The sequence below is a fragment of the Ranitomeya variabilis genome, chromosome 4, assembly GCF_051348905.1.
Source record: "Ranitomeya variabilis isolate aRanVar5 chromosome 4, aRanVar5.hap1, whole genome shotgun sequence".
NCBI classification, from domain to species: Eukaryota; Metazoa; Chordata; class Amphibia; order Anura; family Dendrobatidae; genus Ranitomeya; species Ranitomeya variabilis.
In genome coordinates this window covers 317,400,069-317,472,157 of record NC_135235.1, presented here as the reverse complement: position 1 = coordinate 317,472,157, position 72,089 = coordinate 317,400,069, and the positions used below count along the sequence as shown (strand labels likewise).

The 72,089-nt window shown below is 43.9% G+C and overlaps 2 protein-coding genes across 2 annotated transcripts; both read left to right on the top strand.

Moving 5' to 3' along the window:
* The first annotated feature begins 17,675 nt into the window (after positions 1-17,675).
* On the top strand, positions 17,676-18,596 carry LOC143767859 (olfactory receptor 5V1-like). Its single transcript, XM_077256382.1, has one exon. The coding sequence runs from the start codon at positions 17,676-17,678 to the stop codon at positions 18,594-18,596; it is 921 nt and encodes a 306-aa protein (XP_077112497.1).
* Positions 18,597-29,589: 10,993 nt separating this feature from the next.
* On the top strand, positions 29,590-30,787 carry LOC143768894 (olfactory receptor 5V1-like). The gene has a single exon (XM_077257510.1). The coding sequence runs from the start codon at positions 29,768-29,770 to the stop codon at positions 30,749-30,751; it is 984 nt and encodes a 327-aa protein (XP_077113625.1). The 5' UTR covers positions 29,590-29,767; the 3' UTR covers positions 30,752-30,787.
* The last annotated feature ends 41,302 nt before the right edge of the window (positions 30,788-72,089 follow it).

Here is a 72,089-nt window from a genome sequence, read left to right as displayed (position 1 = left end):
AACTGACTACCCCTAAAGAGAAAGTACAGACCTCACTTGCCTCAGAGAAATAACCCCTAAGAAATAGAAGCCCCCACAAATAATAACGGTGAGTTAAGAGGAAAAGACAAACGCAGAGATGAAACAGATTAAGCAAATGAGGCCCGCTAACGCTAGATAGCAGAAAATAGCCAGGGATCTGTGCGGTCAGTAAAAAACCCTATGCAAAAATATCCACGCAGAGAATGCGAGACCCCCCACACCAACTAACGATGTGGGGGGAGCAAATCAACACCCCAGAGCACCATCAAGCAGGGAAATCACATATTAGCAAGCTGGACTAAACACATCATATACTAGGACACATCTTGAACGCAGATGAGCAAAAATAAGCAAACAAAACTTAGCTTCTCTTGGAGAGACTGATAACGGATGTAGACAGGAGCAATCAGACTAGCACTGAATACAACGACAGCAGGCATGAACTGAGAGTCCAAGTGAGCTTAAATAGAAAACCAGACCACAGATAACGAGACAGCTGATGCCAGTCACAAACCTGCAGAAAGACAGCACTCACACAGTACCACTTGTGACCACAAGAGGGAGCCCAGAAATAGAGTTCACAACAGTACCCCCCCTTGAGGAGGGGTCACCGAACCCTCATCAAGACCCCCAGGGCGATCAGGATGAGCCGCATGGAAGGCACGGACCAAATCGGCCGCATGAACATCAGAGGCGACAACCCAGGAATTATCCTCCTGACCATAGCCCTTCCACTTAACTAAATACTGAAGCCTCCGTCTGGAAACACGAGAATCCAAGATCTTCTCCACCACGTACTCCAATTCGCCCTCAACCAGCACCGGAGCAGGAGGCTCAACAGAAGGAACCACAGGCACCAAATACCTCTGCAACAAAGACCTATGGAAGACATTATGAATGGCAAACGATGCTGGGAGGTCCAAACGAAAAGACACCGGGTTAAGGATTTCCAAAATCTTATAAGGACCGATGAAGCGAGGCTTGAATTTAGGAGAGGAAACCTTCATAGGAACAGACCGAGAAGACAGCCATACCAAATCCCCAACACGAAGTCGGGGACCAACACCGCGACGGCGGTTGGCAAAGCGCTGAGCCTTCTCCTGTGGCAACTTCAAATTGTCCACCACATGGTTCCAAATCTGCTGCAACCTATCCACCACAGAATCCACCCCCGGACAGTCAGAAGGCTCAACCTGACCCGAGGAAAAACGAGGATGAAAACCAGAATTGCAGAAAAAAGGCGAAACCAAAGTAGCAGAACTAGCCCGATTATTAAGGGCAAACTCGGCCAATGGCAAAAAAGTCACCCAATCATCCTGATCAGCAGAAACAAAACATCTTAAATAAGTTTCCAAGGTCTGATTAGTTCGCTCGGTTTGGCCATTCGTCTGAGGATGGAAGGCCGACGAAAAAGACAAATCAATGCCCATCTTAGCACAAAAAATCACCAAAATCTGGACACAAACTGGGATCCTCTGTCAGACACAATATTTTCAGGGATGCCGTGCAAGCGAACCACATTCTGAAAAAATAAAGGAACCAAATCGGAGGAGGAAGGCAACTTAGGCAAGGGCACCAAATGGACCATTTTGGAAAAACGATCACACACCACCCAGATGACAGACATTCTCTGGGATACTGGAAGATCTGAAATAAAATCCATGGAAATGTGCGTCCAAGGCCTCTTCGGGACAGGCAAAGGCAAAAGCAAACCGCTGGCACGAGAACAGCAAGGCTTAGCCCGAGCACAAATCCCACAGGACTGCACAAAGGAACGCACATCCCGCGACAAGAAAGGCCACCAGAAGGACCTAGCCACCAAATCTCTGGTACCAAAAATCCCAGGATGACCTGCCAACACCGAAGACTGAACCTCGGAAATAACTCTGCTGGTCCATCTATCTGGGACAAACAGTCTCTCTGGTGGGCAACGGTCAGGTCTATCAGCCTGAAATTTCTGCAGCACTCGTCGCAAATCTGGGGAAATGGCAGACAAAATCACTCCCTCTTTGAGGATACCAGCCGGCTCTGAAACTCCCGGAGAGTCAGGCACAAAACTCCTAGAAAGGGCATCAGCCTTCACGTTCTTCGAACCAGGCAGGTACGAGACCACGAAATTGAAACGGGAGAAAAACAACGACCAACGAGCCTGTCTAGGATTCAGGCGCTTGGCAGACTCGAGATAAATCAGATTTTTGTGATCAGTCAAGACCACCACACGATGCCTAGCTCCCTCGAGCCAATGTCGCCACTCTTCAAATGCCCACTTCATAGCCAACAACTCCCGATTACCAACATCATAATTCCGCTCGGCAGGCGAAAACTTTCTTGAAAAGAAAGCACAAGGCTTCATCACAGAGCCATCAGAGCTTCTCTGCGACAAAACAGCCCCTGCTCCAATCTCAGAAGCATCCACCTCGACCTGGAAAGGAAGAGAGATATCAGGCTGACATAAGACTGTAGCTGAAGAAAACCGGCGCTTCAGCTCCCGAAAGGCTTCCACTGCCGCAGGAGACCAATTAGTCACATCAGAACCCTTCTTGGTCAAATCCGTCAAGGGTTTAACCACGCCAGAAAAATTAGCAATGAAGCGACGGTAAAAATTAGCAAAACCCAAGAATATCTGAAGACTCTTAACAGATGTAGGCTCAGTCCAGTCATGAATAGCCTGGACCTTGACTGGGTCCATCTCAATAGTAGAAGGAGAAAAAATAAAACCCAAAAAGGAAACCTTCTGTACTCCGAAGAGACATTTTGAGCCCTTCACAAATAAGGCATTAGCACGCAGGACCTGAAATACCATCCTGACCTGCTTCACATGGGACTCCCAGTCCTCAGAAAAGACCAAAATGTCATCCAGATACACAATCATAAATTTATCCAGATATTCTCGGAAGATGTCATGCATGAAGGACTGGAACACAGAAGGAGCATTAGAGAGTCCAAAAGGCATCACCAAGTACTCAAAATGGCCTTCGGGCGTATTAAATGCTGTTTTCCATTCATCCCCCTGCTTAATACGCACAAGATTATACGCACCACGAAGATCTATCTTGGTGAACCAACTGGACCCCTTAATCCGAGCAAACAGATCAGATAATAATGGCAAAGGATACTGAAATTTGACCGTGATTTTATTTAAAAGACGATAATCTATACAAGGTCTCAGAGAACCATCCTTCTTGGCCACAAAAAAGAATCCTGCACCAAGAGGGGAGGAGGACGGGCGAATATGTCCCTTCTCTAAAGACTCCTTTATATAACTCCGCATTGCGGCATGTTCTGGTACAGACAAATTAAAAAGTCGTCCCTTAGGGAACTTACTACCAGGAATCAAATTTATAGCACAATCACAATCCCTGTGAGGAGGCAGGGCACCGGATCTGGGCTCATCAAATACATCCTGGTAGTCCGACAAAAACTCAGGGACCTCAGAAGGAGTGGAAGAAGCAATTGACACCAAAGGAGCATCGCCATGAATCCCCTGGCAACCCCAACTTGAAACAGACATAGCTTTCCAATCCAGAACTGGATTATGGGCCTGCAGCCATGGCAGACCCAAAACGACCACATCATGCAGATTATGCAGCACAAGAAAGCGAATCACCTCCTGATGTACAGGAGTCATGCACATGGTCACTTGAGTCCAATACTGAGGCTTATTCTCAGCCAATGGTGTAGCATCAATACCCCTCAGTGGAATAGGGAATTCCAAAGGCTCCAGGACAAAACCACAGCGCCTGGCAAACGACACATCCATCAGGTTCAGGGCAGCACCTGAATCCACAAAAGCCATAACCGAGTAGGATGACAAAGAACAAATTAAAGTAACAGACAAAATGAATTTAGGCTGTATAGTACCAACGGTGACAGATTTAGCGATTTTTTTTACGCGCTTAGAGCATGCTGAGATAACATGAGTTGAATCACAGTAAAAGCACAACCCATTTTGACGTCTATGATTTTGCCGCTCAATTCTGGTCAGAATTCGGTCACATTGCATAGACTCAGGTCTCTGTTCAGAAAACACCGCCAGATGGTGCGCAGATTTGCGCTCCCGCAAACGCCGATCAATCTGAATGGCCAAAGCCATTGAGTCATTCAGACTTGCAGGCGTGGGGAACCCCACCATAACATTCTTAATGGCTTCAGACAGACCTTCTCTGAAATTTGCAGCCAGGGCACACTCATTCCATTGAGTAAGCACCGACCATTTCCGAAATTTTTGACAATACACCTCAGCTTCATCCTGGTCCTGAGAGAGAGCCAGCAAAGCTTTTTCTGCCTGGTTCTCAAGATTAGGTTCCTCATAAAGCAAACCAAGTGCCAGAAAAAACGCATCCACATTCAGCAATGCAGGATCTCCTGGTGCCAGGGAGAAAACCCAATCTTGAGGGTCGCCACGTAACAGGGAGATAACAATTCTAACTTGCTGAGCGGAATCACCAGAGGAACGAGGTCTCAAAGAAAGAAATAATTTACAATTATTCTTAAAATTCAGAAACCTAGCTCTATCTCCAGAAAACAACTCAGGAATAGATACTTTTGGCTCAGACATAGGACTGCGAACAACAAAATCCTGAATGCTTTGCACCCTTGCAGCAAGATGATCCACACTAGAAGTCAGACTCTGAATATCCATGTCTGCAGCTGAACTCAAAGCCACCCAGAGATTAAGGGGATGAGAGAAGCTGGACAGACTGCAGCAAAGGGAGAGTAAAAAAAAAAAATTGTACTCAGGACTTCTCTTATCCCACTTCTGCGATGCATTTAACACTTTTTGGCCTGCTGTACTGTTATGATCCTTAGTGGCTGAGGATCACAGATAGGACTAGCTAAGTTACTGAACATAGAACAAGCTCTAGGGAGGTGGTAACTGGACTGACCGCAAAACCTGATCCTAACCAAACACACTAAAGGTAGCCGGTGAACGTGCCTAAATTCCTGGACGTCTCGACGCAGCCTGAGAAACTTGCTACCCCTATAGAGAAAGTAAGACCTCACTTGCCTCAGAGAAATGACCCCAAAGATATAGGAAGCCCCCAACAAATAATAACGGTGAGGTACGGGGAAAATACAAAATGTAGAAATGAAAACAGATTCAGCAAATGAGGCCCACTAATACTAGATAGCAGAAGACAGGCAGGGAACTGTGCGGTCAGTAAAAAACCCTATACAAAATATCCACGCTGAGAGTTCAAGAACCCCCACACCAACTAACGGTGTGAGGGGAGAAACTCAGCCCCCTAGAGCTACCAGCAAGCAAGGAAATCACATATTAGCAAGCTGGACAAGGACAAATAAATAACCAAGAAACATATTGAACACTGATGAGCAAAAAATAACCAAACAGAAACTTAGCTTCTCTTGGCGAGACTGATAACGAAGGAATTTAGGAAAGATCAAAATAGCACTGAATACATCGACAGCAGGCAACAACTGATAGTCCAGGTGAGCTAAATAGGAAACCAGCTAACAGATAACGAGACAGCTGATCCAGCCTCAGACCTGCAGAATGACACAAAGAACCACCAGAGGGAGCCCAAAGACAGCACTCACACAGTACCACTTGTGACCACAAGAGGGAGCCCAAAAACAGAGTTCACAACAGTGGGCTCTCTCCTTGCCCAGATGTTCCAGCACTTTGCTCTATGTCCTGCTCGACCATTGAGCGAATCAGCAGCTCCCTGGATCTGTCGGCCGTCTCTGTTCCTCTCTGCTCACAGAGGCCGGTCAGAGCCTCTTTGCTCTGCTTCTTGTACTGGGCTGCCATATTGATGAACAGCCTTTTCCAAATAAAAGATAGAAAAGAAAAACGGAAGGGGAAACTGCAAGTATGTTTAAGTAAGCACTGAGTTGAACCTTGTAGAACTGGTGCACTCCTCACACGGATACCAATTCTTTAGTACAGGGAATAATTGCTTAAACCATGCACTAATGCTCTAATAGAAATCATTTTATCCCACCGCTCTGCCACCAATCGTCACGGATCCCTTCTCTGTGGTGTCACTAATTCATCACGTGCCCGCTGTCAGCACATGACTTGGGTTGTGCCTGCAAGGGTTAATCTATCTCCCCACTCTCAGTCCAGCATTCAACCTGTGTCCTATGCTGTAATGTGAGCATAAATCACACACCGACCCAGGCCACACACCCGCTCATACACCCTGCCACCACTCATCGAATACACGGTCAATGAGTCCCGGAAATATTAATACTAATAATTTCTTCCACTTATAAGGCTCACATACCTTAGGCTATGGATTCTTTTAGAACATTCAAGGTTCAACTTGTTAAAGTTTTATACTTTAATACAAAAAGGTATCAAAATATGATAATAAAAAGACATACAACTTATGCAAAACAGTATAAAAATAAACAGGAGAAAACTTACAGATATCATCTAACTGGTGGTTTGCTTTCTGCTCCCTGAGGGGGGTGTGAATGGAGTTGGTGGAACTCATCTGCGTCTCAGGCTGCCCTAACATGTGAACACGTTTCTCTGTATACAGGTCCAATTTATAGCTTTGGTCTGGAGGTCAGGTTTCTAGACCAGCCCTGTTATGATCCGGTGACCTTGGAGCCGCATGAGACTTTCTCAGGAGTAGGTGGAACCTGTACTGACCGCAAACCCTAAACTGTCACCGCAACTAGAAGTAGCCGTGGGGTGTACCTAACACATCCTAGACACCTCGACACAGCCGGAGAACTAAATACCCCTATAGGTGGAAATGGGAATTCTATCTTGCCTCAGAGCAGAACCCCAAAGGATAGGCAGCCTCCCACAAATATTGACTGTGAGTATTAGAGGAAAGACACACGCAGGCAGAAATCAGGATTTAGCAAAAGAGGCCATGCTAGCTAAATAGGAAAGGATAGGACAGAATACTAAGCGGTCAGTATTAAAACCCTAAAAATATCCACAGCAGATAATACAAAAATTCCACCATCTAACTAAAGACATGGAATGCATATCTGCATCTCCTGAGAATCCAACTTGACTGAAATATCCAAACACAGTCTAAGCTGGACAAGAAAAAACATTGAATAGTACTGAATTGTAAAGCACACAGCATGTGTGCTGCAGAAACAAAACCAGACACTTATCTTTGCTGATTTGGCAGCAGGGCAGGAGGAACCAGACAGAGATGCAAAACCTCCAAGAACAATGGACAACTGGCAAGGGCTAATGAATCCTGCACACCTAAATATCCCAGTCAGAGCTGCAATCAGCAGGGACACCTGCCCAGGATTGCAACCCAGGGACAACTGCATTACCACCAACAACCACCGGAGGGAACCCAAGAGCAGAATTCACAACAGTACCCCCCCCTTGAGGAGGGGTCACCGAACCCTCACCAGAGCACCCAGGCCGATCAGGACGAGCCAGATGAAAGGCACGGACCAAATCAGCAGCATGGACATCAGAGGCAAAAACCCAAGAATTATCCTCCTGGCCATAACCCTTCCATTTGACAAGGTACTGAAGCCTCCGCCTCGAAAAGCGAGAATCCAAAATCTTCTCAACCACATACTCCAACTCCCCATCAACCAACACAGGGGCCGGAAGATCAACAGAGGGAACAACGGGCACCACATATTTCCGCAATAAAGATCTATGGAAGACATTATGGATAGCAAAAGAAGCCGGAAGGGCCAATCGAAAAGACACCGGATTAATAATCTCAGAAATCCTATAAGCACCAATAAAGCGAGGCTTAAACTTAGGGGAAGAAACCTTCATAGGAACATGACGGGAAGACAACCAGACCAGATCCCCAACCCGAAGCCAGGAACCAACACACCGACGACGGTTAGCAAAACGTTGAGCCTCCTCCTGAGACAATACCAAATTGTCCACCACATGAGCCCAAATCTGCTGCAACCTGTCAACCACAGAATCCACACCAGGACAGTCAGAAGGCTTAACCTGCCCCGAAGAAAAACGAGGATGAAAACCAAAATTACAAAAGAAGGGCGAAACCAAAGTAGCCGAACTAGCCCTATTATTAAGGGCAAACTCGGCCAATGGCAAGAAAGCCACCCAATCATCCTGATCAGCAGACACAAAGCATCTCAGATAAGTTTCTTAAGTCTGATTAGTAGTGTTGAGTAGTGTTGAGCATTCCGATGCTGCAAGTATCGGGTATCGGCCGATACTTGCTGTATCGGAATTCCGATACCGGGATTCCGATACTCTTGTGGTATCGGGTATCGGAACAACATTAATGTTAAAATGTGTAAAATAGAGAATTAAAATAAAAAATATCGCTATACTCACCTGTCCGACGCAGCCGGGACCTCAGCGCAGGAACCGGCAGCGTTGTTTGTTTAAAATTCCCGCTTTTACATGGTTACGCGAAGTCCCGGCTTGTGATTGGTCAGGGCGGCCATGTTGCCGGGCCGCGGACCAATCACAGCAAGCCGTGACGAAAATACGTCACGGCTTGCTGTGATTGGTCCGCGGCCCGGCAACATGGCCGCCATTAACCAATCACAAGCCGTGACGTCACGGGAGGCTGGAAACGCGCTCATTTTAAAAAGGGCGCGTGTCCAGCCTCCCGTGACGTCACGGCTTGTGATTGGTTGCGTCGCGGTCAACCAATCACAAGCCGGGAGGCTGGACACGCGCCCATTTCAAAATGAGCGCGTCCAGCCTCCCGGCTTGTGATTGGTTGATCGCGGCGCAACCAATCACAAGCCGTGACGTCACGGGAGGCTGGACACGCGCCCATTTCAAAATGAGCGCGTCCAGCCTCCCGGCTTGTGATTGGTTGATCGCGGCGCAACCAATCACAAGCCGTGACGTCACGGGAGGCTGGACACGCGCCCATTTTAAAATGAGCGCGTGTCCAGCCTCCCGTGACGTCCCGGCTTGTGATTGGTCAGGGCGGCCATATTGCCGGGACGCGGACCAATCACAGCAAGCCGTGACGTAATTTCGTCACGGCTTGCTGTGATTGGTCCGCGTCCCGGCAACATGGCCGACCTGACCAATCACAAGCCGGGAATTCACGTAACCAAGTAATAGCGCGATTTTTAAACAAACAACGCTGCCGGTTCCCTCGCTGAAGTCCCGGCTGCGTCGGACAGGTGAGTATAGCGATATTTTTTATTTTAATTCTTTCTTTTACACATTTATATGGTTCCCAGGGCCTGAAGGAGAGTTTCCTCTCCTTCAGACCCTGGGAACCATCAGGGATACCGTCCGATACTTGAGTCCCATTGACTTGTATTGGTATCGGGTATCGGTATCGGATTGGATTCCGATACTGTGACGGTATCGGCCGATACTTTCCGATACCGATACTTTCAAGTATCGGACGGTATCGCTCAACACTAGTGTTGAGCGATACCGTCCGATACTTGAAAGTATCGGTATCGGAAAGTATCGGCCGATACCGTCACAGTATCGGAATCCAATCCGATACCGATACCCGATACCAATACAAGTCAATGGGACTCATGTATCGGACGGTATCCCTGATGGTTCCCAGGGTCTGAAGGAGAGGAAACTCTCCTTCAGGCCCTGGGAACCATATAAATGTGTAAAAGAAAGAATTAAAATAAAAAATATTGCTATACTCACCTGTCCGACGCAGCCGGGACTTCAGCGAGGGAACCGGCAGCGTTGTTTGTTTAAAAATCGCGCTATTACTTGGTTACGTGAATTCCCGGCTTGTGATTGGTCAGGTCGGCCATGTTGCCGGGACGCGGACCAATCACAGCAAGCCGTGACGAAATTACGTCACGGCTTGCTGTGATTGGTCCGCGTCCCGGCAATATGGCCGCCCTGACCAATCACAAGCCGGGACGTCACGGGAGGCTGGACACGCGCTCATTTTAAAATGGGCGCGTGTCCAGCCTCCCGTGACGTCACGGCTTGTGATTGGTTGCGCCGCGATCAACCAATCACAAGCCGGGAGGCTGGACGCGCTCATTTTGAAATGGGCGCGTGTCCAGCCTCCCGTGACGTCACGGCTTGTGATTGGTTGCGCCGCGATCAACCAATCACAAGCCGGGAGGCTGGACGCGCTCATTTTGAAATGGGCGCGTGTCCAGCCTCCCGGCTTGTGATTGGTTGACCGCGACGCAACCAATCACAAGCCGTGACGTCACGGGAGGCTGGACACGCGCCCTTTTTAAAATGAGCGCGTTTCCAGCCTCCCGTGACGTCACGGCTTGTGATTGGTTAATGGCGGCCATGTTGCCGGGACGCGGACCAATCACAGCAAGCCGTGACGTATTTTCGTCACGGCTTGCTGTGATTGGTCCGCGGCCCGGCAACATGGCCGCCCTGACCAATCACAAGCCGGGACTTCGCGTAACCATGTAAAAGCGGGAATTTTAAACAAACAACGCTGCCGGTTCCTGCGCTGAGGTCCCGGCTGCGTCGGACAGGTGAGTATAGCGATATTTTTTATTTTAATTCTCTATTTTACACATTTTAACATTAATGTTGTTCCGATACCCGATACCCGATACCACAAGAGTATCGGAATCCCGGTATCGGAATTCCGATACAGCAAGTATCGGCCGATACCCGATACTTGCAGCATCGGAATGCTCAACACTACTGATTAGTTCGCTCGGTCTGGCCATTTGTCTGAGGATGAAATGCGGAAGAAAAAGACAAATCAATGCCCAGCTTAGCACAAAAGGCCCGCCAAAACCGAGAAACAAACTGGGAACCTCTGTCGGACACAATATTCTCCGGAATACCATGCAAACGAACCACATGCTGAAAAAACAACGGAACCAAATCAGAAGAGGAAGGCAATTTAGGCAAAGGCACCAAATGGACCATCTTAGAGAACCGGTCACAAACAACCCAGATGACAGGCATCTTCTGGGAAACCGGAAGATCAGAAATAAAATCCATAGAAATATGCGTCCAGGGCCTCTCAGGGTCCGGCAAAGGCAAAAGCAACCCACTAGCACGGGAACAACAAGGCTTGGCCCGAGCACAAGTCCCACAGGACTGCACAAAAGAACGCACATCACGTGACAAAGAAGGCCACCAAAAGGACCTACCAACCAAATCTTTGGTACCAAAAATACCAGGATGGCCAGCCAACACAGAACAATGAACCTCAGAAATCACTCTACTAGTCCATCTATCAGGAACAAACAGTTTCCCCACTGGACAGCGGTCAGGTTTGTCAGCCTGAAATTCCTGAAGAACCCGTCATAAATCAGGGGAGATTGCAGAAAGGACCACCCCTTCTTTCAGAATGCCGACCGGTTCAAGGACTTCAGGAGAATCAGGCAAAAAACTCCTAGAGAGGGCATCAGCCTTAATATTCTTAGAACCCGGAAGATACGAGACCACGAAATCAAAACGGGAAAAAAACAAGGACCATCGAGCCTGTCTAGGATTCAGCCACCTGGCGGACTCGAGGTAAATCAGATTTTTATGATCGGTCAAGACCACAATACGGTGCTTAGCTCCCTCGAGCCAATGTCGCCACTCCTCAAACGCCCACTTCATAGCCAACAACTCCCAATTGCCGACATCATAATTGCATTCAGCGGGCGAAAACTTACAGGAAAAGAAGGCACACGGTTTCATCAAGGAACCAACAGGATCCCTCTGAGACAAAACGGCCCCTGCCCCAATCTCAGAAGCGTCAACCTCAACCTGAAACGGAAGAGAAACATCCGGTTGACGCAACACCGGGGCAGAAGTAAATCGGCGTTTAAGCTCCTGAAAGGCAGAGACAGCCGCAGAGGACCAATTCGTCACATCAACGCCTTTCTTCGTCAAATCGGTCAGGGGTTTAACCACACTGGAGAAGTTAGCAATGAAACGGCGATAAAAATTAGCAAAGCCCAAAAATTTCTGAAGGCTCTTCACAGATGTGGGTTGAATCCAATCATGAATGGCCTGAACCTTAACCGGATCCATCTCTATAGATGAGGGAGAAAAAATGAAGCCCAAAAAAGAAACCTTCTGCACTCCAAAGAGACATTTAGACCACTTCACAAACAAAGCATTATCACGAAGGATCTGAAATACCATCCTGACCTGTTTCACATGAGACTCCCAATCATCGGAAAAAAATAAAATGTCATCCAAATATACAATCATGAATTTATCAAGATAAGTCCGGAAGATATCGTGCATGAAGGACTGAAAAACAGATGGAGCATTAGAGAGCCCGAATGGCATCACAAGGTATTCAAAATGGCCTTCGGGCGTATTAAACGCAGTTTTCCATTCATCACCCTGCTTAAGACGAACAAGATTGTATGCCCCCCGAAGGTCAATCTTCGTAAACCAACTAGCCCCTTAATCCTAGCAAACAAATCAGAAAGCCGAGGTAAAGGGTATTGAAACTTGACCGTGATCTTATTCAAGAGGCGATAATCAATACAGGGTCTCAAGGAGCCATCCTTCTTAGCAACAAAAAAAAATCCCGCTCCCAATGGTGAAGAAGATGGCCGAATATGTCCTTTCTCCAAAGACTCCTTAACATAACTCCGCATGGCGGTATGTTCAGGCACAGACAGGATGAAAAGTCAGCCCTTAGGAAACTTACAGCCTGGAATCAAGTCAATCGCACAATCACAGTCCCTATGCGGTGGAAGGGAACTGGACTTGGGCTCATCGAATACATCCTGAAAATCAGACAAAAACTCTGGAATTTCAGAATTGGAAGAAGAGGAGATTGACATCAAAGGAACGTCATTATGAACCCCCTGACATCCTCAACTAGTCACAGACATAGATTTCCAATCCAACACAGGATTATGTGCCTGCAACCACGGAAAACCCAGCATGATAGCATCATGTAAATTATGCAACACCAGAAATCGACAATCTTCCTGATGGGCTGGCGCCATGCACATGGTCACCTGTGTCCAGAACTGGGGCTTATTTTTAGCCAAAGGTGTAGCATCAATGCCCCCTTAAAGGAATAGGGTTCTGCAAAGACTGCAAGGGAAAACCACAAGGCCTGGCAAACTCAAAGTCCATTAAGTTCAAGGCGGCGCCTGAATCCACAAACGCCATGACAGAAAATGATGACAATGAGCAGATCAAGGACACAGATAAAAAAAATTTAGGTTGTACAGTACTGATGGTAAATGAACTAGCGATCCTCTTTGTACGCTTAGGGCAGACTAAAATGACATGAGAAGCATCGCCACAATAAAAACACAACCTATTCTGACGTCTGAATCCCTGTTGTTCCGTTCTAGACAGAATCCTATCACACTGCATTGACTCAGGCATCTGCTCTGAGGACAACGCCACAGCGCGCACAGTTCTGTGCTCCCGCAAACGCCGATCAATCTGAATGGCCAGAGACATAGAATCACTCAGACCGAAAGGCGTGGGAAACCCCACCATAACATCTTTAACGGATTCAGAAAGACCCTTTCTGAAAATTGCCGCCAAAGCATCATCATTCCATTTAGTCAACACAGACCATTTTCTAAATTTCTGACAATACAATTCTGCCGCTTCTTGACCCTGAGACAGGACCAACAAGGTCTTCTCTGCTTGATCCACAGAATTTCGTTCATCATATAATAATCCTAAAGCCTGAAAAAAGGCGTCTACATTAAGCAAGGCCGGATTCCCAGATTCCTGAGGATCACCACGCAGCAGGGAGATGACAATTTTAACCTGCTGAATGGAATCACCAGAGGATCGAGGTCTCAGAGCAAAAAACAGTTTACAGTTGTTTTTAAAACTCAAAAATTTGGACCTGTCCCCAAAAAACAAATCAGGAGTAGGAATCTTAGGCTCTAAAACTGGAGTCTGAACAATATAATCAGAAATACCCTGTACCCTAGCAGCAAGCTGGTCTACACGAGAAGCTAATCCCTGAACATCCATGCTAGCACAAGACTCCTCAGCCACCCAGAGAAAAAGAGGGAAGAAAAGACAAAGCAGGCTACAGAAAAAAAAGGCTCTTTCTTCCCTTCTTCTGAGATGCATTTAACTCATTGTAGGCCAGTTGTACTGTTATGATCCGGTGACCTTGGAGCCGCATGAGACTTTCTCAGGAGTAGGTGGAACCTGTACTGACCGCAAACCCTAAACTGTCACCGCAACTAGAAGTAGCCGTGGGGTGTACCTAACACATCCTAGACACCTCGACACAGCCGGAGGACTAAATACCCCTATAGATGGAAATGGGAATTCTATCTTGCCTCAGAGCAGAACCCCAAAGGATAGGCAGCCCCCCACAAATATTGACTGTGAGTATTAGAGGAAAGACACACGCAGGCAGAAATCAGGATTTAGCAAAAGAGGCCATGCTAGCTAAATAGGAAAGGATAGGACAGAATACTAAGCGGTCAGTATTAAAACCCTAAAAATATCCACAGCAGATAATACAAAAATTCCACCATCTAACTAAAGACATGGAATGTATATCTGCATCTCCTGAGAATCCAACTTGACTGAAATATCCAAACACAGTCTAAGCTGGACAAGAAAAAACATTGAATAGTACTGAATTGTAAAGCACACAGCATGTGTGCTGCAGAAACAAAACCAGACACTTATCTTTGCTGATTTGGCAGCAGGGCAGGAGGAACCAGACAGAGATGCAAAACCTCCAAGAACAATGGACAACTGGCAAGGGCTAATGAATCCTGCACACCTAAATATCCCAGTCAGAGCTGCAATCAGCAGGGACACCTGCCCAGGATTGCAACCCAGGGACAACTGCATTACCACCAACAACCACCGGAGGGAACCCAAGAGCAGAATTCACAACACAGCCCCTCAGGTTAATATCATAATTGCTTGTTTTTTGATTGGACCATGGCCGCGCCCCCTCCAATGAATATATTATTTTCTCTTGAGATCCTTTGTGTAAAAGTTCTCACAGAGATACTATCAGGCCATAATTAACATCTCTCTTCCAAGAGCTAGGAGGTGTCAAATGCGACCTTTCTTCTTGGCTTCCAGCAGGACCCCCTGGTGAGATTGGAGACAGAAGTCTATTTGTCTCAGGAAAATACATATTAACACCTGGGTGTGACCTGCAGCTTTTCAGGACAGATGTTACATTATTGCCAGTGACACAATAAATCTATGCATAGTCCACTGCACACACAAATACACACACACACACACACATATATATATATATATATACATACACACATATTTCACCACAGATTGCTCTTGTCCGATTTATTCTTTCGTGTGAGAGACCCCTTAAGAGTATATTCACACATGACTTTTTACAAGGTTTTTGGAGCTCTTTGAATAAGCTTCCTTTTGATTCCAAAAAGAAAAGCACCTTTAGTTCACATGGTACCCTTTTTTCATTTTTCATGTCAATTCTTTAGGCATTGTTACCTGAAAAAAATCAGTGGCAAAAGCAGCATAAAAAAACACCAAACAGAGCTTCTAGCTTCTGAGACAGATTTTCTGATATGTAAATTGTCATCATAAACCTCAGTGTGAACTTAATAACAATGTCTCGGTCTTCTTTCCTCTTAATAACAATGTCTCGGTCTTTTTCCCTCTTAATAACAATGTCTCGGTCTTCTTCCCCCTTAATAACAATGTCTCGGTCTTCTTCCCTCTCAATGACAATATTTAGGTCTTCTTCCCTCTCAATAACAATGTCTTGGTCTTCTTCCCTCTCAATGATAATGCCTTGGTTTTCTTCGCTCTCAATAACAATGTTTAGGTCTTCTTCCCTCTTAAAAACAATATCTTGGTCTACTTACCTCTTAATAACAATGTCTCGGTCTTCTTCCCTCTTAATAACAATGTTTCGGTCTTCTTCCCTCTCAATAACAATGTATTAGTCTTCTTCCCTCTCAATAACAATGTCTCAGTCTTTTTCCCTCTCAATAACAATGTCTACATCTTCTTTGCTCTCAATAACAATGTGTCGGTCTTCTTCCCTCTTAATGACAATGTCTTGGTTTTCTACCCTCTTAATAACAATGACTCGGTCTTCTTCCCTCTCAATAGCAATGGCTTGGTCTTCTTCCCTCTCAATAACAATGTCTCAGTCTTCTTCAATCTCAATAACAATGTCACAGTCTTTTTCGCTCTCAATAACAATGTCTTGATCTTTTTCTCTGTCAATAACAATGTCTCGGTCTTCTTCCCTCTCATTGACAATGTTTTGGTTTTCTTCCCTCTCAATAACAATGTATTGGTCTTCTTCCCTCTCAACAACAATGTCCCAGTCTTCTTCCCTCTCAATAACAATATCTATGTCTTCTTCCCTATCAATGACAATGTCTTGGTTTTCTTTCCTCTCAATAACAATGTCTCAGTGGTCTTCCCTCTCAATATCAATGTCTTGGTCTTCTTCCTTCTCAATAACAAAGTCTTGGTCTTCTTTTCTCTAAATAACAATGCCTTGGTCTTCTTCCCTCTCAATAGCAATAGCTCAGTCTTCTTCCATCTCAATAACAATGTCTCAGTCTTTTTTGCTCTCAATAACAATGTCTTGATCTTCTTCTCTCTCAATAACAATGTCTCGGTCTTCTTCCCTCTCATTGACAATGTTTTGGTTTTCTTCCCTCTCAATAACAATGTCTCAGTCTTCTTCCCTCTAAAAAACAATGTCTACGTCTTCTTTGCTCTCAATAACAATGTCTTGGTCTTATTCCCTCTCAATGACAATGTCTTGGTTTTCTTTCCTCTCAATAATAATGTCTCGGTGGTCTTCCCTCTCAATAACAATGTCTTGGTTTTCTTCCCTCTCAATAACAATGTCTCGGACTTCTTCCCTCTCAATAACAATGTCTTGGTCTTCTTCCTTCTCAATAACAAAGTCTTGGTCTTCTTCCCTCTTATTAACAATGCCTTGGTCTTCTTCCCTCTCAATAGCAATGGTTCAGTCTTCTTCTCTCTCAATAACAATGTCTCGGTCTTCTTCCCTCTCAATAACAACGTCTTGTTCTTCTTCCCTCTTAATAACAATGCCTCGGTCTTCTCTCTCAGTTACAATGTATTGGTTTTCTTTCGTCTCAATAGCAATGTCTTGGTCTTCTTCTCTCTCAATAACAATGCCTTGGTCTTCTTCTCTCCCAATAACAATGTCTTGTTTTTTTTCCCTCCCAATAGCAATATCTTGGTCTTAATCCCTTTCAATTTTTCAAATCGCCTCATCCATATAAGAGATGATAGCTTATTCTCTCATTAATTTTCTGTTACTCAAAACCATGCTATATTTTGATTGGACAGTCGTCATAATAAAATCTCTATGCAGGGGTGTAACTAACGCTATCACCAGCAAATGCTTCAGCTGGGTGTGCATTCTCGGACCCACATTCAGCTGAAGTGTATTGCAGTGCACAGACCCATCGGGTCTGGGTGCAGCAATCCTTGCTGCCCGCCAATCAGAGGCCAGCAGCTGATGTCAGTGCACACAAAACCAGGGACACATGGCAGAGATGACTAGTCTGGCAACTTAGCACCTCACTGTCTATGGACTTTATACATGAAGAGCCTGGTGTGGGGGGACAGCTTTCTTGATTCTGCTTCATTCTAAGACTAAAAGCTCTGGTTGTGTAAGAATGGTGGCACCCAATAATCTAAGTGATACATCATTGGATTCAGGGTCTTTTTGCCTACATTACACTGCTCTCAGATGAGATTGCAAAAATCTGCTGACAAGGAATCTCTGTTTTTGTTTCTCAGGTTTTGAAAAATGACAGGGATGGAAAATAACACGTTGAATGATTTTATTCTGCTTGGATTCTTGGAAGTACAGGTCTTTTGTACAATATTTATTGCCGTTATTTACATAATGATTATCTTTGGAAATGTTTCCGTGTTTGGCATCATCCAGGTGGACAGCCATCTTCAGACCCCTATGTATTTCTTCTTGAGCTGTTTATCCTTATTAGATGTCTGTTACTCTACAGTCACCCTCCCGGCTATGCTAGTCAATGCTATAACAGGTAACAGGAGGATATCCTTCCATAGATGCTTCACACAGCTATATTTCTTTGTCTGTTTTGGGGGATCTGAGTGTCTTCTCCTGGCTGCTATGGCTTATGACCGTTATGTAGCCATATGTAACCCTCTTCGTTACAATGTTGTTATGAATAGGAAGTTTTGTTCAGGCTTCGTTCTGGGGTGCTGTGTCTGTGGATTGCTGAATGCTGTGTTTCACACCTTGATGACCTTGAAGTTGACTTTTTGTGGAAATTATTACATCAACCATTTTTTCTGTGATGTCCTTCCAATGTTGGAAGCAGCTTGTAGTGACATCCAGGGGAGCCAAGTGTTGTTACATGTGGTCACTATATTTTTAGGGATGTCTCCATTTCTCCTTGTAATGAATTCTTATGTTCATATCATTTCCGCTATCTTGAAAATTCGCTCCTCGGAAGGAAGACAGAAGGTCTTCTCCACATGTTCTTCACACCTCATAGTTGTCACTATATTCTACACTACTGGCATTTTTAGTTACAATGGTCCAAGTTCTGGAGATTACTTCATAGTTGTCCAAGTTTCATCTGTTCTTTATGGTATACTGCCCCCATTGTTAAATCCTATTATCTATTGTTTGAGAAACAAAGAGGTGAAGAAAGCCTTGGAGAAAGCCTTGAAGAAAGTGATGACTGGAACATAACTTGCAGTGGAAGTGGCGGTGATGATGGTGATGAGAGTAGAAAACTTGACCTTAGGCCTCTTTCACACTTCTGTCTTTCACCTCCCGTCACAATCCGTCGATTTTTGAGAATGCAAGATCCTGCAAAAAAAATTTCCGCATTTTCCCATAGACTTGTATTAGCGACGGATTGTGACGGATGGCCATCCGTTTCATCAGTCGTGCACTGAATCCTGCATAAATAATGGTCCGTCGGGCAGAGAAAACGTTCAGAGGAACTTTTTTTCTGCACGTCGGAAAATCGGTCAGCGACACATCCTGCGCTGCCCGTCACTGGCTACAATGGAAGCCTATGGGCGCAGGATGCGTCGCTGCCTGTGAAAAGCAGGAATCCAGCGATGGGTCCCGCCTTTTCAAACTGAGCATGCGTGGAAGAATTTCCCGTCAGGGAAATTCTCTCTCGCTCGCTCTCTTTCTCTTTATACTATTGATGCTGCCTATGCAGCATCAATAGTAACAAGATATAATGTGAAAAATAATTAAAAAAATTGAAAATCGCAATATTCTCACCTACCGAAGTCCCGCGCAACGATGCTCCCTGCAGCTAGCGTTCATAGTAATATATTGTGAAATCTCGCGAGAAGTACCGGTACCGCGACTTCTCACGAGATTTCACAATGTATTACTAGGAACGCTAGCTGCCAGGAGCATCGCTGCGCAGGAATGCCGGTAGGTGAGAATACTGCAATTTTTTTTTTTTTTTAAACCTGGTTTGTGTTGTGTATGCGTTTTCGCAGCGGAAAATGCTGCAAAGACACATACACAACAGGTGCACAGAGCCTCGATGGGTCTGTCGGAAAGACGGGCCCAGTGCACACGTTTTGCACAATCTGCACAGGATCCCTCATTTCAACGTCTTGACGGATCCTGTGCAGATTTGGAAGACGGAAGTGTGAAAGAAGCCTTAGTATGTCGACTTGGCGTTATTAGATGAGAAAATTGATACATTTTTCTATACCTAAGTGCTTGGGGGGGGTAACAGGGATGTAAATATATGGAAATTACGGTAGATCTTTTTCAAATAAACATATTGTTAATGTTTCAATATATAAAATGTATTTTATATATACCTATATTATATATATATATATATATTATACACGCACATATATATATATATATATCTAACTTATATATAAAGTTTATTTATGTTTCAACACATTTACAGACACTGTAATCACTAGCTGTCTCCAGTGAGGTTCACTATTTGTTATCATAATGCTTTTGAAGTTTTGAATTGAATTTGAACCCAGAGCTCCAGTTATGGAAACCAGCAGTGCTAACCACTAAGCCACCCTATACACTTTCTTCATATGTTTGACAATGATGTATGTAAATTCAGCATACATATCATCAACATCAGCCATAGTATTGAGACCTCCTGTGTAGATCTCTCTTAAGTCACAAAGACAGCTCTGACCCATCAAGGTATTGTTTCTACAAAACCTCTGAAGGTGTCTAGTGGTACATGAAAAAAAAGTCATTAGCAGCAGAGTTGCGAGATGCAGCCACCTAGATCTGAATTGTTTTTCAGTGCGTCCCACAGATACTCCGTTGGATGGCGATGTTGAGGTGGAGGCCAAACCACCTCAAAATTTTGTAATGTTCTTCAACCATTCCTGAATATTTTTTTTTACGGTGGAGCATATTATCATGCTAAAAGAGACCAATTCAATTAAAGGGTTATTCCAAGAAATTAAATGTATTCCCTACACATGGGATAACATACTAATTGCTGTTGGTCTGTCCGCTAGAACCCCCAATGATCCTGAGAGCAAGGTTTCATAACCAAAAGAACAGTGCTCTGCGTACTTGATCTCAACCATTCATTATCTATGAGACTGCTGGAAACGCAGACCCAGTGATCATCTACCCTGTGAATATGAATAAAGGATAACATGAAATTCTGGGAAAAATGCTTGAAGGAATACAGTTGACAAGAATGGATGTGATAGGTCTCTAAAAGGTACATATCAAAGTATTGCCCACAAGTATTGCACACATGAAACATTAATAACATCATCACGCTGAATATGTGGGCTTGCCTTCTTCCTATAGTGCACCATGGTAGCATTTCTTCTCCCAGGTAAGCAGTGCAATCTCACCAAAACATAAAATAAAGTTTAATTCATGAGACCAGATCTCTTGTTTTTATTTCTCTGTAGTTTATCAGTGGAAAAGGGTCATCATGGGCACTGACTGGTTTGTAGGTAGAAAGCCAAATAGTCATGTAGTCACATAGTTACATAGGTTGAAAAAAGACCTAGGTTTAACAAGTTCATCCTTCCTCCACCAATTGCACATTTTGTCACTAAATTAACTATAACCCGAAATGTTATGTGTAATGATGAAATCGTCCAGCCCTTTATTAAAAGCTGTTATAGTGTCTGCCATTACTACCTCTTGTGGTAGGGTATTCCACAGTCTGACTGCTCTAACTGTAAAGAACCCTTTCCTATAATGCTGTCGGAATCACCAGTCCTTTGTACTGACCACACATACTGTATATTTATACATGTAAATGAGATCTCCTCTGATGTGTCTTTTTTGTAAGCTAAATAAGCCCAACTTTACCAACCTTTCATTATATGAGAGGCCTCCATCACTTGTAATAATCTAGTTGCCACCTTTGAACTGATTCTAACTTCTGAATATCCTTTTTAAAATGTGGAGCCCAAAACAGGATCCCGTATTCTAGATGTGGCTTCACCAGTGATTTATAAAGGGGTAATAATACATTGGGATCACAGGATTTTATCTCTGTTTTTATACACCCTAAGATCTTGTTTGCTTTTGCGGCTGCTGCTTGACATTGAGTACTGCTGCTCAGCTTACTTGTAATGAGAATACCCAAGTTCTTCTCCTGTTCTGCAGTCCCGAGTAGAGTTCAACGAATTTCTTCGGGTCCACGCATATTCGGCAAGATATAGTGCTTGCTGAACAAGCTGCAGAGGGAACCCTGCTTCCTGGATCACACAGGCTGATCAGCTGATTGGCACTGCACCTGCATGTGTCGCAGCTGTGTCACTGTCACAGCACATTCATGGAGAACCTGTTTGCTAGGCTCCCCATGCATGTGCTGTGACAGTGACACAGCCACGACACATGCAGCTGCGGAACCGAACAGCTGATCAGCTGGAGCGATCCAGGAACCCTGGTTCTCTCTGCAGCTTATTCGGTAAGCCTTATAGCTTGCCGAATAAGCGGGGACCCAAAGAAATTCGCTCAACTCTGGTCCTGAGTACACTACCATTTAAAGGGAACCTGTCACCCCCAAAATCGAAGATGAGCTAAGCCCACCAGCATCAGGGGCTTATCTACAGCATTCTGAAATGCTGTAGATAAGCCCCCCGATGAATCCTGAAAGATGAGAAAAAGAGGTTAGATTATACTCACCCAGGGGTGGTCCCACTGCGGTCCGGTCCGATAGGCGTCGCAGTCTGGTCCGGGCCCTCCCATCTTCTTACGATGACGTCCTCTTCTTGTAGTCATGCTGCGGCTCCGGCGCAGGCGTACTTTGTCTGCCCTGTTGAGGGCAGAGCAAAGTCCTGCAGTGGCGCATGCTGTTGTGAATTCTGCTCTTGGGTTCCCTCCGGTGGTTGTTGGTAGTAATGCAGTTGTCCCTGGGTTGCAATCCTGGGCAGGTGTCCCTGCTGATTGCAGCTCTGACTGGGATATTTAGGTGTGCAGGATTCATTAGCCCTTGCCAGGTTTTGCATCTCTGTCTGGTTCCTCCTGCCCTGCTGCCAAATCAGCAAAGATAAGTGTCTGGTTTTGTTTCTGCAGCACACATGCTGTGTGCTTTACAATTCAGTACTATTCAATGTTTTTTCTTGTCCAGCTTAGACTGTGTTTGGATATTTCAGTCAAGTTGGATTCTCAGGAGATGCAGATATACATTCCATGTCTTTAGTTAGATGGTGGAATTTTTTTATTATCTGCTGTGGATATTTTTAGGGTTTTAATACTGACCGCTTAGTATTCTGTCCTATCCTTTCCTATTTAGCTAGCGTGGCCTCTTTTGCTAAATCCTGATTTCTGCCTGCGTGTGTCTTTCCTCTAATACTCACAGTCAATATTTGTGGGAGGCTGCCTATCCTTTGGGGTTCTGCTCTGAGGCAAGATAGAATTCCCATTTCCATCTATAGGGGTATTTAGTCCTCTGGCTGTGTCGAGGTGTCTAGGATGTGTTAGGTACACCCCACATCTACTTCTAGTTGTGGTGACAGTTTAGGGTTTGCGGTCAGTACAGGTTCCACCTACTCCTGAGAAAGTCTCATGCAGCTCCAAGGTCACCGGATCATAACAGCATGCGCCGGGAAAGGCCAGAGAGGCCCGGCGCCTGCGCACTGCAGTACTTTGCTCTGCCCTCAACAGGGCAGACAAAGTACGCCTGCACCGGAGCTGCAGCGTGAATACAAGAAGAGGACGTCATCGTAAGAAGATGGGAGGCCCCAGACCGGACTGCGACACCCATTGTACCAGGACCGCCCCTGGGTGAGTATAATCTAACCTCTTTCTCTCATCTTTCAGGATACATCGGGGGGCTTATCTATAGCCTTACAGAATGCTGTAGATAAGGCCCTGATGCTGTTGGGCTTAGTTCACCTTCGATTTTGGGGGTGACAGGTTCCCTTTAATGTATACGTCGCAATAGGATTACTTCGTCCCAGGTGCATTACTCTACATGTATCTACATTAACTCTCATCTGTCAAGTGTTTGCCCATTCAGACATCTTATCCAGATCGTTTTGCAAAATTGTACTGTCAAGGTCAGATTTTAGTATCCTACATTGTTTCGTATCGTCAGCAAAGACTAAGGGTACTGTCACACAGTGGCACTTTGATCGCTACGACGGTACGATCCGTGACGTTCCAGCGATATCCATACGATATCGCAGTGTCTGACACGCTACTGCGATCAGGGACCCCGCTGAGAATCGTACGTCGTAGCAGATCGTTTGGAACTTTATTTCGTCGCTGGATCTCCCGCTGTCATCGCTGGATCGTTGTGTGTGACAGCGATCCAGCAATGCGTTCGCTTGTAACCAGGGTAAACATTGGGTTACTAAGCGCAGGGCCGCGCTTAGTAACCCGATGTTTACCGTGGTTACCAGCGTAAAAGTTAAAAAAAACAAACCGTACATACTCACATTCCGGTGTCCTTCAGGTCCCTTGCCGTCTGCTTCCCGCTCTGACTGACTGCCGGCCGGAAAGTAAGAGCAGATCACAGCGGTGACGTCACCGCTGTGCTCTGCTTTCACTTTACGGCGGCACTCAGTCAGAGCGGGAAGCAGACGGCAAGGGACCTGAAGGACACCGGAATGTGAGTATGTACGTTTTTTTTTTTTTACTTTTACGCTGGTAACCACGGTAAACATCGGGTTACTAAGCGTGGCCCTGCGCTTAGTAACCCGATGTTTACCATGGTTACCCGGGACCTCGGCATCGTTGGTCGCTGGAGAGCGGTCTGTGTGACAGCTCTCTAGCGACCACACAACGACTTTCCAACGATCACGGCCAGGTCGTATCGCTGGTCGTGATCGTTGGAAAGTTGCAGAGTGTGACAGTACCCTTACACTTTACTGCAACACAGGGAGCTTTGATGCACAATCAGTTTTTAACATAGCAAGCATTAACTTTTTTTTAGTAATCTTTGCAACAACAGCTTCCCGAGGAACCAGACCAAAAGGGTTACCTTTTTTTTGCCCCTAATTTACAATACATTTTAAACACCCATAACCATTTCACCACCATACTGTATTGCATTCAATGGTAAATTGATCCAGCAAAATGTAAAACAAACAAACAGCATGTTTTGCCTATCTTATCTTGCAGACCTCTGAATCCTTACAGTGTGCACACCACACGCTGTCAGGATTCTGCAGTGTTCGTGAGAGCAGGAAGCCACAAGACTGCAAATATGTAATTTGCATTCATGCGATCACATGCTGTCTAGACGTGCTCGGCCTCGCTCAATACAAATGAACTGATCGAGGCTGAGCATGTCTAGTTGGCAGGTGACGGCATGTATGCAATTCACATACTCACTGTCGCATGACCTCCCAATCTCACCGGCAATGCTGGACATCCTCACAACGCGTGATGCGTCACTGTAAGGATTCAGAAGCCTGCAGTCACCTAGAGTCACTGTAGTCATTAATCAGAAAACTGGACAACCCCTTTAATCTAATGTAAATATTGACATGTTCTTGTTCGTAACTCGTCAAGTTCAAGAGCCCATTTTCTGTCTAATGTATCCTACCCCTTCACAGGTGCCATTGAAACATGATAATCAATGTTATTCACTTCAATACTAATAATATAACCTGATGTTATAACTGAAATTAGTATATACATTTATTTGCCCAAAGAGGGTGCAATCACAATACTGGTATACTGAATAATATCATGCAAATGTGTATTGACTGTGTGGTATATGCTCGATTCCACAAGACACATGCCTATAGAGAGATATGGTGCTGCAACTGAACTACATTATGTTCACACTCCTTTTCCCCCCCCATAGCTGCAATTGAAGTGGAGACTTTCAGGTTTAATTAAAGAGGTCTAAGAAGAATATCCTGTGAAACATTTACGAATTGCAACCATTTTTCTACAAAGCCTCCTCATTTCTGGGTCTCAAAACTAATTGGACAAATTAAGTTTCCCATAAATGAAATGTTCATCTTTTATAGTTTCTAAAGAAACCATTACAGGCTATGACTGTCTGAAGTCTAGAAGCAATGGAGGCACCAAACACTGGGTTTCCTCCTTTGTGATGCTTTGCCAGGGCTATACTACAGCTGACTTCAGCTGTTCCTTGTATGACAAAGTCATTGTCAAAGTGTTGGAGGGGAGATATGTTTCGCTGATACTATTGGCTTCAGTGATTTGAAACCCAGAACTTTTGCTCCAGCTGGCTCTTAAATAGTCGGCCTCCAGATACATAAGGTGTTCAGCGTGTTTGGGCAGAGTACTCCATTTACTAACCTCAGAGCTTGATGTCACCGGACAATACAAAGGTGACATCAACCCCCCCAACTATGACCCCACTTTCCACAGCTACAGGGCAAGTGTGAAGAGCAAGGTTAAGTGCCAGAACTGGCACATCTTAGAGATGTGTCTTTTCTGGGATGGCTGAGAGCTGATGTTTTCAGGCTGGGGGTAGTATCCATGGCTCCTTCCTAGGTAATTAATATCAGCCCACAGCTGTCTGTATAGCCATTGCTGGTTATTAATTATGTGGAAACCCCACATCATTTTTCTGGGGGGTCCCCAATTTTATAGCCAGTAAAGGCTAAGTATACAGCTGTGAGCTAATATTAATAGCCTGGGACGCTCCATGGGTATTACCCCCTTCCCAGGCTATAAACATCTGCCCCAGCTTTCGGCTTTCCCTCTGCTAGTTACGAAAATTGCGCAATTGCCCACGCCATTTTTCTCCAAAAGATAATCTTTTATTAATTAAATACATGTCCAGTAATTTGCACACACACTATACTAATTATATTTGTCACTGACATCTATACATCTATCTGTTCTATATGTATTTACTGTATGTAATCCATCTCCTCTATCCTGTCGGCTCCTGTAGGGATTTTAGAGAACATGGCAGATGGATTACCGGCTTTTCTTCTATCTATCTATCTATCTATCTATCTATCTATCTATCTATCTATCTAACTATCTATCTATCTATTATACAGTACAGACCAAAAGGTTGGACACACCTTCTCATTTAAAGATTTTTCTGTATTTTCATGACTATGAAAATTGTAAATTCACACTGAAGGCATCAAAACTGTGAATTAACACATGTGGAATTATATACTTAGCAAAAAAGTGTGAAACAACTGAAAATATGTCTTATATTCTAGGCTCTTCAAAGTAGCAACCTTTTGCTTTGATGACTGCTTTGCATACTCTTGGCATTCTCTTGATGAGCTTCAAGAGGTAGTCACCGGACATGGTTTTCACTTCACAGGTGTGCCCTGTCAGGTTTAATAAGTGCAATTTCTTGCCTTATAAATGGGGTTGGGACCATCAGTTGTGTTGAGCAGAAGTCTGGTGGATACACAGCTGATAGTCCTATTGAATAGACTGTTAGAATTTGTATTATTTATGGCAAGAAAAAAGCAGCTAAGTAAAGAAAAACGAGTGGCCATCATTACTTTAAGAAATGAAGGTCAGTGAGTCCGAAAAATTGGGAAAGCTTTGAAAGTGTCCCCAAGTGCAGTTGCAAAAACCATCAAGTGCTACAAAGAAACTGGCTCACATGAGGACCGCCCCAGGAAAGGAAGACCAAGAGTCATCTCTGCTACTGAGGATAAGTTTATCCGAGTCACTAGCCTCAGAAATCGCAGGTTAACAGCAGCTCAGATTTGAGACCAGGTCAATGCCACACAGAGTTCTAGCAGCAGACACATCTCTACAACAACTGTTAAGAGGAGACTTTGTGCAGCAGGCCTACATGGTAAAATAGCTGCTAGGAAACGACTGCTAAGGACAGGCAACTAGCAGAAGAGAATTGTTTGGGCTAAAGAACACAAGTAATGGACATTAGACCAGTGGAAATCTGTGCTTTGGTCTTATGAGTCTAAATTTGAGATCTTTGGTTCCAAAAACCGTGTCTTTGTGCGACGCGGAAAAGGTGAACGGATGGACTCTACGTGCCTGGTTCCCACCGTGAATCATGGAGGAGGAGGTGTGATGGTGTGGGGGTGCTTTGCTGTTGACACTGTTGGGAATGTATTCAAAATTCAAGGCATACTGAACCAGCATGGCTACCACAGCATCTTGCAGAGGCATTCTATTCCATCCGGTTTGCGTTTAGTTGGACCATCATTTGTTTTTCAACAGGACAATGACCCCAAACACACCTCCAGGCTGTGTAAGGGCTATTTGACCAAGAAGGAGAGTGATGGGGTGCTATGCCAGATGACCAGGCTTCCACAGTCACCAGACCTGAACCCAATTGAGATGGTTTGGGGTGAGCTGGACTGCAGAGTGAAGGCAAAAGGGCCAAAAAGTGCTAAGCATCTCTGGGAACTCCTTCAAGATTGTTGAAAGACCATTTCCGGTGACTACCTCTTGAAGCTTATCAAGAGAATGCCAAGAGTGTGCAAAGCAGTCATCAAAGCAAAAGGTGGCTACTTTGAAGAACCTAGAATGTAAGACATATTTTCAGTTGTTTCACACTTTTTTGTTAAGTATATAATTCCACATGTGTTAATTCATAGTTTTGATGCCTTCAGTGTGAATTTACAATTTTCATAGTCATGAAAATACAGAAAAATCTTTAAATGAGAAGGCGTGTCCAAACTTTTGGCCTGTACTGTATATACATATAAAAATGTGTGTGTCACTGACATCTATATATATATATATATATATATATATATCTATATATATATATATCTATATATATGTATTCTGTGTGTATATATCTATTCTATCCATTCTATTCCAACCTGTCAGTGTGATTTTATTGTACGCACACATGAATTGCCGGGTTTTCAAAGGACACCGGTGCATAAAAATCAGACAGCACTCGCATGGTCCGAATGCTGTGCAATTTTTTTTCTTGTTCCCATAGGCTTGAATGGCGAGTCTCGTTGACAATCGCAGCATGCTGCAATTTTACATGCATGTAGAATACGCCCAAGAAAAAATACATGATGTGAGCTGAGCTATGAGGCAGCTCACATCACCGTTTATTTTCTCAGGCGTATTCGACGTGCATGTAAAATTGCAGCATGCTGTGATTGTACACGTATATCGTCCGAGACTCGCCAATGCAAGCCTATGGGTGCAAGAAAAACTCGGACACCACAGGGACCATCTGTGTAGCTTGTGACAAATACACACACATTTTCCTCATTTCAGCCCATCGAGCAATTAAATTCAATGGTGAAATGCAGTGAGAAATATAAAGCCATAAGAAAGTCATACACATGGCATGCGGATACATAGGTGTGAGAATATCGCATCATCGCATTGCAAACGCATTACACACAGATGACCATACGGAGAGCACTTGTGTGACTCTTGGCAGGGAGACTCGGACCGATTTTTCATACGTTAAGTGTGACCCCGGCCTAAAGCTGAGACTCTGCACTTTAAGACCATATTGATTATGAATCTGTATCTTAAATACGTTTTGGTAAACAGCTAAAATGCCAAAACTTTTGTCACTATCCAAATATTTATTGACTGTAAGCATCTGTTCTCTAATTTTAGGTGTATATTAATCCAATTATTATAAACGTAGATCGGTATTATAAAAGTAATTGATCTTAATGATTTACAGGTCTGTTAGAACATGATGTCTCTGTGGATGTCATCAATGGAGCTCCCACATGACTGCTGTCCCATGAGCAATTTTGTGACTCATTAAATATAGGGAAATTCACTTTAGACAAAGCTTTTGAAGCAGAAAACAAAATCTACCGGAATGAATCAATATTTCAGTGAGAATAAATAATGGTAATTTTACCCAAAATTAAATTGCCTTATTTTTTTTTAAACCTATTCATACGGACAAAATAATTTACTACCAGAAAATAATTTAAGGAAGAAACAACAGGCTGGTAAAGTAAATATAATTGATGAAGTGCATTAGTGAAATATACATTTTTTAAACTTTTTCATATTTGGTTAAAACACTTGCACAAATCCACTTACAAAATAACTAATTTTTATTAACTTAATAAAATATAACATAGAAAAATACAATTAAAACTTCCACCTAATGCAACAATATTCAAAAAGAAAAGTTTTAACTTATGAAATTTATATTTTTTATTGTATTTATTTATTTTTAGCTTTTTGATACAACTCAAGCCCAAGGACAGGCATTGTGAATATTTCCCAGCACAAACATTTTTGCCACAAAAGGAGAAAACACACAAAATGTTTTTCTAACGGATGGCTATCAAATTCTTTATGGATGTTCTTGGTTGTTAAAATATATATATACATATATATAGCAGTGTACTTCTATTTTAATTGAAGGAAATCTGCCTAAGGGTCATAGTTTGCATTTTTTTTTCATGTTAACACTATTTTTTGTGGTCAGGACTACACAGCGACGACTTGACTGTGCCCAACTGTATGTGGTTTCTAAATGAATGAATGTAATTTTCAAAAACTTTGAGATGTTTGACCCAATAATTAGTCGTAATAATAATTCTATGGATGATTTCATTCTTTTAGGATTTTCGGAAGGACAGATAATTTTATCATTTTTAATTGGCGTGACCTACACCATAACTATTACTGGGAATTTTGTTGTGTTTAGCATCATCCAGGTGGACAGCCACCTCAAGATGCCCATGTATTTCTTCTTGAGTGGTTTATCCTTATTAGACGTATGTTACTCTTCAGTCACCCTCCCAGCTATGCTAGTCAATGCTATAACAGGTAACAGGAGGATATCATTCTATAAATGTTTCACACAGCTTTATTTCTTTGTCTGTTTTGGGGGATCTGAATGTCTTCTCCTGGCTGCTATGGCTTATGACCGATATGTAGCCATATGTAACCCTCTTCGTTACAATGCTGTTATGAATAGGAAGTTTTGCTCAGGCTTCGTTGCTGGGTGCTGTGTTTGTGGATTGCTGAATGCTGTGTTTCATACTTTTATGACCTGTAAACTGACCTTCTGTGGAACTCACCATATCAACCACTTCTTCTGTGATGTCCTTCCAATGTTGGAAGCAGCTTGTAGTGACATCCAGGGGAGCCAAGTGTTGTTACATGTGGTCACTGTATTTCTAGGGATGTCTCCTTTTCTTCTTGTGATAAATTCTTACGTACATATAATTTCTACTATCATAAAAATCCGCTCCTCAGAAGGAAGACAGAAAGTCTTCTCCACATGCTCTTCACACCTCATAGTTGTCACTGTTTTCTACTTAACTTCCTTTTTAAACTACAATGGACCTATTTCTGGAGATTCCTTCATCGTTGTCCGCGTGTCCTCTCTTCTGTATAGTATTGTCCCTCCTTTGTTGAATCCTCTCATCTACAGTCTGAGAAATAAAGAAGTGAAGAGAGCCTTGAAAAAAGTACTTCACATGCCAGTAGATATGCCTGCTCAGATGAATAAATAAAAATGTGCAAAACCTAAAAAAACTAAATTACATGCATTACAGTGTAAAAATCCAAGGACCACTAATGATTTATTTACGCAACACGTTATCAAGTTTACCACCAAAAACAGCAGCAAAAATTGTCTTTTAGAGTGGTGGTCCTCCCAGGGCAAATTTTCATAAGATATTAGAGTGTGAATTGGAGAACACAGTAGACTGGTCTGAAGATGGGGTGTTCATCAAAAGGTATAAATTGGGGTATTACTAAGCATATCTGGGGGCATCTCTCCATTCAATGTCCTGCTAGATTATGATAACCATCTGTAAATAAGCTCAAAATGTTTTAAAAAGGATGCCCCTTTAAAGACATTTTCCTTTACAATAATTTTTTGTATAGTTCAAATGCAAATAGAGAAAAATTAAATGGGGTGTCACTCTAGGCCTGGGAATAAGATAAAATGTATATGCATTATAGTGCGCTGGTAAACTCTGACATCCAACAATATATAATAAGTACAAATAAACTAAAAAATAATTACCTGCACATATACAACTAAAATAGTGCTTTAATGGTAGGATAGGTAAAAAATACAAAAAAACTACTCTGGGGCCCTCGTGGAAATAACATTGCAAGTACAAAATGAATAAAAATGTTATTGCCAGTCATTTGTAAAGGGGTAGGCTAAACAGATGTGTATAACACACTGAAAATAAATATACAATACATGCTGTATAATATTCACTTGTGGCTTGAATTGCATTTTTTGTGCATTTTTATGTAGATAACTGCATACATGACATGGCGATTTTCCCTTTTTCTCAGTTTTTTCCTCCCCTTCTTCCTAGAGCCATAGCTTCTTTGTTTTTCCATCCACATAGCCGTATGAGGACTTGTTTTTTGCGGGACAAATTGTAGGTATGAATGCAGCATTGATTTTACCACATACTGTGCTTCAAAATAGGAAAAAATCCAAGTCAGTTGAAATTGCAAAAAAAGTGCAATTACACAATTCTTTTTTAGGGTTTTAATTTACCATGTTCACTGCATGATAAAACTGACCTGGCAGTATGATTCCCCAGGTCAGTATGATTACGCAAATGCTAAACATGACTTGTTTTTTTGTTCATTTAAGAGCTGAAAAAATCATACATTTTTAAAAATAAATTAGATAAATTTGTTTTTTTTCGACATTTTCCAAGACACGTAAGTTTTTAATTTTTCAGGTTTTCAGGCTGTATGAAGGCTTATTTTTAGTTCCCTGAGTTTATAAAATTTTGGGGTAGATATGATGTTTTGATAGCTTCTTTTTGCATTGTATTGCAATGTTGTGGGGCCAAAAACATTTATTCCGACATTTTTATTTTTTCTCATTCGCTGTTTATCGATTGGATTAATTTATTTATGTTTTGATAGACCGGACTTTTACGAACGCAGCAAAACCAAATATGTGTATTTTAATTTTTTTAAATTCTTTTATTTTTAATGGGGCAAAAGAGGGGTGACTTCAATTTTTGTTTTGTTTTTGTTTTTTTGTCAAACTTTTCTTTAAACTTTTTACTGTATTTAATAATCCCCATAGGAGATCTGAAGCTGCAATTGTCTGATTGCTAGTGCTCCACATAGCAATGCATCAGTACACTTGACACAGTGTCAGCCAAATCGAAGCAGTATCTGATCCCTGATTATCAAGATGTGTGTGTCACGATCAGACATGAGTATGTCCAGCGGACAGAACAGCATATAAGTAAAATTGGATGATAAAGGGAAAGGAAGGCCCGAATGGTAGGGAGCAAGGGATGGGACACCTCCTGACACCAACCTGTGTCTGTCCCTAAGCTTCCCTAGCCCCCTATGTGTGTCCTTTCCCTACCACCGTCACTAGACTAGTCCCTGGTGGTCACCTCTACTAACCCTAACTAGTGCACTGGCCTCTAAGGACAATAACCCCACCACTGAAGGTAGAATAACACAGGGAAAGGGACAAACAAGGGACCGACAGAAAGGAAACTACTCAGCTCAGAATCTGCTGCTACGCTCCACAGCAGCAGAGTAAACAGCACCAGGTAAACATGACTCCAACGGAGGCGATGCCACAGTCACAGGAGAGCTCCTCACTCCAAGCTGGTTTGCTTAGAAGTAACTCTATAACTGACGATCAGCTGATGGGTCATGTGACTATTTAAAGGGAGGTGAGAGTGGTTACCAACCAACATCGGCTGACCAGTCTAAAAGAAACTGCCAGCAAGAGACTAACATTAATTCTTGCTGGACCAAAAGTAAAAACTACATTTAAATTCCTGCAGACTGGTAGTTGCCATGAATCCCATAATGATTTGTGACTGTGTGTTCATCATTAAAATTCAGCAAATTCCATGCTGCAACATTGGCACCACACGGTATGTCATTTCAATCATTCCTCTGTCTACTCAGCAGAGATATAATGGAAGCAGCGCCAACTCCTGGACTCACAAAACTGGTGTTCATCATTTGAATCCAATCAAGAAGATGGTATATGGGATCCAACTGTAGTAATGAATCCTCACAGGTCTACACTGATTAACGCTCCAAGATGCACAAAACTCGATAAGGATAATGTCTTCAGTGCAAATACAGTAACAAGCAACAGATAATGCTAAGAACCGGCTAGATACTATATTTGCACTGAAAACATTATCCTTATCAAGCATTCGGCACCTTGGAGCGCTAATCCGTGTAGACCTGTGACTATTCGCTACCTGAGTTGGATCCCATATACCATCATATTGGTTTCTAATGATGAACACCTGTTTTGTTAGACTGGGACAGAACACCGCTATTATTATATTGCTGCTGAGAGGATAATGGGATGATTGGGCTGATATACTGTGGGATACAGACCTTGCTCATGTAGTGCATTGGATTTGAATGGTGAACATGTCTTGGTCAGGGACCAGACACTGCTTCATTATATCACTGCTGGGGGGACAGCGATACGATTTGGCTGACACTTTTAAGTTCAGACAATTGATTACAACGTGCGCAGAGAGATACTCACATCCACATTACTGCGTTGCCTTGGTCAGTAAATCATAGTCCCAACATATGCAGTTATATACATAGAAATGCAGAAAAAATACGCAATTAATACCACAAATGAACATTACACATTACATGAACTGTATATCTATTTCAGTGTGTTATAAACATCTGTTCAGCCTGAACATTTACAAATGGCTGGCAATAGCATTCTTATTTTTGTTTTACTTGTTCTTTTTTAACTTTTTTTATTTTTCTTCCATGAGGGTCCCGTGGTATTTTTCATCTTTATCTAATCTTATGCAGTTTGTATTTATTACCTAAGTTAAAATTAAAGCACTATATTAGGCGGATTTATATATGCTGGTAATTATTTTTTTAGCTGAAATGCTAATAGAGCCAAAAATAATGTAAATTGTCTTGACTGTAAATGTATTTTATGTATTCATCTTATATACTGTACGTAAAATGTCTCCATAAGACCCACTATTTACCCAACAGATACTAAAACTTTGGTCTTTATTAGGCTGGCATACTGTGTATCAAAAAAACCCTTATTCCACATAGAGGCATCCAGTATAAATGTATGCTGCATGAATACATTCTTACTCTCTACAATGTGCTTCATCTGCATCATAGGATATTAAGAAAACAGGGTACATCAAGTAGATGCAAAGAGACAAGATTATTTTAGAGATAATCAAATCTTTTAAAATTTGAATTTACTAGCTTCAACAAATTTTTCCCAAAAAATAAATTATCGGCTCATCGATTCAACACGAATCTCAAGTGCTGCTAAGCCTAAAATTGTCCAGAAACTATGTATAACACTCTGAGGTCTTATAAGACTGTATTGAACTATTTTCTAGTTTTTTAATGCAAGAATAGACTTCGAAATGTCGAAGCAACCTTAACATATCTCGATAAGTGGAAATGGATGGTAGCCAGCGGTAAATTTACTGTGCATTATTCATCTGGTTCTTCCAAAAATATTCAAATGAATTCACTGACCTTTCCGATTGGTGTAATTTTCACACATAAAATGTTACTTTTATTTGAGCTTATGCTAAAAAATCCCAAAGCGATACATAAGAAGTGAATTAAAAATGTTTTCTATAAGCATGCATTTAGATGGTATTAATATATCAAATGCTGTACTGATTAAATTGTATTGATGTTCATCAAGTATTACACTAATTATAGTGCTATGTGCATCATGATATATCCTGTTGTATGATCTTAAACGGTCAGGATTATAAAAGAATAATATTTCCTTATTATTGTTATTAATGTATATTAAATCAAAACAATGTCCTATGTAGCAAAAGGCACTTCCTTCACAATATGACAACAAAACCCCATATACAAATAAATATGGGAGGGCAAGAAGAGATCCACAAAATAATAATGATAAAATCATTAATTTTATTCTATTATATTAAAAAAAAATAATATATAAAAAAGCAGAAGCAGAAATGCCGTTAGGGGACGCCGAGCAGAAGGTGAGGGATAGAGGATAACAGTGGATAACTGAAGGGGGTAAATAATAGTAAATCCAAACAACGTAGATACTCCAGCTCCAGTAAAATGGGTAAATTGCTTTATTAATCCAACATAGTTATTAAAAGATAATCCTTACAGATAGTAGACAAAAACAGGTGATTGTAAAAATTACGGCAACGCGTTTCGACCAATAGAGGTCTTATTCATGCCTATAAGATTTCACAAGTGAATGTTACACATATAGCACTCACAGACCTATGACACACCCCTCATTTGTCACATGATTAATCAGGAAGGTCCTGAAATCGCATACATCACAGTGAAATTATAAAACAGTGCATAAAACATATAACATGATAAAATATTAACAATAATGGTACAATATTTCGTTTCTTTTATTCAAGCCTGCAGGAAAACGAGTGTTGAGATTATAAATCCAAAATGCCTCTCTCATGAGTAGGCGTCTCTTAACATCACCTCCACGATTTAAAGGATAAATTCTTTCAATGCCATGCACTCTAAAAGCTGTAGTGTCCCCATTATGTTTTGTACCAAAATGTCTCGATACCGTTGAAACATTCCTATTCGCTATATTGCAATTATTCACATCCCTGAGATGTTCCGTTATGCGCATTTTCAATTTTCGTGTCATGCATCCTACATAAGCGATTTGGCATATCACGCAGTCTATCTTATATACCACATTCTTGGTGTGGCAGTTAATAAAACTCTTTATATTATAATTTTTGTTTTTTTCTGAGTTTTGAGAGATATTCCCTAGCTGCGTGTGTGCACATGTACTACAAGCTGGAGTGCCGAACTTGATAAAACCCTTATAGTCAAGTCATGTATTTGATTTGACTTTAGGTGGAGCTGAATTAGGGGCAATTATATCTCCAATAGTCTGCGCCCTTCTTGCTACTACACTTACTCCATCCTTTAATATATCCATTAGTGTATTATCCTCATATAGAATAGGTAGTCTTTTATTAATTAGTTTTTTAATTTGATTAACCCCTTCATGACCCAGCCTATTTTGACCTTAATGACCTGGCCGTTTTTTGCAATTCTGACCAGTGTCCCTTTATGAGGTAATAACTCAGGAACGCTTCAACGGATCCTAGCGGTTCTGAGATTGTTTTTCGTGACATATTGGGCTTCATGTTAGTGGTAAATTTAGGTCGATAATTTCTGAGTTTATTTGTGAAAAAAAAACGGAAATTTGGCGAAAATTTTGAAAATTTCGCAATTTTCACATTTTGAATTTTTATTCTGTTAAACCAGAGGGTTATGTGACACAAAATAGTTAATAAATAACATTTCCCACATGTCTACTTTACATCAGCACAATTTTGGAAACAACATTTTTTTTGCTAGGAAGTTACAAGGGTTAAAATTTGACCAGTGATTTCTCATTTTTACAACAAAATTTACAAAAACATTTTTTTAGGGACCACCTCACATTTGAAGTCAGTTTGAGGGTTCTATATGGCAGAAAATACCCCAAAGTGACACCATTCTAAAAACTGCACCCCTCAAAGTGCTCAAAACCACATTCAAGAAGTTTATTAACTCACAGCAGCAGAAGCAACATGGAAGGAAAAAATGAACATTTAACTTTTTAGTCACAAAAATGATCTTTTAGCAACAATTTTTTTATTTTTCCAAGGGTAAAAGGAGAAACTGGACCACGAACATTGTTGTCCAATTTGTCCTGAGTACGCTGATACCTCATATGTGGGGGTAAACCACTGTTTGGGCACATGCCGGGGCTCGGAAGGGAAGGTGCGCCATTTGACTTTTTGAATGAAAAATTGGCTCCAATCTTTAGCGGACACCATGTCGCATTTGGAGAGCCCCCGTGTGCCTAAACATTGGAGATCCCCCACAAGTGACCCCATTTTGGAAACTAGACCCCCCAAGGAACTTATCTAGACACATAGTGAGCACTGTAAACCCTCAGGTACCTCACAAATTGATCCGTAAAAATGAAAAAGTACTTTTTTTTCACATAAAATTTCTTTTAGCCTCAATTTTTTCATTTTCACATGGGCAAAAGGATGAAATGGATCCTAAAATTTGTTGGGCAATTTCTCCTGAGTATGCCGATACCTCATATGTGGGGGTAAACCACTGTTTGGGTGCACGGCAAGGCTCGGTAGGGAAGGCGCGCCATTTAACTTTTTGAATGGAAAATTAGTTCCAATCGTTAGCGGACACCATGTCGCGTTTGGAGAGCCCCTGTGTGCCTAAAGATAGGAGCTCTCCCACAAGTGACCCCATTTTGGAAACTAGACCCCCAAGGAACTTATCTAGATGCATAGTGAGCACTTTAAACCCCCAGGTGCTTCACAGAAGTTTATGACGCAGAGCCTTGAAAATAAAAAATAATTTTTCTTTCCTCAAAAAGGATTTTTAGCCCGGAATTTTTTATTTTCCCAAGGGTAACAGGAGAAATTGGACCCCAAATGTTGTTGTCCAGTTTGTCCTGAGTACGATGATACCCCATATGTGGGGGGAAACCACTGTTTTAGCGAACGGCAGGGCTCGGAAGGGAAGGCATGCCATTTGGCTTTTTGAATGGAAAATTAGCTCCAATCATTAGCGGACACCATGTCACGTTTGGAGAGCCCCTGTGTGCCTAAACATTGGAGCTCCCCCACAAGTGACCCCATTTTGGAAACTAGACCTCCCAAGGAACTAATCTAGATGTGTGGTGAGCACTTTGAACCCCCAAGTGCTTCACAGAAGTTTATAACGTAGAGCCATGAAAATAAAAAATAATTTTTCTTTTCTCATAAATGATTTTTTAGCCCAAAATGTTTTATTTTCCCAAGGGTAACAGGAGAAATTGGACCCCAAATGTTGTTGTCCAGTTTCTCCTGAGTTTGCTGATACCCCATATGTGGGGGTAAACCACTGTTTGGGCACACGTCGGGGTTCGGAAGAGAAGTAGTGATGTTTTGAAATGCAGACTTTGATGGAATGCTCTGCGGGCGTCACGTTGCGTTTGCAGAGCCCCTGATGTGCCTAAACAGTTGAAACTCCCCACAAGTGACCCCATTTTGGAAACTAGACCCCCAAAGGAACTTATCTAGATGTGTGGTGAGCACTTTGAACCCCCAAGTGCTTCACAGAAGTTTATAACGCAGAGCCGTGAAAATAATAAATGTGTTTTCTTTCCTCAAAAATATTTTTTTAGCCCAGAATTTTTTTAATTTTCCCCAGGGTAACAGGAGAAATTTGACCCCAAGAGTTGTTGTCCAGTTTCTCCTGAGTACGCTGATACCCCATATGTGGGGGTAAACCACTGTTTGGGCACATGCCGGGGCTTGGAAGGGAAGTAGTGACGTTTTGGAATGCAGACTTTGATGGAATGGTCTGCGGGCATCATGTCACGTTTGCAGAGCTCCTGATGTGCCTAAACAGTAGAAACCCCCCACAAGTGACCACATTTTGGAAACTAGACCCCCCAAGGAACTTATCTAGATGTGTGGTGAGCACTTTGAACCCCCAAGTGCTTCACAGAAGTTTACAACGCAGAGCAGTGAAAATAAAAAATCATTTTTCTTTCCTCAAAAATGATGTTTTAGCAAACAATTTTTTATTTTCACAAGGGTAACAGGAGAAATTGGACCCCAATAGTTGTTGCCCAGTTTGTCCTGAGTACACTGATACCCCATATGTGGGGGTAAACCACTGCTTGGGCACACGTTGGGGCTCGGAAAGGAAGTAGTGACGTTTTGAAATGCAGACTTTGATGGAATGGTCTGCGGGCGCCACGTTGCGTTTGCGGAGCCCCTGATGTGCCTAAACAGTAGAAACCCCCCACAAGTGACCCCATTTTGAAAACTGGACCCCCTAAGGAACTTATCTAGATGTTTGGTGAGTACTTTGAACCCCCAAGTGCTTCACAGAAGTTTATAACGCAGAGCCATGAAAATAAAAAATCATTTTTATTTCCTCAATAATTATGTATTAGCAAGCAATTTTTTATTTTTGCAAGGGTAGCAGGAGAAATTGGACCCCAATAGTTGTTGCCCAATTTGTCCTGAGTATGCTGGTACCCCATATGTGGGGGTAAACCACTGTTTCGGCGCACGTCAGGGCTCGGAAGTGAGGGAGCACCATTTGACTTTTTGAACGCAAGATTGGCTGGAATCAATGGTGGCGCCATGTTGCGTTTAGAGACCCCTGATGTGCCTAAACAGTGGAAACCCCTCAATTCTAACTCCAACACTAACCCCAACACACCCCTAACCCTAATCCCAACTCTAGCCATAACCCTAATCACAACCCTAACCCCAACACACTCCTAACCACAACCCTAACCCTAATCCCAACCCTAACCCTAATCCTAATCCCAACCCTAACCCTAACCCCAATCCTAACCACAACTTTAACCCCAACACACCCCTAACCATAACCCTAACCACAAGCCTATTCTTAACCCTATTTCCAACCCTAGCCCTAATTCCAACCCTAACTCTAATTCCAACCCTAAGGCTATGTGCCCACGGTTCGGATTCGTGTGAGATTTTTCCGCACCATTTTTGAAAAATCTGCAGGTAAAAGGCACTGCGTTTTACCTGTGGATTTACCGCAGATTTCCAGTGTTTTTTATGTGGATTTCACCTGCGGATTCCTATTGAGGAACAGGTGTAAAACGCTGCGGAATCCGCACAAAGAATTAACATGCTGCGGAAAATACAATGCAGCATTTCCGCGTGGTATTTTCCGCACCATGGGCACAGCGGATGGTACTGTAAACCTGATGGAACACTGCTACGAGTCCGCAGTGGCCAATCCACTGCAGATCCACAGCCAAATCCGCACCGTCTGCACATAGCCTAATTCTAACGCTAACCCTAGTTCTAACCCTAACCCTACCCCTAACCCTACCCCTAACCCTACCCCTAGTTCTAACCCTAGTTCTAACCCTACTGGAAAAAAAAATATTTTCTTTATTTTATTATTGTCCCTATGTATGGGGGTGATAAAGGGGGGGTCATTTACTATTTTTTTTATTTTGATCACTGTGATAGGTTTTATCACAGTGATCAAAATGTAGCTGGAACGAATCTGCCGGCCGGAAGATGGCGGCGCCCGTGGAGAAGACGGATGGACACCGGGAAGCTCGGTAAGTATGAGGGGGGGAATCAGAGCACATGCGGTGATCGGAGCAGGGGGGGTGGGATCAGAGCAAGGGGGAGCGGACAGGAGGACGGGGGAGCGGACAGGACGACGGAGGGGAGCGGAACACAGGATGGAGGACTGGGGAGGCGTCGGTGGCGGTGAGGGGTGCAGACCAGTGTTTCCAGCCATGGCCGATGGTATTGCAGCATCGGCCATGGCTGGATTGTAATATTTCACCAGTTTTCATAGTAAAATATTACAAATTGCTCTGATTGGCTGTTTCACTTTCAACAGCCAATCAGATCGATCGTAGCCACGGGGGGGGGGGGGGTGGTGAAGCCACCCCCCCGGGCTGAAGAACCACTCCCCCTGTCCCTGCAGATCAGGTGAAATTGGAGTTAACCCTTTCACCCGATCTGCAGGGACGCGATCCCTCCATGACGCCACATAGGCGTCACAGGTCGGATTGGCACCGACTTTCATGACACCTACGTGGCATCACAGGTCGGGAAGGGGATAAACTGAGAGGAAAATTGTAGACAGACATGCGGTTTATCACTATATTTTTTCTTTTTAGAACCGCTAATTGTATTTGAAATGAAAATGAGGAAATTAAGCTGAAAGAAACTCAAGAGAATGTGGAAAAATTAAAAAATACTTTGGAGGAATACAAGTTGTTACCACATTATGAGTCATCAGTTGAACGAGTGAGAGGAAATGTCTGTACCCTGGAAGATGAAATAATGAGTCGCAAGAGATGCAAGTTTGAGAGAGATCTCAAGGATTACTCAACTGATAGTGTATATGACTGGGGACAATGGGAAAAAACATATAAATCACCCAAGTCTATCCTCAAAAACAGTCCAGCTCCTTATAGACCAACCAATAGACCTCAGGTGAATTTTTCCTCAACAGAGCCTGATTCTTCAGATACGAATGCCAGCACATCAGATATTTCCATTCTGAGTAACACACAGAAAAGTAAGAAAAGACATGGGAAAGCATCAAAAAACGGAAAAGACGAGGTGGAAGGAAGCATAAAAAATCCATCAGGAATAGTGACTCGATACAAAAAGAAGCACAAAGAATAGAGAAAAGTAATGTAGTGAATTTGTCCTCCCAGATGCTGACACAAGACCAACTAGATGTACTGGCTTTGGGTTTGAATTTTGTGCCAGATGCCGATTTCAATTTATTTATGACTATTTTAGATATTAATAAATTTATGAGAAACCTTACCATAAAAAAACATTTTTTTACAGAAGAGGCAACAACATCAAATTATGATCTGGACCTTGAGATAAATGAATTTGAAAATTTAGACTTTAGGGAACAAGTTGCGCTTAATTCTTTACTAAAGCTATCGAAAGAACATCAGGAAGAATTAAGAGAAGGATCACTGAATACATCAGAAAGATTCAGAACTAAGAATCCATATTTTTATCCTCTATAGACAAGAGTCGAGTGTATGGACAAGTTCCAAGAACTAATTGTGAAGGATTTAAAAATGTTACAAGATAGTCGGAATAAAAAAATGCACAATAAATTATCCCAAAAACAACGGAAAGCATTAAATGAACTGAAATCTCTTAAAAACATTACAATTAAGAAAAGTGATAAAGGTGGTCTGATAATCGTCATGAATGAAAACGATTATAAGGATAAAATGTATGAACTTCTATCTGACAGGTCCACGTATGAGAAACTTAAAAATAATCCAACTAGAGAGTTTAATGAAAAAACTGCAAAAATAATTGAAGGTGTTAATTTGGCAGTTATTAATAAAAAAAACAAGCTGAGTATCTATATATAGAGTCCCCAATATTACCTATCATGTATGGTCTCCCAAAAGTGCACAAAAGTGATGGCTTATGTTATGACCCCAATGGCAGAGGGTCTCAAAAGTACATACCAAGTCTGCAAACATAAAAAACCAGCTCATAGGGCAGTGGTAACTGGGCTAACCGTATATCTAATCCTAGCACCACAAATAGCAGCAGCCGGGGAACGTGCCTACGTTGGTTCTAGACGTCTCGCGCCAGCCGGAGAACTGTCATGAATCCCAATGGCTAGGGATAGCACAGGACAAGCAAAGTACAAATATATTACGGACGAGCTCTAGGGTGATGGAACCTGGGCTGACCGCTGCCCTACGCCTGACAAACGCAACTAGAGATAGCCAGGGAGCGTGCCTACGTTGGTTCTAGACGCCACGCACCAGCCTAAGAGCTAACTAGCACTGCAGAGAAAATAAAGACCTCACTTGCCTCCAGCGGAATGAACCCCAAAAGATATAGTTGCCCCCCACATGTATTGACGGTGAAATGAGAGGAAGGCACACACATAGAGATGATATATATAGTTTTAGCAAATTGAGGCCCGCTGTAAACTAGAAAGCAGAACGATACAAAAGGGGACTGAGTGGTCAGCAAAAAACCCTAATCAAAAAAACCATCCTGAGATTACAAGAACCCATGTGCCAACTCATGGCACATGGGGAGAACCTCAGTCCACTAGAGCTACCAGCTAGCATAGAGACATAATAAGCAAGCTGGACAAAAAACCAAACAACTGAAAATCAGCACTTAGCTTATCCTGAAAGATCTGGGAGCAGGTAGGCAGGAACCAAACAGAGCACATCTGAATACATTGATAGCCGGCAAGGGAAATGACAGAAAGGCCAGGTAAAATAGGAAACACCCAGCCACTGATGGACAGGTGGAAACCAAAGGCCGCAACCCACCAAAGTCACCCAGTACCAGCAGTAACCACCAGAGGGAGCCCACAAACAGAATCCACAACAGAGAACTAACTAACCCTAGAAGGGAAAAGATAAACCTTTCTTGCCTCCAGAGAAAAGACCCCAAAAGTTGGATACAAGCCCCCCACAAATAATAACGGTGAGGTAAGGAGAAAAGACAAACGTAAGAATGAACTAGATATTTAGCAAAGAGAGGCCCACTGACTAATAGCAGAATATAGTAAGATGACTTATACAATCAGCAAAAACCCTATCAAAATTTCCATGCTGGATATTCAAGAACCCCCGAACCGTCTAACGGCCCGGGGGGAGAATACCAGCCCCCTAGAGCTTCCAGCAAAATCAGGAATCACATTTAGTACAAGCTGGACAGAAAATAAGAGCCATACAAATAACCAAAAAACAAGGAAGCACGACTTAGCTTAGTTTTGCAAGAACCAGGACCAGCAGACAGGAGCAAACAGAAAGGATCTGATTACAACGATGCCAGGCACTGGACTGAGAATCCAGGAAGCTTATATAGCAACACCCCTGGACTAACGACCCAGGTGGGTGCCAAACTGAGAAAGACAATCCCAGAGTCATATCACCAGTGACCACAAGAGGGAGCCAAAAAAGTCTAATTCACAACAGTACCCCCCCTTTAAGGAGGGGTCACCGAACCCTCACCAAGACCACCAGGGCGATCAGGATGAGCAGCGTGAAAGGCACGAACTAAGTCGGCCGCATGCACATCAGAGGCAACCACCCAGGAATTATCCTCCTGACCATAGCCCTTCCACTTGACCAGATACTGAAGCCTCCGCCTGGAGAGACGAGAATCCAAGATCTTCTCCACCACGTACTCCAACTCGCTCTCAACCAAGACCGGAGCAGGAGGCTCAACAGAAGGAACCACAGGTACAACGTACCGCCGCAACAAAGACCTATGGAACACGTTGTGAATGGCAAACGACACCGGAAGATCCAAGCGAAAGGACACAGGATTAAGGATTTCCAATATCTTGTAAGGACCGATGAAGCGAGGCTTAAATTTAGGAGAGGAGACCTTCATAGGAACAAATCGAGAAGACAGCCATACCAAATCCCCAACACGAAGTCGGGGACCCACACCGCGGCGGCGGTTGGCAAAACGCTGAGCCTTCTCCTGTGACAACTTCAAGTTGTCCACCACATGATTCCAGATCTGCTGCAACCTATCCACCACGGAATCTACCCCAGGACAGTCAGAAGGCTCCACATGTCCCGAGGAAAAACGGGGATGGAAACCAGAGTTGCAAAAAAAAGGCGAAACCAAAGTAGCGGAACTAGCCCGATTATCAAGGGCAAACTCAGCCAACGGCAAGAAGGTCACCCAATCATCCTGAGCTGCAGAAACAAAACACCTCAAATAAGCCTCCAGAGTCTGATTAGTTCGCTCCGTTTGTCCATTAGTCTGAGGATGAAAGGCAGACGAAAACGACAAATCAATGCCCATCTTAGCACAAAAGGATCGCCAGAACCTGGAAACAAACTGGGATCCTCTGTCAGACACAATATTCTCAGGAATGCCGTGTAAACGAACCACATTCTGAAAGAACAAAGGAACCAGATCGGAAGAGGAAGGCAGCTTAGGCAAAGATACCAAATGGACCATCTTGGAAAAGCGATCACATACCACCCAGATGACAGACATGCCCTGAGACACCGGAAGATCTGAAATGAAATCCATGGAAATGTGTGTCCAAGGCCTCTTCGGGACAGGCAAGGGCAAGAGCAACCCGCTGGCACGAGAACAGCAAGGCTTAGCTCGAGCACAAGTCCCACAGGACTGCACAAATGACCGCACATCCCGTGACAAGGAAGGCCACCAAAAGGACCTAGCCACCAGATCTCTGGTGCCAAAAATTCCCGGATGCCCTGCCAACACCGAGGAATGAACCTCGGAAATGACTCTGCTGGTCCACTTATCAGGAACAAACAGTCTGTCAGGTGGACAAGAGTCAGGTCTACCAGCCTGAAATCTCTGCAACACACGTCGCAAATCCGGAGAAATGGCTGACAAGATAACTCCCTCTTTAAGAATACCAACTGGTTCTACGACTCCAGGAGAGTCAGGCACAAAGCTCCTTGAAAGAGCATCAGCCTTCACATTCTTTGATCCTGGTAAATACGAGACCACAAAGTCAAAACGGGAGAAAAACAATGACCAGCGGGCCTGTCTAGGATTCAGGCGTTTAGCAGACTCGAGATACATCAGATTTTTGTGATCAGTCAAGACCACCACACGATGCTTAGCACCCTCGAGCCAATGACGCCACTCCTCAAATGCCCACTTCATGGCCAACAACTCCCGATTGCCAACATCATAATTCCACTCAGCAGGCGAAAACTTCCTAGAGAAAAAGGCACATGGTCTCATTACAGAGCAACCAGGGCCTCTCTGCGACAAAACGGCCCCTGCCCCAATCTCAGAAGCATCCACTTCAACCTGAAAGGGCAGTGAGACATCAGGCTGGCACAAAATAGGCGCCAAAGTAAACCGGCGCTTCAACTCTTGGAAAGCTTCCACGGCTGCAGGAGCCCAGTTAGCAACATCAGAACCTTTCTTGGTCATATCCGTCAAAGGTTTAACAACGCTAGAAAAATTAGCGATAAAACGACGGTAGAAGTTAGCAAAACCCAAGAACTTCTGAAGACTTTTAACTGACGTGGGCTGAGTCCAATCATGAATAGCTCGGACCTTGACTGGGTCCATCTCCACCGCAGAAGGGGAAAAAATAAACCCCAAAAAGGGAACCTTCTGTACTCCAAAGAGACACTTTGAGCCCTTAACAAACAAAGCATGCTCACGCAAAACCTGAAATACCATCCTGACCTGCTCTACATGCGAGTCCCAATCATCAGAAAAAACCAGAATATCATCCAGATAAACAATCATAAATTTATCCAGATACTTCCGGAAAATATCATGCATAAAGGACTGAAACACTGAAGGAGCATTAGAGAGCCCAAAAGGCATCACCAAGTACTCAAAATGACCTTCGGGCGTATTAAATGCAGTTTTCCATTCATCTCCCTGCTTAATGCGCACAAGGTTGTACGCACCACGAAGATCTATCTTGGTGAACCACTTGGCACCTTTAATCCGGGCAAACAAGTCCGACAACAGAGGCAAAGGATACTGAAATTTAACAGTGATTTTATTCAGAAGCCGATAGTCAATACAAGGTCTCAAAGATCCGTCCTTCTTGGCCACAAAAAAGAATCCCGCACCAAGAGGGGAAGAGGATGGACGGATATGCCCCTTCTCCAGAGACTCCTTGATATACGAACGCATTGCGGTATGCTCAGGTACAGACAGATTAAATAGTCTTCCCTTAGGAAATTTACTACCTGGAATCAAATCTATGGCACAGTCACAGTCCCTATGAGGAGGCAGAGCACTGGACCTGGACTCGCTGAATACATCCTGATAATCAGACAAATACTCAGGAACTTCCGAAGGAGTAGAGGAAGCAATAGACACCGGCGGGGAATCACCATGAATTCCCTGACAGCCCCAACTTGACACAGACATTGCCTTCCAATCCAAGACTGGATTATGGGTCTGTAACCATGGCAGACCCAAAACGACCAAATCATGCATTTTATGCAGAACAAGAAAACGAATCACCTCCCGATGTTCAGGAGTCATGCACATGGTCACCTGTGTCCAAAACTGCGGCTTATTTTCCGCCAATGGCGTAGCATCAATACCTCTAAGAGGGATAGGTTTTACCAAAGGCTCAAGAACAAAACCACAGCGCTTGGCAAATGACAGATCCATAAGACTCAGGGCAGCACCTGAATCCACAAACGCCATAACAGGGTAGGAAGACAATGAGCAAATTAAAGTCACAGACAAAATAAATTTAGGTTGCAAATTACCAATGGCGACAGGGCTAACAACCCTTGTTAGGCGTTTAGAGCATGCTGATATAACATGTGTAGAATCACCACAGTAAAAACACAACCCATTCTGACGTCTATGATTTTTCCGTTCATTTCTAGTCTGAATTCTATCACATTGCATTAAATCAGGTGTTTGTTCAGACAACACCACCAGAGGATTAGCAGTTTTGCGCTCCCGCAAACGCCGGTCAATTTGAATAGCCAGCGCCATGGAATCATTCAGACTTGTAGGAATGGAGAAACCCACCATCACATTCTTAATGGCTTCAGAAAGGCCATTTCTGAAATTTGCGGCCAGAGCACACTCATTCCACTGAGTAAGCACGGACCATTTCCGAAATTTTTGGCAATACACTTCAGCTTCATCCTGGCCCTGAGAAATAGCCAGCAAGGCTTTTTCTGCCTGAATTTCAAGATTGGGTTCCTCGTAAAGCAATCCGAGCGCCAGAAAAAACGCATCAATATTTGCCAATGCCGGATCTCCTGGCGCTAGCGAGAAGGCCCAATCCTGAGGGTCGCCCCGTAAGAAAGAGATAACAATTTTAACTTGCTGAGCTGAGTCTCCAGATGAACGGGGTCTCAGAGATAGAAACAATTTACAATTATTCCTGAAATTCCTAAACTTGAATCGGTCTCCAGAGAATAGTTCAGGAATAGGTATTTTAGGTTCAGACATTGGACTACTGGTAACAAAATCTTGTATGCCCTGCACATGAGCAGCAAGCTGATCCACACTTGTAATCAAAGTCTGGACATTCATGTCTGCAGCAAGCTTAAGCCACTCAGAGGTAAAGGGGAGGAAGAAAGAGAGGAAAAAAGAAAAAAAAAAAAACTCAGAATTTCCTTTCTTATTATCCCACTTCTGCAATGCATTAAACATTCAACTTTGGCCTGGCATACTGTTATGACCCCAATGGCAGAGGGTCTCAAAAGTACATACCAAGTCTGCAAACATAAAAAACCAGCTCATAGGGCAGTGGTAACTGGGCTAACCGTATATCTAATCCTAGCACCACAAATAGCAGCAGCCGGGGAACGTGCCTACGTTGGTTCTAGACGTCTCGCGCCAGCCGGAGAACTAACTAACCCTAGAAGGGAAAAGATAAACCTTTCTTGCCTCCAGAGAAAAGACCCCAAAAGTTGGATACAAGCCCCCCACAAATAATAACGGTGAGGTAAGGAGAAAAGACAAACGTAAGAATGAACTAGATATTTAGCAAAGAGAGGCCCACTGACTAATAGCAGAATATAGTAAGATGACTTATACGGTCAGCAAAAACCCTATCAAAATTTCCACGCTGGATATTCAAGAACCCCCGAACCGTCTAACGGCCCGGGGGGAGAATACCAGCCCCCTAGAGCTTCCAGCAAAATCAGGAATCACATTTAGTACAAGCTGGACAGAAAATAAGAGCCATACAAATAACCAAAAAACAAGGAAGCACGACTTAGCTTAGTTTTGCAAGAACCAGGACCAGCAGACAGGAGCAAACAGAAAGGATCTGATTACAACGATGCCAGGCACTGGACTGAGAATCCAGGAAGCTTATATAGCAACACCCCTGGACTAACGACCCAGGTGGGTGCCAAACTGAGAAAGACAATCCCAGAGTCATATCACCAGTGACCACAAGAGGGAGCCAAAAAAGTCTAATTCACAACAGGCTTACCAGCGATGCGCCCGATAGTATCAGGCATTGGATCTATGTCGGAACACTTATGTGAGTGGGTGGACTCACTCTTGCAACCTATAGTTATGAAAATGCCGGGATATGTCAAAGATTCGAGAGAAGTTTTAAAAAGTTTTACTAGGTGGAAATGGGAACAGAGCTATACCTGGCTTAGTTGCGATGTTGTGTCATTGTACACGAGCATACCTCATGATACAGCAATGAGAGCTTTACAATTTCACCTGACAGATTACGGTCAATATTCTCAAGATTTTATTAATTTTGCTTTGCAAGTTACATTTTTTCTTATGAAGCATAACATTTTTATGTTTGATAGTGAAGTATATGTTCAGAAGTCGGGAGTCCCTATGGGGGCGAAATACTCACTGTCTCCTGGTATGGCAGATACATTGACGACACCCTCATTATTTGGGGGGGCGATGTATCTGCCATACCGGGATTTGTGGAATACATTAATTCAAATGATTTTGGTATAAAATTTAGTTTGTCTATGATCAGCAAAAAATATCCTTTCTAGATCTTGAATTGTGCGGCATTGCTGGGAAATATATCATTAGCAGGACACACGAAAAGCCAATTAGTGGGAATACGATTCCTACTGGTATCTGTTTTGAACTGTGATTTCTGTTATGCTGTAATGTCTATTGTCTGTATAAGTCCCCTCTATAAGTTGTAAAGCGCTGCGGAATATGTTGGCGCTATATAAATAAAATTATTATTATTATTATTATTATACGATCCTACATGCGGATAGTAGCCATCCCGCCCACACGATTAAATCTATACATGTGGGGGGGGGAATTCACCAGGCTGAAACGAAACTGTAGCAGGGAAGAAGATACATCAAAATAATAATTTTATTTATATAGCGCCAACATATTCCGCAGCGCTTTACAACTTATAGAGGGGACTTATCAAAAGAATGTAGTGAACTCAGAAACAAACTTAGGGTTCGTAAATATCCAAACTGGACACTGAATAGAGCCACAAATATAGTGGGTAAAAAACGGAGAGAAGAGTTATTAGTACCAAATACAATTAGCGGTTCTAAAAAGAAAAAAATATAGTGATAAACCGCATGTCTGTCTACAATTTTCCTCCCAGTTTAATAAAATTAAAAAAATAATTAATAAAAGACTACCTATTCTATACGAGGATAATACACTAATGGATATATTAAAGGATGGAGTAAGTGTAGTAGCAAGAAGGGCGCAGACTATTGGAGATATAATTGCCCCTAATTCAGCTCCACCTAAAGTCAAATCAAATACATGGCTTGACTATAAGGGTTTTTTCAAGTTCGGCACTCCAGCTTGTAGTACATGTGCACACACGCAGCTAGGGAATATCTTTCAAAACTCAGAAAAAAACAAAAATTATAATATAAAGAGTTTTATTAACTGCCACACCAAGAATGTGGTATATAAGATAGACTGCGTGATATGCCAAATCTCTTATGTAGGATGCACGACACGAAAATTGAAAACGCGCATAACGGAACATCTCAGGGATGTGAATAATTGCAATATAGCGAATAGGAATGTTTCAACGGTATCGAGACATTTTGGTACAAAACATAATGGGGACACTACAGCTTTTAGAGTGCATGGCATTGAAAGAATTTATCCTTTAAATCATGGAGGTGATGTTAAGAGACGCCTACTCATGAGAGAGGCATTTTGGATTTATAATCTCAACACTCTTTTCCTGCAGGCTTGAATAAAAGAAACGAAATATTGTACCATTATTGTTAATATTTTATCATGTTATATGTTTTATGCACTGTTTTATAATTTCACTGTGATGTATGCGATTTCAGGACCTTCCTGATTAATCATGTGACAAATGAGGGGTGTGTCATAGGTCTGTGAGTGCTATATGTGTAACATTCACTTGTGAATTCTTATAGGCATGAGTAAGACCTCTATTGGTCGAAACGTGTTGCCATAATTTTTACAATCACCTGTTTTTGTCTACTATCTGTAAGGATTATCTTTTAATAACTATGTTGGATTAATAAAGCAATTTACCCATTTTACTGGAGCTGGAGTATCTATGTTGTTTGGATTTGCTGCTGCTCAACGTCCAGGTCAGGACGAACTCCCGAGCTCCGTGCCTGTTGGTCTGGTTGGTGAGTTGGCTACGGCTGTTCAGCCAATTTTTCTATTTTGTTTGGTAAATAATAGTACTGTGACTCCCCATAAGCAAATAACAGACCACAATACATAAATAAATCCACCCAAAAGACCCTCACTATGGTGGCAATCATACATGAAAAATAACTAGTAACCAAGCAGAAGCATGATATGGTCTACTGGATCCCTCTTAATATCATGAACAAGGGCTGGCTCTGTCAGAAAAAAAATTCAAATAACAGCCACAGAGTATCCTACTGTCACCCAGGCACAAAAACTGTCAGAGGTGAATAGTATGAAAGAATGCTCATTATCTGTATGATATGAATCGGCCATGGGAAATGTGCACTGCTCAGGCATCCCCTCACTCTGACGCGCATTTCACTGCCAGCTTCTTCCGGGGCTGTGCGTCAACTATGTGCAAATGAAAGAAGTCATGGATTTTTCCCATTGGGTGGTCCAGAAATTATCCCTGTTTGGGGAGCAGGAACAGGTTAGCTGTTTTGGAAGTGAAGAAGTAATTCTTTCTCAAATAAGTGTGAAAAATTATCTTTCTTTTCAGAATTTGCAACAGGTTTGGTATTATCAAATAATTAAACAATTCCAATAGCTTTTTATCAAGCTGTCAAAATAATATTTTTTGGTGGAGCAGAAACAAGACAGCTATTTTCAGAGAGAAGAAGCAATGGGTTACCAAGAAGCCATGGAAAAAATTATCCATATTTTTGGAGCTGATACATGTTTATGTAACCTCAAGAGAATACATTTTCCAGCAGCAGTACAGAGTAGCTATACAACACATCGGGCAAGTGCAGGTGCTGTGTGTGGTTGGATAGCAGCTGTGGCAGCAGTAAAAGCTGCTTAGTATGAAAATAAGATGGGCTAAGCAATGCGGTTTCTGGAAGTATAGGTCCAGCAATTGCAGCCCTGGCAGGAGCAGAACAGTATAATACCATAAAACACAGTGTGCAACTAGGAAATGTGTGGCTGGCTTGGCCCGACATTATAATGGCCCTTGGCCCCATATAGTAAGGTCACCATCATGCCCTTACTGGCATATGGGGACCAGTGAGTTCTGCTCATCGGGACCCAGGGGCAGCAGGATCGTACCCATGCAGTAACTGAACGTGCTTCTGAGACGCAGGTTCAGTTAAAATCCATTGCCATCTTGGCCCGCACAGCAATAGTTAAAAGCCACCAGCCAATCACAAGCTAGCAGCTGACATCAGCACACGTGTCGTTGGCGTATGACATCATTGTCATGGAGGGGACGTCACTGCTGGACCACAGCCAGGTAAGGAGAAAGTGTTTTTTGCTTCTTTTATTAAAAGCAGCAAGTCGCAATATGTTTGGGTGGCAGGATTGAGACACATGGACCTTGTGTCTCCATCCTGCCCCATCTGTCTCCATCCTGCCCCATGATCCTGCACCATGGGATATGGAGTAGGATCAAGGGGCAAGATGGAAACACATGGGGCCGGATGGAAACAGATGGTGCAGGAACAAGGGGCAGGATGGAGACAGATGTGGTGGGATGGAGACACAATGGTGCAGGAACATGGGGCAGAATGGAGACAGATGGGGCAGGATGGAGACAGATTGGGAAGGAACATGGGGAAGGATGGAGACAGATGGGGCAGGAACATGGGGCAGGATGGAGACAGACGGGCACGAACATGGGGCAGGATGGAGACAGACGGGGCAGGAACATGAGGCAGGATGGAGACACATGGTTCAGGGTCTTCGGACAGATAGAGACATATGGTGCAGGATCATGGGGCAGGATGGAGACACATGGTGCAGGGTCATGGGGCAGGATGGAGACACATGGTGTAGGGTCATGGGGCAGGATGGAGACACATGGGGCAGGGTCATGGGACACATGAGGCAGAATCATGGGACAGATGGGGTATTGTCATTGGACAGATGGGGTAGGATCATAGGGCAGGATAATGGGACAGATGGGGCAGGATCCTGATCACGGTGTTACGGTATTTATTCCTTGTCCTTGTAGAGCCTGGCCAAAAGAGTCTACCCTGTCACAGTGGCAGATTAAAAAACTCTTTTGGCCGAAACAAAAACTACTGGCTATGTATGTGATCTTGTATTGGGGACTGTTAAAGTGTGACTATTCAGGACGTGGTGCAAAAGTGGAGTTTTTCAAGCGTAGGCGGTGGGACTGTGGAAGGCTTGAGGGTCGGAGATGGGGCTGGGGTGGAGCCTGGGTGGAGTCTCAAGGGGGCTCGAAGATTTTTCCAGTATGGGGCACTGAAATTCCTGGTGGGAGGCTACATATAATGCTCAAAAGTATAATGTGTTGTGAATTCCATTCTCGGACTCCCTCCTGTGGTCATGAATGGTACTTTGGTTAGTTCTGCTCTTGGACTCCCTCTGGTGGCTTTGAGCGGAACTGCTGGTCACTGAGGTTGGCTTTGTCAGCTGCTCTCGTTTATTGCTGCTGGCTTCCCTATTTAACTCCACTCAGATCGTTACTTGATGCCAGCTGTCAATGTTTCAGTATTGGTTCAGATCTCTCTTGGACTTCTCTGAGGACCTGTCTACTCCAGCAGAAGCTAAGTCTTTGCTAGTTCATTTGTTGTTACTGCTTCCTGAAAATATTTCTTAGTACTGCTATTTCTAGTCCAGCTTGCTATCATGATATTTCCTTGCTAGCTGGAAGCTCTGGGGTGCAGAGTGGCACCTCCACACCGTGAGTCGGTGTGGGGAGTCTTTTTGCTTACTCTGCGTGGTTTTTTGTAGTCTTTTTGTGCTGACCTCATAGTTCCCTTTGCTATCCTCTGACTATTTAGTGAAGTCTGGCCTCCTATGCTAAAACCTGTTTCATTCCTGTGTTTGTGACTTTCCTCTTAACTCACAGTCAATATATGTGGGGGCTGACTTTACCTTTGGGGAATTTCTCTGAGGCAAGGTTAGGCTTCTTTTCTATCTTTAGGGGTAGTTAGCTCTTAGGCTGTGAAGAGGCATCTAGGGAGAGTTAGGTACGCTCCACGGCTATTTCTAGTGTGTGTGATAGGAGTAGGATTTGCGGTCAGCAGAGTTCCCACTTTCCCAGAGCTTGTTCTGATTACTAGTTTACTCATCAGGTCATTCCGGGTGCTCCTAACCACCAGGTCCATAACAATAATGGCCACATGTAGTGCACCACAGTATAATGGCCCCATATAATGCACCAAAGTATGATGGCTCAATTTAGTGCCCCACAGTATAATGGCCCCATAGTATAGTGGCCCCATATAGTGCAACACAGTATAATGGCATCACATAGTGCCCTACAGTATAATGGCCCATATAGTGCACTACAATATAAGAGCCCCATATAGTGCTCCACTGTATAATGGCATAATGTAGTGCACCACAGTATAATGACCCCACAGTATAATGGTCCCATAAAGTGCATCACAGTATAATGTTGTTATATATAGTCCCACAACATAATGGCCCCATATAATGCTTCCTTTTATATGACCCCCATCCTGGTATATAGTGCACCACAGTATAATGAACCCATTTAGTGCTCCACAGTATAATGAACCCATATAGTGCTCCACAGCATAATGGCCCCATATAGTGCATCCTTGTATATGACCCCCCATCCTGGTATATAGTGCACCACAGTATAATGAACCCATATAGTGCACCACAGTATAATGGCGCCATATAGTGCTCCACAGCATAATGGCCCCATATAGTGCATCCTTGTATATGACCCCCCATCCTGGCATCCTGGTATATGGCCCCCATCCTGGTATATAGCTCCCCCTCTTGCTATATGGCCCCCATCCTGGTATATGTCCTCATCCTACAGTATGATGTATAATATAATGTGCCCCACAGTACAATGTGTTATGTATGTTTGGCTGGTGGTTAGGAGCACTAGAAATGACCAGATGAGCAAACTAGCAATACGGGACGAGCTCTGGGAAGTGGGAGCTCTGCTGACCGCAACCCCTAATCCTATCACAACAACTAGAAATAGCCGTGGAGTGTTCCTGACTCTGCCTAGACGCCTCTTCACAGCCTAAGAGCTAACTACCCCTAAGATAGAAAATACAGCCTACCTTGCCTCAGAGAAATTCCCCAAAGAAATAGGCAGCCCCCACATATATTGACTGTGAGTTAAGATGGAAGTCACAAACACAGGAATGAAATAGATTTCAGCATAGGAGGCCAGACTGACTAAACAGACAGAGGATAGAAAAGGTATCTTTGCGGTCAGCATAAAAAACTAACAAAAAACTACGCAGAGTGTGCAAAAGAAACCACCGCACCGACTCACGGCGCGGTGGTGCCACTCTGCATCCCAGAGCTTCCAGCTAACAAGATTAAATCATAATAGCAAGCTGGACAAAAACACACTGGTAACAAATAAGCTAGCAGGGACTTAGCTTTTGCTGAAATAGACAGGTCATCTGAAAGATCCAAGAGAACTGAACCAGTACTAGGACATTGACAGCTGGCATCAAGTAAAGATCTGAGTGGAGTTCAATAGAGCAGCCAGCCAAGGCCTGAACGAGATCAGCTGGAGAAGGAATCTCAGAACCAGCAGCTCCACTCACAGCCACCAGAGGGAGTCCATGAACAGAACTCACCGAAGTACCATTCATAACCACAGGAGAGAGCTCGAGAACAGAATTCACAACAGTACCCCCCCCCTCGAGGAGGGGTCACCGAACCCTCACCAGAGCCCCCAGGCCGCTCCGGACGAGCCAAATGAAAGGCACGAACAAGATCGGCAGCATGAACATCAGAGGCAACTACCCAGGAATTATCCTCCTGACCATAACCTTTTCACTTGACTAGGTACTGAAGTTTCCATCTCGAAATACGAGAATCCAAAATCTTCTCCACCACATACTCCAACTCCCCCTCAACCAACACCGGGGCAGGAGGATCAACGGAGGGAACCATAGGAGCCACATATCTCCGCAACAACGACCTATGGAACACATTATGGATGGCAAAAGAAGCTGGAAGGTCCAAACGAAATTATACAGGATTAATAATTTCAGAAATCTTATAAGGACCAATGAAACGAGGCTTAAACTTAGGAGACGAAACCTTCATAGGAACAAAACGAGACGACAACCAAACCAAATCCCCAACACGAATTTGGGGACCAACACAGCGACGGCGGTTAGCGAAACGTTGAGCCTTCTCCTGGGACAATGTCAAATTGTCCACTATGTGAGTCCAAATTTGCTGCAACCTGTCCACCACAGAATCCACACCAGGACAGTCCGAAGGCTCAACCTGCCCTGAAGAAAAACGAGGGTGGAAACCAGAATTACAGAAAAAAGGTGAAACCAAAGTGACCGAGCTGGCCCGATTATTAAGGGCGAACTCAGCCAAAGGCAAGAAGGACACCCAATCGTCCTGATCAGCAGAAACAAAGCATCTCAGATATGTTTCCAAAGTCTGATTGGTTCGTTCGGTTTGGCCATTTGTCTGAGGATGGAAAGCTGAAGAAAAAGACAAATCAATGCCCATCTTAGCACAAAAGGACCGCCAAAATCTTGAAACAAACTGGGAACCTCTGTCCGATACGATGTTCTCCGGAATGCCATGGAAACGAACCACATGCTGGAAAAACAATGGAACCAAATCAGAGGAGGAAGGCAATTTAGGCAAAGGTACCAAATGGACCATCTTAGAGAAGCGATCACAAACCACCCAGATAACTGACATCCTCTGAGAGACAGGGAGATCCGAAATAAAATCCATGGAAATATGCGTCCAGGGCCTTTTCGGGACCGGCAAGGGCAAAAGCAACCCACTGGCACGAGAACAGCAGAGCTTAGCCCGAGCACAAGTCCCACAGGACTGCACAAAAGTACACAAGAAGAGAAGTAGCGGGCACCACAATAAATGAAAAAATCAAAAAATCCGGGATCAACCATATGCATATATAAGAACCATGAAACACTAAACAAGAAAAAGGATATGCATACTACTGGGATCAACCAGAAAATAATTTTATTAATGCAAAAAACACACAAAGCAAGGTAGAACATACACTTAAAAACATTTAAAATCCAAAAAACAAACACATGGTCCATACACTATGTGTAAAACCCCCAGCAGGTGGAACCCAAATGCCACCAGCACCCAATAAATTACAATATATCAAACAAATGGCATTTATATATACACATCCAATCAAAGACCACCCATCTGCTATCGGCTATACCCTACCTATATCCTGCAAATGGAACACTCAATAGTGTAAGGAATCGGACACAAATTTCATATCCTAGGCATAGTTACCAAAGTCATGCCCCACCAAGGCATGTGCCATGAAGTAGTTAATAGGCGTGACCCCCAAACCTGGGAGCAAAACAAATACTAAGGTCCAGGATCCTAACAGTAAAACTCACAAAGATAGGCGCCAGGTAGAGATGCAGCAGTAAAGATGCTAATAAAGGTGCTCGTGCTGGGGGGCGTGAAAACCCCACGCGTATCGACGCTATGTAAACGTCTTCATCAGGGGAGATATGGGGACTGCACAAAAGAACGCACATCTCGTGATCTATCTTGGTGAACCAGCTAGCCCCCTTAATCCGAGCAAACAAATCAGACAGTAGCGGCAAAGGGTACTGAAATTTGACGGTGATTTTATTAAGAAGGTGGTAATCTATACAAGGTCTCAGAGAACCATCCTTCTTGGCCACAAAAAAGAACCCTGCTCCCAATGGTGATGACGACGGGCGAATATGCCCTTTCTCCAAGGACTCCTTTATATAACTCCGCATTGCAGCGTGTTCTGGTACAGATAAATTGAACAGTCGGCCCTTCGGAAACTTACTACCAGGAATCAAATTTATAGCACAATCGCAATCCCTATGAGGAGGTAGGGCACTGGATTTGGGCTCATCAAATACATCCCGGTAATCTGACAAGAACTCAGGGGACTTCAGAAGGATGGGAAGACGAAATAGACAACAATGGGACATCCCCATGTACCCCTTGACAACCCCAACTGGATACAGACATTGATTTCCAATCCAATACAGGATTATGGACCTGTAGCCATGGCAAACCCAAAACGACCACATCATGCAGATTATGCAACACCAAAAAGCAAATATCCTCCCGATGTGCAGGAGCCATGCACATGGTCAATTGAGTCCAGTACTGAGGCTTATTCTTGGCCAAAGGTGTAGCATCAATTCCTCTCAATGGAATAGGATACTGCAAGGGCTCCAAGAAAAAACCACAGCGCCTGGCAAACTCCAAGTCCATCAAATTCAGGGCAGCACCTGAATCCACAAATGCCATAACAGAATAGGACGACAAAGAGCAAATCAGAGTAACGGACAAAAGAAATTTTGGCTGTACAGTACCAATGGTGGCAGACCTAGCGAACCGTTTAGTGCGCTTAGGACAATCAGAGATAGCATGAGTGGAGTCACCTGTCATGATTCCCAATGGCAGGGACATGGGCAAAAACAGGACTAGCTCTAGAAAGATGGAATCTAAGCTGACCGCGATGCTGAACCTAACGCACAACTACCAGTGGCCGGGGAACGTACCTGCGTTTTATCCCTAGACGTCTCGCACCAGCCAGAGATCTAGCTACCCCTAATAGAGGAAACACAGACCTGGCTTGCCTCCAGAGAAAACCCCAAAGTAATAGTAGCCCCCAACATATAATGACGGTTAGTTAAGAAGAAAACACATACGCAGTATGAATACAGGTTCAGCAAAGAGAGGCCCACTAACTAGATAGCAGAAAATACAAAAGTGGACTTCGCGGTCAACTCAAAACCCTACAAAATACCATCCTGAAATGACTTTAAACTCCGGTATCAACTCATGACACCGGAGTGGTCATTTCAGTTCACTAGAGCTTCCAGCAGCAAGATTCATATAAATGCACGCTGGACAAAAGGTACAAATGATCAAACTTATCTGACTCAGCAGACTTGGAGCAGGTAGCAAGTAACAGAGGAGCTCTGGTAACATTGATAGCCGGCAAGTAAATGAGTGAGAAGCCAGACTATATAGGAAACTCCCATTTCCTGATGGGAACAGGTGCACTGGAGATAGAAGACAGAAGTCAACCAGTACCACCAGTAGCCACCAGAGGGAGCCCACAAACAGAATTCACAACAGTACCCCCCCTTGAGGAGGGGGCACCGAACCCTCATGAGAACCACCAGGGCGATCTGGACGAGCCCTATGAAAGGCGCGAACCAAATCAGAGGCATGAACATCAGAGGCAGTCACCCAAGAATTATCCTCCTGACCGTATCCCTTCCATTTGACCAAATATTGAAGTCTCCGTCTGGAAATGCGAGAGTCCAAAATCTTCTCCACAACATACTCCAATTCACCCTGCACCAGCACAGGAGCAGGAGGCTCAACAGAAGGAACAACCGGTATCTCGTACCTCCGCACCAAAGACCGATGGAAGACATTATGAATAGTGAAAGATGCTGGTAGGTCCAAACGAAACGATACAGGATTAAGAATCTCCAAAATCTTATAAGGACCTATGAACCGAGGTTTAAACTTAGGAGAAGAGACCTTCATAGGGACAAAACGAGAAGATAACCACACCAAGTCCCCAACGCGAAGACGATTACCAGCACGACGATGACGATTAGCAAACTGCTGAGTCTTCTCCTGGGACAACTTCAAGTTGTCCACCACATGACTCCAAATCTGGTGCAATCTATCCACCATAGTGTCCACTCCAGGACAATCCGAAGATTCCACCTGACCAGATGAAAAACGAGGGTGAAACCCCGAATTGCAGAAGAAAGGAGAAACCAGAGTGGCAGAACTAGCCCGATTATTAAGGGCAAACTCCTCCAATGGCAAAAAGGCGACCCAGTCATCCTGATCAGCAGACACAAAACACCTCAAATAAGTCTCCAAGGTCTGATTAGTTCGCTCTGTCTGGCCATTCGTCTGAGGATGGAAAGCAGACGAAAAAGACAAATCAATGCCCATCCTGGCACAGAACGCCCGCCAAAATCTAGACACAAATTGGGATCCCCTGTCAGAAACGATGTTTTCCGGGATACCATGTAGACGAACCACATTCTGAAAAAATAGAGGAACCAACTCCGATGAAGAAGGCAACTTGGGCAAGGGTACCAAATGAACCATTTTAGAAAAACGGTCACACACCACCCAGATGACGGTCATTTTCTGAGAAACCGGGAGATCCGAAATAAAGTCCAAAGAGATGTGCGTCCAAGGCCTCTTCGGAATAGGCAAGGGCAACAACAATCCACTAGCCCGAGAACAACAAGGCTTGGCCCGAGCACAAACATCACAAGACTGTACAAAAGTACGCACATCCCGAGACAGGGAAGGCCACCAGAAGGACCTGGCCACCAAATCTCTGGTACCAAAGATTCCAGGGTGGCCAGCCAACACAGAAGAATGAACTTCCAAGATGACTCTACTGGTCCACTCATCTGGAACAAACAGTCTCCCAGGCGGACAACGATCAGGCCTATCCACTTGAAACTCCTGCAAAGCACGTCGCAAGTCTGGAGAGACAGCAGACAATATCACCCCATCCTTAAGGATACCCGTAGGCTCAGAATCACCAGGGGAGTCAGGCTCAAAACTCCTAGAAAGGGCATCTGCCTTCACATTTTTTGAACCTGGTAGATATGAGACCACAAAATTAAACCGGGAGAAAAACAACGACCAGCGCGCCTGTCTAGGATTCAGACGCCTGGCCGACTCAAGGTAAATCAGATTCTTGTGATCAGTCAAGACCACCACCTGATGCCTAGCACCCTCAAGCCAATGACGCCACTCCTCAAAGGCCCACTTCATAGCCAAGAGTTCCCGATTACCAACATCATAATTTCGCTCGGCGGGCGAAAATTTTCGAGAAAAGAACGCACATGGTCTCATCACCGAGCAATCGGAACTTCTCTGCGACAAAACCGCCCCCGCTCCGATCTCTGAAGCATCAACTTCAACCTGAAAAGGAAGTGAAACATCAGGTTGGCGCAACACAGGAGCAGAAGAAAAGCGGTGCTTAAGCTCCCGAAAGGCCTCCACAGCCGCCGAGGACCAATTGGAAACATCAGCACCCTTCTTAGTCAAATCCGTTAGAGGCTTAACGACACTTGAAAAACCAGTTATAAATCGACGATAGAAATTAGCAAAGCCCAAAAATTTCTGAAGGCTCTTAAGGGAAGTCGGTTGCGTCCAATCACAAATAGCCCGAACCTTGACAGGATCCATCTCAATAGAAGAAGGGGAAAAAATATACCCCAAAAAAGAGATCTTCTGAACCCCAAAAATACACTTTGAACCCTTTACAAACAAAGAATTGGCCCGCAAAACCTGAAAAACCTTCCTGACCTGTTGAACATGCGACTCCCAGTCATCGGAAAAAATCAAAATATCATCCAGATACACAATCATAAATTTATCCAGATATTCACGGAAAATATTGTGCATAAAGGACTGAAAGACTGAAGGGGCATTAGAAAGACCAAAAGGCATTACCAGATACTCAAAATGGCCCTCGGGCGTATTAAATGCAGTTTTCCACTCATCTCCCTGCTTAATCCGCACCAAATTATACGCACCCCGAAGGTCAATCTTAGAGAACCACCTTGCCCCCTTAATACGAGCGAACAAATCAGTCAACAGTGGCAAAGGATACTGATATTTGACTGTAATCTTATTCAACAGCCGATAATCAATACAAGGCCTCAGGGAACCATCTTTTTTACCCACGAAAAAAAACCCTGCTCCTAAAGGGGATGAGGATGGATGAATATGTCCCTTTTCCAAGGACTCCTTAATATACTCTCGCATAGCAGCATGCTCTGGCACAGACAGATTGAACAAGCAACCTTTAGGAAATTTGCTGCCAGGAATCAAATCTATAGCACAATCGCAATCCCTGTGAGGAGGGAGCGAACTAAGTTTAGGCTCCGCAAAAACATCACAATAGTCAGACAAAAATGCCGGAACCTCAGAGGGAGTAGATGATGCAATGGAAACCAAAGTGTTGTGAAATTGGATTCTGGGCTCCCCCGGTGGCCACTTGTGGAATTTAACTTGTGTGCATCATTCCCTCTGTTCACCTGCTCCTATCAGGATGTGGGAGTCGCTATATAACCTTGCTCCTCTGTCAGTTTCATGCCGGTCAACAATGTAATCAGTAGCCTTTCTGTGCATGTTCCTGCTACTAGACAACTCCCAGCTAAGTTGGACTTTTGTCCTTGTGTGTTTTTGCATTTTGTTCCTGTTCACAGTTTACTGTGTCTGGAAAGCTCTTGTGAGCGGAAATTGCCACTCTGGTGTTATGAGTTAATGCTAGAGTCTTAAAGTAATTTCTGGATGGTGTTTTGATAGGGTTTTCTGCTGACCATGAAAGTGCCCTTTCTGTCTGCATGCTATCTAGTAAGCGGACCTCGATTTTGCTAAACCTATTTTCATACTACGTTTGTCATTTCATCTAAAATCACCGCCAATATATGTGGGGGCCTCTGTCTGCCTTTTGGGAAAATTTCTCTAGAGGTGAGCCAGGACTGTCTTTTCCTCTGCTAGGATTAGGTAGTTCTCCGGCTGGCGCTGGGCATCTAGGGATAAAAAAACTTAGGCATGCTACCCGGCCACTTCTAGTTGTGCGGCAGGTTTAGTTCATGGTCAGTATAGTTTCCATCTTCCAAGAGCTAGTTCTCATATATGCTGGGCTATGTTCTCTCGCCATTGAGAATCATGACAGTTTGACCGGCCCAAAAAAGGGTTAAATTACTGGCTGAGAAAGGAGAGAAAAAAGAAGTCTGCTACAATTTTTTTTTTTTTTTTCCCTCTAGTTCTGAGTGTGCTCTTAATTGAATCACTTGCTAGTCTGCCTATACTGCAGCCTTCCTCTCTTCCTCTCCTTCTAATCCTTGAATGGCTCTGTGTTCACCTGTTTCAAATGGATCTTCAGAGTGTAGCTACAGGTTTGAATAATCTCGCCACAAAGGTACAAAATTTGCAAGATTTTGTTGTTCATGCACCTATGTCTGAGCCTAGAATTCCTTTGCCTGAATTCTTCTCGGGGAATAGATCTCACTTTCAAAATTTTAAAAATAATTGCAAATTGTTTTTGTCCCTGAAGTCTCGCTCTGCCGGAGACCCTGCACAGCAGGTCAGGATTGTAATTTCCTTGCTCCGGGGCGACCCTCAAGACTGGGCTTTTGCATTGGCACCAGGGGATCCTGCGTTGCTCAATGTGGATGCGTTTTTTCTGGCCTTGGGGTTGCTTTATGAGGAACCTCATTTAGAGCTTCAGGCGGAAAAGGCCTTGATGTCCTTGTCTCAGGGGCAAGATGAAGCTGAAATATACTGCCAAAAATTCCGCAAATGGTCTGTGCTTACTCAGTGGAATGAGTGCGCCCTGGCGGCGATTTTCAGAGAAGGTCTCTCTGATGCCATTAAGGATGTTATGGTGGGGTTCCCTGTGCCTGCGAGTCTGAATGAGTCCATGACGATGGCTATTCAGATCGATAGGCGTCTGCGGGAGCGCAAACCTGTGCACCATTTGGCGGTGTCTACTGAGAAAACGCCAGAAAATATGCAATGTGATAGAATTCTGTCCAGAAGCGAGCGGCAGAATTTTAGACGAAAAAATGGGTTGTGCTTCTATTGTGGTGATTCAACTCATGTTATATCAGCATGCTTTAAGCGTACTAAGAAGCCTGACAAGTCTGTTTCAATTAGCACTTTACAGTCTAAGTTTATTCTATCTGTGACCCTGATTTGTTCTTTGTCATCTATTACCGCGGACGCCTATGTCGACTCTGGCGCTGCTTTGAGTCTTATGGATTGGTCCTTTGCCAAACGCTGTGGGTATGATTTGGAGCCATTGGAGGCTCCGATACCTCTGAAAGGGATTGACTCCACCCCATTGGCTAGTAATAAACCACAATACTGGACACAAGTGACTATGCGTGTTAATCCGGATCACCAGGAGGTTATTCGCTTTCTGGTGCTGTATAATCTACATGATGTTTTGGTGCTGGGATTGCCATGGCTGCAATCTCATAACCCAGTCCTCGACTGGAGAGCTATGTCTGTGTTAAGCTGGGGATGTAAAGGAACTCATGGGGACGTACCTTTGGTTTCCATTTCATCATCTATTCCCTCTGAGATTCCTGAATTCTTGTCTGACTTTCGTGACGTTTTTGAAGAACCCAAGGTTGGTTCACTACCTCCGCACCGGGAGTGCGATTGTGCCATAGACTTGATTCCGGGTAGTAAATACCCTAAGGGTCGTTTATTTAATCTGTCTGTGCCTGAACACGCTGCTATGCGAGAATATATAAAGGAGTCCTTGGAAAAGGGACATATTCGTCCTTCGTCATCTCCCTTAGGAGCCGGTTTTTTCTTTGTGTCTAAGAAAGACGGCTCTTTGAGGCCGTGTATTGATTATCGACTTTTGAATAAAATCACGGTTAAATATCAATATCCGTTACCACTGCTTACTGATTTGTTTGCTCGTATAAAGGGGGCCAAGTGGTTCTCTAAGATTGGGGCGTATAATTTGGTGCGAATCAAGCAGGGGGATGAGTGGAAAACCGCATTTAATACGCCCGAGGGCCATTTTGAGTATTTGGTGATGCCTTTTGGTCTTTCAAATGCCCCTTCAGTCTTCCAGTCCTTTATGCATGACATTTTCCGCGATTATTTGGATAAATTTATGATTGTGTATCTGGATGATATTCTGATTTTTTCGGATGACTGGGACTCTCATGTCCAGCAGGTCAGGAGGGTTTTTCAGGTTTTGCGGTCTAATTCCTTGTGTGTGAGGGGTTCTAAGTGTGTTTTTGGGGTTCAGAAGATTTCCTTCTTGGGATACATTTTTTCCCCCTCTTCCATCGAGATGGATCCTGTCAAGGTTCAGGCTATTGGTGATTGGACGCAACCCTCTTCTCTTAAGAGTCTTCAGAAATTTTTGGGCTTTGCTAACTTTTATCGTCGATTTATTGCTGGTTTTTCTGATGTTGTAAAACCATTGACTGATTTGACTAAGAAGGGTGCTGATGTTGCTGATTGGTCCCCTGATGCTGTGGAGGCCTTTCGGGAGCTCAAGCGCCGCTTTTCTTCCGCCCCAGTGTTGCGTCAGCCTGATGTTGCTCTTCCTTTTCAGGTTGAGGTCGACGCTTCTGAAATCGGAGCTGGGGCGGTGTTGTCGCAGAGAAGTTCCGACTGCTCCGTGATGAGACCTTGTGCTTTTTTTTCCCGTAAATTTTCGCCCGCCGAGCGGAATTATGATATTGGGAATCGGGAGCTTTTGGCCATGAAGTGGGCTTTTGAGGAGTGGCGTCACTGGCTTGAGGGGGCCAGACATCAGGTGGTGGTATTGACTGACCACAAAAATTTAATTTACCTTGAGTCTGCCAGGCGCCTGAATCCTAGACAAGCGCGCTGGTCGTTGTTTTTCTCTCAGTTTAATTTTGTGGTGTCTTACCTACCGGGTTCTAAGAATGTTAAGGCGGATGCCCTTTCTAGGAGTTTTGAGCCTGACTCCCCTGGTAATTCTGAGCCCACAGGTATCCTTAAAGATGGAGTGATATTGTCTGCCGTTTCTCCAGACCTGCGGCGGGCCTTGCAGGAGTTTCAGGCGGATAGACCTGATCGTTGCCCACCTGGTAGACTGTTTGTTCCTGATGATTGGACCAGTAGAGTCATCTCTGAGGTTCATTCTTCTGCGTTGGCAGGTCATCCTGGAATCTTTGGTACCAGGGATTTGGTGGCAAGGTCCTTCTGGTGGCCTTCCCTGTCACGAGATGTGCGAGGCTTTGTGCAGTCTTGTGACGTTTGTGCTCGGGCCAAGCCTTGTTGTTCTCGGGCTAGTGGATTGTTGTTACCCTTGCCTATCCCGAAGAGGCCTTGGACGCACATCTCGATGGATTTTATTTCGGATCTGCCTGTTTCTCAGAAGATGTCTGTCATCTGGGTGGTGTGTGACCGTTTCTCTAAGATGGTCCATCTGGTTCCCTTGCCTAAGTTGCCTTCTTCTTCCGAGTTGGTTCCTCTGTTTTTTCAAAATGTTGTTCGTTTGCATGGTATTCCGGAGAATATCATTTCTGACAGAGGGACCCAATTCGTGTCTAGATTTTGGCGGGCATTCTGTGTTAGGATGGGCATAGATTTGTCTTTTTCGTCTGCTTTCCATCCTCAGACTAATGGCCAGACCGAGCGGACTAATCAGACCTTGGAGACATATTTGAGGTGTTTTGTGTCTGCGGATCAGGATGATTGGGTTGCTTTTTTGCCTTTGGCGGAGTTCGCCCTCAATAATCGGGCCAGCTCTGCCACCTTGGTGTCCCCGTTTTTCTGTAATTCGGGGTTTCATCCTCGATTTTCCTCCGGTCAAGTGGAATCTTCGGATTGTCCTGGAGTGGATGCTGTGGTGGAGAGGTTGCATCAGATTTGGGGGCAGGTGGTGGACAATTTGAAGTTGTCCCAGGAGAAGACTCAGCTTTTTGCCAACCGCCGTCGTCGTGTTGGTCCTCGGCTTTGTGTTGGGGACTTGGTGTGGTTGTCTTCTCGTTTTGTCCCTATGAGGGTTTCTTCTCCTAAGTTTAAGCCTCGGTTCATCGGCCCGTACAAGATATTGGAGATTCTTAACCCTGTGTCCTTCCGTTTGGACCTCCCTGCATCCTTTTCGATTCATAATGTTTTTCATCGGTCATTGTTGCGCAGGTATGAGGTACCAGCTGTGCCTTCCGTTGAGCCTCCTGCTCCGGTGTTGGTTGAGGGTGAGTTGGAGTACGTTGTGGAAAAGATCTTGGACTCTCGTGTTTCCAGACAGAAACTCCAGTATCTGGTCAAATGGAAGGGATACGGTCAGGAGGATAATTCTTGGGTCACTGCCTCTGATGTTCATGCCTCCGATCTTGTCCGTGCCTTTCATAGGGCTCATCCTGATCGCCCTGGTGGTTCTGGTGAGGGTTCGGTGCCCCCTCCTTGAGGGGGGGGTACTGTTGTGAAATTGGATTCTGGGCTCCCCCGGTGGCCACTTGTGGAATTTAACTTGTGTGCATCATTCCCTCTGTTCACCTGCTCCTATCAGGATGTGGGAGTCGCTATATAACCTTGCTCCTCTGTCAGTTTCATGCCGGTCAACAATGTAATCAGTAGCCTTTCTGTGCATGTTCCTGCTACTAGACAACTCCCAGCTAAGTTGGACTTTTGTCCTTGTGTGTTTTTGCATTTTGTTCCTGTTCACAGCTGCTGTTTCGTTACTGTGTCTGGAAAGCTCTTGTGAGCGGAAATTGCCACTCTGGTGTTATGAGTTAATGCTAGAGTCTTAAAGTAATTTCTGGATGGTGTTTTGATAGGGTTTTCTGCTGACCATGAAAGTGCCCTTTCTGTCTTCATGCTATCTAGTAAGCGGACCTCGATTTTGCTAAACCTATTTTCATACTACGTTTGTCATTTCATCTAAAATCACCGCCAATATATGTGGGGGCCTCTGTCTGCCTTTTGGGAAAATTTCTCTAGAGGTGAGCCAGGACTGTCTTTTCCTCTGCTAGGATTAGGTAGTTCTCCGGCTGGCGCTGGGCATCTAGGGATAAAAAAACTTAGGCATGCTACCCGGCCACTTCTAGTTGTGCGGCAGGTTTAGTTCATGGTCAGTATAGTTTCCATCTTCCAAGAGCTAGTTCTCATATATGCTGGGCTATGTTCTCTCGCCATTGAGAATCATGACACCAAAGGTACTCCCCCATGAACCCCCTGACATCCCCAGCTTAATACGGACATTGTTTTCCAGTCAAGAACTGGGTTGTGAGTTTGTAACCATGGCAATCCAAGCACTAAGACATCATGCAAATTATGCAACACAAGGAATCGAATCACCTCCTGATGGTCTGGAGTCATACACATAGTCACTTGTGTCCAGTATTGAGGTTTATTCCTAGCCAATGGTGTAGAGTCGATACCCTTCAAAGGAATAGGGACTTCCAGAGACTCTAGACTAAACCCACAGTGCCTGGCAAAGGACCAATCCATAAGACTCAGGGCGGCGCCAGAGTCCACATGGCATTCACATTAATAGATGATAACGAACAAATCAAAGTTACAGACAAAAGAAACTTAGACTGCAAGTTGCTAACTGCAAAAGACTTATCAACCCTTTTAGTGCGTTTAGAGCATGCTGATATAACATGAGCAGAATCGCCACAATAGAAACACAACCCATTTTTACGCCTATAATTCTGCCGTTCACTTCTGGACAGAATTCTATCACATTGCATATTCTCCGGTGCCTGCTCAGAAGACACCGCCAAATGGTGCACAGGTTTGCGCTCCCGCAAACGCCGGTCAATCTGAATAGCCATTGTCATGGACTCATTCAGACCTGTGGGCGTAGGAAACCCCACCATGACATCTTTAACGGCGTCAGAGAGACCCTCTCTGAAATTCGCCGCCAGGGCGCACTCATTCCACTGAGTAAGCACAGACCATTTACGAAACTTTTGACAATATATTTCAGCTTCATCATGCCCTTGAGAGAGGGCTATCAAGGCCTTTTCAGCTTGAATCTCCAAATTCGGTTCCTCATAGAGCAACCCCAGCGCCAGAAAAAACGCATCCACATTGAGCAGCGCAGGATCCCCTGGCGCCAATGCAAATGCCCAATTCTGGGGGTCACCCCGCAGCAAGGAAATAACAATCTTAACCTGCTGAGCAGGGTTTCCAGCGGAGTGCGGTCGCAGAGACAGAAACAATTTACAATTGTGCTTAAAATTCAAAAAACGAGATCTATCTCCAGAAAAAAACTCTGGTATAGGAATTTTAGGTTCAGACATAGGAGCATGTATGATGAAATCTTGTATATTTTGAACCTTAGAAGCAAGATTATTCAGATTTGAAGCTAAACTCTGGATATCCATTTCTCAGCAGCTGAGATCTGAGCCATTCAGGGATTAAGAGGAGGGGAAAGAAGCAGACTGCAATTATGGCTAAACAGACTTCAGAGTAAAAAAAAAAAAAAAAAAAAAAAAAAAAAGGTGTCAGAGACTTCTTTTCTCTCCTTCTTCAGCCAATACTTAACACATTTGGGTCGGCTATACTGTCATGATTCCCAATGGCAGGGACATGGGCAAAAACAGGACTAGCTCTAGGAAGATGGAATCTAAGCTGACCGCGATGCTGAACCTAACGCACAACTACCAGTGGCCGGGGAACGTACCTGCGTTTTATCCCTAGACGTCTCGCACCAGCCGGAGATCTAGCTACCCCTAATAGAGGAAACACAGACCTGGCTTGCCTCCAGAGAAAACCCCAAAGTAATAGTAGCCCCCAACATATAATGACGGTTAGTTAAGAAGAAAACACATACGCAGTATGAATACAGGTTCAGCAAAGAGAGGCCCACTAACTAGATAGCAGAAAATACAAAAGTGGACTTCGCGGTCAACTCAAAACCCTACAAAATACCATCCTGAAATGACTTTAAACTCCGGTATCAACTCATGACACCGGAGTGGTCATTTCAGTTCACTAGAGCTTCCAGCAGCAAGATTCATATAAATGCACGCTGGACAAAAGGTACAAATGATCAAACTTATCTGACTCAGCAGACTTGGAGCAGGTAGCAAGTAACAGAGGAGCTCTGGTAACATTGATAGCCGGCAAGTAAATGAGTGAGAAGCCAGACTATATAGGAAACTCCCATTTCCTGATGGGAACAGGTGCACTGGAGATAGAAGACAGAAGTCAACCAGTACCACCAGTAGCCACCAGAGGGAGCCCACAAACAGAATTCACAACAGTCACCACAGTAAAAACACAGCCCATTCTGACGTCTGTATTCTTGCCGTTCAGCTCTGGTCAAGGTCCTATCACATTGCATAGGCTCAAGCTTCTGCTCAGAAAACACCGCCAAATGGTGCACATCTTTGCGCTCACGTAAGCGTCGATCGATCTGATTGGCCAAGGACATAGACTCATTCAGACCAGCAGGCGTGGGGAATCCCACCATAACATCCTTAAGGGCTTCAGAAAGACCCTTTCTGAAAATTGCCGCCAGGGCACACTCATTCCTCTGAGTAAGCACAGACCACTTTCTGAACTTCTGACAATATACCTCCACTTCATCCTGACCCTGACACAAAGCCAGCAAAATTTTCTCTGCCTGATCCACTGAATCTGGTTCATCATAAAGCAATCCAAGCGCCAGAAAAAACGCATCTACATTACGCAATGCAGGATCTCCTGGCGCAAGGGAAAATGCCCAGTCTTGAGGGTCGCCACGCAGCAAAGAAATAATGATTTTTACTTAAAAAACAAACAATAGCACACTGGCGCTAATGAGGTAGTAAGTGTGCAAGCTGCTGATATCAGACGGGTGCCGTGCCTCGCCCGTCACACCTACTGGTGAACCAAGAAAAACATATAAAACTGAGATATCGCGCTAAACACTGTGTGTCCTACTCGAGACTGTCAAATATGACACAAAGACCTTTTCTAAAGTGATAATAATAGTAGTAACAAACTACCGCCACTATGAGTGCCAAATCCAGTGTAGATTTTATAAAGAAAGTGAGCTCTGCTCCTTACCCAAAGAGGTGACTTGATAGGGGTTACGGCTGGTATAGCGATGCTGATAGTAGGTGTCAGTTGTTGTAGATATTGGACACCTGGCGGCAGGAGTAGATATCAAGATGCCCGTAGTCAGGGGACGCGCAGAGCCAGCAGCGCTCCGGCCGGTAGCGATACTGGATGCGCGTGTGAAAAAGTGGCCGCCACTGCTAGGCAGCAGCGTGTGACATCACAAAAACTACGGCGTGTAGGACAGGGCAAAAAGCTAAACCAACGCGTTTCGAGGGACTCCGTCCCTCTTCGTACCCGCGCATCCAGTATCGCTAGTATGTTAGGGCATGCTAGGCTATGGGTTGAACTAGATGGACTTAAAGTCTTCTTTCAACCTTAATAACTATGTAACTTTCTTTATAAAATCTACACTGGATTTGGCACTCATAGTGGCGGTAGTTTGTTACTACTATTATTATCACTTTAGAAAAGGTCTTTGTGTCATATTTGACAGTCTCGAGTAGGACACACAGTGTTTAGCGCGATATCTCAGTTTTAAATGATTTTTACTTGCTGAATGGGGTCACCAGAGGAGCGGGGTTTCAAAGCAAAAAACAGTCTACAATTATTTTTGAAATTCAGGAACTTAGATCTATCCCCAGAAAACAAATCAGGAATTGGAATTCTGGGTTCTAACATCGGGTTCTGAACTACATAATCTTGAATGCTTTGTACCCTTGCAGTGAGTTGATCCACACAAGAGGACAGACTTTGAATGTCCATATCTACACCTGTGTCCTGAACCACCCAGAGGTTAAGGGGAAAAGAAATACAAAACACACTGCCGAGAAAAAAAAATGGTCTCAGAACTTCTCGTATCCCTCTATTGAGATGCATTAACACTTTGTGGGCCAGCTGTACTGTTATGTTTGGCTGGTGGTTAGGCGCACTAGAAATGACCAGATGAGCAAACTAGCAAGACGGGACGAGCTCTGGGAAGTGGGAGCTCTGCTGACCGCAACCCCTAATCCTATCACAACAACTAGAAATAGCCGTGGAGCGTTCCTGACTCTGCCTAGACGCCTCTTCACAGCCTAAGAGCTAACTACCCCTAAGATAGAAAATACAGCCTACCTTGCCTCAGAGAAATTCCCCAAAGAAATAGGCAGCCCCCACATATATTGACTGTGAGTTAAGATGGAAGTCACAAACACAGGAATGAAATAGATTTCAGCATAGGAGGCCAGACTGACTAAACAGACAGAGGATAGAAAAGGTATCTTTGCGGTCAGCATAAAAAACTAACAAAAAACCACGCAGAGTGTGCAAAAGAAACCACCGCACCGACTCACGGCGCGGTGGTGCCACTCTGCATCCCAGAGCTTCCAGCTAACAAGATTAAATCATAATAGCAAGCTGGACAAAAACACACTGGTAACAAATAAGCTAGCAGGGACTTAGCTTTTGCTGAAATAGACAGGTCATCTGAAAGATCCAAGAGAACTGAACCAGTACTAGGACATTGACAGCTGGCATCAAGTAAAGATCTGAGTGGAGTTAAATAGAGCAGCCAGCCAAGGCCTGAACGAGATCAGCTGGAGAAGGAATCTCAGAACCAGCAGCTCCACTCACAGCCACCAGA

What these genes read in the sequence shown, in the direction of transcription:
- LOC143767859 (XM_077256382.1), top strand. Translation starts at nt 17,676, where the DNA reads ATGGAAAATAACACGTTGAATGATTTTATTCTGCTTGGATTCTTGGAA.
- LOC143768894 (XM_077257510.1), top strand. Translation starts at nt 29,768, where the DNA reads ATGAATGTAATTTTCAAAAACTTTGAGATGTTTGACCCAATAATTAGT.